Consider the following 72,089-nt stretch of genomic DNA (forward strand, 5'->3'; position numbering starts at 1 on the left):
TTTCAGACAATTCTGACAAATTGGCAGAGACCAGCAAGGAAGAGAGATAGCCCATCCCTGATATTGGCCCCAAAGATATTCCACTGCGAACAGTTCAGTGAGCTCAGGTTTCAATATCACAGTATCATCACTGAAACTGAACAAAGCTGGATAACTGTTCACCAGTAGAAAGAGTATACACTGGGTAAACTATCAGTGACAAACAGCCAATGGGATTTGTACACTTAACAAATAACTCCTCCATAAAGTAGACGCAATGAGGCTGTCAAAGCAACAAATAAATTATTACTGAAGATGAACCCAGCATCTGTCAAGTCACATTACACAGTTGTTCCCCTTGACTATGCACTTGTTGTCCCATAGGAGTCCAGCTGATAAGAGTGTTTTCTGATAATATCAGCCTCAGAGCATGACATAAAATATTCAGAGACATAACAAATGCACAAAATATAACTACGCCAAAAAGGTGTGTACAACTGGCAGTACTACCAACATCATGATAAGATCAAAGTTTCATGAAATGGATAGTCACACTCATTAACAAATACACTGTGCTGTATAATGTTTATTTATATTTTAAAAAAATAAAGGAATGTTTCAGATTGCATGGATATTTTCCTAAAAAACAATAAGTGGGCACTGAAATGTGAATGAATAAGCATAGTCAACTTACTCACAATAAGTCCAGGAAATCACCAAGCACCAAAACCTCGTAGATGTTTCGCATCTTGTTCAGGTGAAACTGGTTAGGGTGCACTTATATACTTGTTACCCCCGGTACACTTTTCATAACTTTTCATAATTTGACTGACTAAATGGTGACTTGTCCATATATCATTTCCTTCAGCGGATGAATTACTGATAGAACATTCACCTATGTACAGACATTAAACATTAATAGATCATGTATGTATATACATCCCATACTCTTTTTTTTAATAAATATATTTTTAGAATCGATGCATTCCACCATTAAACACTAGCCTGAATAATACAAGATTTACAACATTTATTTCATCACTGTTACTCAAACAGATCTCCACAGCTTTTTTTCTCCAGAACAATATGAATAACTGGTCTGAATTCCTTTCATCTTGTCTCATACTGATATAACAGTTTCCTGTTTTTTTCTGTTTTATTTCATACAAACTCTTTTGACTTTCAAACATATATAAGAAGAAAAATTGTAGATTTTATTCTCAATCTGCTTTTTGTTCCATAAGGTCACAGTCTGGCTGAAATGACATATTTTTGTATGGCAAAGAAATTTTTTTCTCTGACTATCTTTTTCGTAGGTGTACGATCCCATGGAGTATACGCTTATGTTAAAAGATTAACATCTATGTAGTGATAAAGATTTCTCTTGTAAATGATAGCATTCAGGAGAGGGCAGAGCAGTGCCTGTTAACAGTTCAGTAAACCATTCAGTAAACCACTGACCTTGTCAAACAGAAACAGATAGCTGACAAACTTTCCAACACGTGACCTCATTTGTATGCAGATGATAGCAAGCAATCTTCATGCAAAGAGAATTTCATGTAAAACCACATAAACACCCCTGAGAGCTCTCACCCAGTTTTGCTACCAAGGCCCAGAGAGCAGTGGGGTTAGGGGTATCTATAACATTGCCTGTGTCAGTGACAGGTATCAGATGTATACAGTCAGTATTACCTTTTGTGGCTGGGATTCCAACATGGCTGGGCATTGCTGTTGTGTTTGTAGTGGCAGGAGGTGTCAGCAATGGGTCAGCATCTGAGGTTAGACTTCCTGTGCCTAAGCCAGTGTCTGTTCCTGTCTTCTCAGAATCTTCATGCAAGAAAACAAAACAAAACTTTAAAATGATAACATCACAATGGTTGGTTTGCTTGCGATGAGTTCAAAGTAATTCATAATACAGTGTCACCTTCTATTGAGTATGGTGGGCATGATTTGATGATGAAGTAGCCTTTTCATAGTGCTGCCTCACTGCAAAACCATGCTGAAACAAGGTGACTCAACACATCCCAGTGTAATGACCTTGGGCCAACTTTCAGAACGATCTATGCACCCATGTGAATTTCATTTTGGATACAAAACTACATTGGTTGCATTGACCAATTTAAGGGCTTCACAAAAATTATAATTTTATCAGTCTACACAGAATAATGACCTTGCAAACGTTCGAAAAGTTTGAAGAGTTACAGAAGTCAATTTTAAATGACGGACATCAGGACACTTTGGGCAGAGATTCTTGGGTCTATTGACTGACCCAAGACATCAACACAGTAGAGGTTCTTGAATCAATTTAACATGACACTTTTGGTTCAAACAGTTGCCAAGTGTATGACATCAACAGCCTAACCTATTCTCAAATACAGAGATTATGCTGAGCGAATTCACTGTAACTAACTTACTATCTATAATGATTACAGCATCACAATGAAGTTTTCTCCAGACGGGATGTTTTTATAAAAAAAGTTTAAAAAGACACTGCTTGAATAAGAAAACTGATTACCAACATTATTATGTTTTGGCAATCTGGGTAATTTTCAGACACGCACTCAATACTTTAAGGAACACAGTTTCATGGATTTTTCTTAAATAATGATTAAGAATTATACAGGCAACACCATACAGTTCAGTTAGATTACCTTTTAAGTTGTCTTCTTGTGACTGGTTCAGGTGCGCGACATTTACAAATAAAGGTTTTTCACTGGACAATGAGTGGTCTAGTGCACTGGACTTCTGTGGAAACCGGAAAAACAGAAGAATACTTCTATTATAAAATATGACTCTTATAAAATATTAATAAAGGATGATGACATAATGACTTTTTTTGTTTACTGCAGTACGATGTAAAGTAAGAAAAAACAAAAAAAAAACTCTTTGTTACAGCAATTAGGGTTAAATTCAAATATGGCAGAAATTCTAAATTCAATTTATTTCTTTCTTTGCTGGATTGGATTACGTTATATGGATCTACTCATACATATAACATAGCTGTCCGGTTTATGGGTAGAGGAAACTGGGAACAGTGGGGTTTATGGGTAAAGGAAACTGGAATAGTGGGGTTTATGGGCAGAGGAAATTGAGAACAGTGGGGTTTATGGGCAGGGAACAGTGGGGTTTATGGGCAGGGAACAGTGGGGTTTATGGGCACAGGAACCTGGGAACAGTGGGGTTTATGGGCAGAGGAAACTGGGAACAGTGGGGTTTATGGGTAGAGGAAGCTGGGAACAGTGGGGTTTATTGGTAGAGAAGCTGGAAACAGTTGGGTTTATGGGTAGAGGAAACTGAGAGCAGTGGGGTCTATGGGCAGAGAAACCTGGAAACAGTTGGATTTATCGGTAGAGGAAACTAGGAACAGTGGGGTCTATGGGTAGAGAAACCTGGGAACAGTGGGGTTTATGTGTAGAGGAAACTGAAAACAGTTGGGTTTATGGGTAGAGGAAACTGAGAACAGTGGGGTCCTGGGGCAGAGAAAGCTGGGAACAGTGGGGTATATGGGTAAAAGAAACTGAGAACAGTGGGGTCCAGGGGCAGAGAAACCTGGGAACAGTGGGGTTCGGGGTGAAAGAAACTGGAAACAGTGGGGTCTAGGGGCAGAGAAAACTGGGAACAGTGGGGTTTATGTGTAAAGGAAACTGGGAACAGTGCCATTTATGGGTAGAGGAAACGGGAGCAGTGGGGTTTATGGGCAGAGGAACATGGGAACAGTGGGGTTTATGGATAGAGGAACCTGGGAACAGTGGGGTTTATGGGCAGAGGAAACTGGGAACAGTGGGTTTATTGGTAGAGAAGCTGGAAACAATTGGGTTTATGGGTAGAGGAGGCTGGGTGCAGTGGGGTTTATGGGCAGAGGAAACTGGGAACAGTGGGGTTTATGGGCAGAGGAAGCTGGGTGCAGTGGGGTTTATGCATGGGTAGAGGAAACTAGGAACAGTAGAGTTTATGGATAGAGGAAACTGGGAACAGTGGGGTTTATGGGTAGAGGAAACTAGGAACAATGGGGTTTATGGGTAGAGGAAACTGGCAACAGTGGGGTTTATGGGTAGAGGAAACTGGGTACAGTGGGGTTTATGGGCAGAGGAAGCTGGGAACAGTGGAGCTTATGGGCAGAGGAAACTGAGAATAGTGGGGTTTATTTATGGGTGCAGGATTTGTAAAAAAATAACCTCCATTGTACCAAAGCAGTAGTTCTGTGAAAGGCAATAACTATACAAATAAGAATCTCAAAAATTCGTCTATTTTGCCTGAAGACATAAACATGTCAACTGGTTTCAGATGAACTGAGGAAACAGGAAACATAGTAAAGGGGCATAAATCAGTAAATCAAACACAGTAAATCTACATCAATTAGTGTGCAGACATTGTGGCATAACATATGTACAAGTACACGAGGATGGACGATTAACACGACAAATAAACATGGCCACAGCAATCATGCTTAAAACCACTGACACTTGAGACAGCTACACGATTTGTGTGTGCAAGAATTAGGTTATTGAATTTACAAAGGCCATACCTTCAGGGAACTCATATCTCCAAGTTCTGAGTCGATTTTGTCAAGCACCTTGTCTACAGGGTCATCCTTCTTGACAGTAAGCTGTGGCGATACCACACCTCCAGGTGGGACAGTATCATCATCATAGTCCGAGTCTGACAGAGCTAGAAAACATAAAAAAAATGACAAGTTATAATGCACCTCCAGGTGAGACAGTGTCATAACAGTCTGAGTCTGACAGAGCTAGAAAACATAAGAAATATGACAAGTTATAATGCAACTCCAGGTGAGACAGTGTCATAACAGTCTGAGTCTGACAGAGCTAGAAAACATAAGAAATATGACAAGTTATAATACACCTCCAGGTGAGACAGTGTCATAACAGTCTGAGTCCGACAGAGCTAGAAAACATAAGAAATATGACAAGTTATAATACACCTCCAGGTGAGACAGTGTCATAACAGTCTGAGTCCGACAGAGCTAGAAAACATAAGAAATATGACAAGTTATAATACACCTCCAGGTGAGAAAGTGTCATAACAGTCTGAGTCCGACAGAGCTAGAAAACATAAGAAATATGACAAGTTATAATACACCTCCAGGTGAGACAGTGTCATAACAGTCTGAGTCTGACAGAGCTAGACACCATCCTTTGGCTGGACACCATCCTTCACCAAGTGCCTGAACAAGTGCACGTTAACAATACATGACATCCTGCAAAAAGTCCATATCATAGTGAATATGTAATAATTATATCTTTATTTATTGAAAGTCAGTCAGTCAGTTTGTAAACAATCTTCTTAAAGATCTTCAACAAAACAAATATATGAAAACAGTTATACAGTGACTATGGGCAAATATGACTTCACCCCCTACAACTGTCTCAACCAAAAGGTGAGACAGGGTAGTGGGAGACAGCCCATTACCGACCCCTTCCTGCCCCACCTTCTGACTGGAACCACCCACACACGTGCACAAAGCACAAACCATTTACTGGCAAATCTTTGGTCACATTTATTAAATTGTCGGATGACTAAAATCCATGTAATTATTCAGAAATAACTCACAGCTTCTGAATCACCTTGACAACAAGGACATGCACGTGTATAACACTAACACTGCGGGGGTCAAAATGTTTCAGATTTTGAGCTCTTCAGAGTGGTGATGCAGGGGTCAAAATGTTTCAGATTCTGAGCTCTTCAGAGTGGTGATGCAGGGGTCAAAATGTTTCAGATTTTGAGCTCTTCAGAGTGGTGATGCAGGGGTCAAAATGTTTCAGATTTTGAGCTCTTCAGAGTGGTGATGCAGGGGTCAAAATGTTTCAGATTCTGAGCTCTTCAGAGTGGTCATGCAGGGGTCAAAATGTTTCAGATTTTGAGCTCTTCAGAGTGGTGATGCTGGGGTTAAAATGTTTAAAATTTTGAGCTCTTCAGAGTGGTGATGCAGGGTTCAAAATGTTTCAGATTTTGAGCTCTTTAGAGTGGTGATGCTGGGGTTAAAATGTTTCAAATTTTGAGCTCTTCAGAGTGATGATGCAGGGGTCAAAATGTTTCAAATTTTGAGCTCTTCAGAGTGGTGATGCAGGGGTCAAAATGTTTCAGATTTTGAGCTCTTCAGAGTGGTGATGCAGGGGTCAAAATGTTTTAGATTTTGAGTTCTTCAGAGTGATGATGCAGGGGTTACAATGTTTCAAATTTTGAGCTCTTCAGAGTGATGATGCAGGGGTCAAAATGTTTCAAATTTTGAGCTCTTCAGAGTGGTGATGCAGGCGTCAAAATGTTTCAGATTTTGAGCTCTTCAGAGTGGTGATGAAGGGGTCAAAATGTTTCAGATTTTGACTTCTTCAGAGTGATGATGCAGGGGTTAAAATGTTCCAAATTTTGAGCTCTTCAGAGTGGTGATGCAGGCGTCAAAATGTTTCAAATTTTGAGTTCTTCAGAGTGAAGATGCAGGGGTTAAAATGTTTCAGATTTGGAGTTCTTCAGAGTGATGATGCAGGGGTTAAAATGTTTGATATTTTGAACTCTTCAGAGTGGAGACCTCAACAAAAAATTGTGGGAATTCCCTGTGATTTAGATCAGATTAGAATGCATTACATTTCATCTGTATCACTGTATGACTATTGTACAAAAACATGAAAATGTAAAATACAACAAACAATAGTCAATAATGTCTCAAAATTATGAATATCTGCATAGAACAAAGTGACCTTTTTGATGAGCTGGAGAGAATTTTAGGTCATCATTTTCACGTTAATTTTAAGCTCTTTAAAATGAGTGAATGACCAAACATTTTGACCTTTCAGCAACTGAACAGAATACCAATCATTAATTCGACTAATTAAAGACTAACTAATTAATTTTGACTTCTTAACATGGAGTTTCAGATGTGGCCTAGCATTTATAAGTATAAGAATGAAGACATTAAGAAATATAAAATATGCCACAAAAACCCGAAAAATAATCTCATTGTTTTGGCATATCTTTCTTTATTGTACCTTATTGCACCTTTTAGCTTCTATGAAAGCTTCAATGAAATCAAACATCAAATGAGCACCTGGACTCTTACCTGTGGCTGAGCCACCTGGACTCTTACCTGTGGCTGAGCCAGACTTGATGATCTCGTCCTCACTCCATTCAGCATCAGCATCAAAGCCCTCCATCACACAGTCTCTGGAGCAGATGTTCAATGACAGTGTAATGATAAAGCTTTAGAATTTATCTTGATATTGATTGATTGGTATAGATAAGATCATAGCTGGGATAAAGCTAGAAATCTCCAATATCCAGAAGGCAACCGTTTTCTTTGTGTAAAATACCCCTCGACTGAAGTTCATGGAGCTGACATCAAAACTGGCCACAACGTTTTCTTTGCTTAAAATGAACTCCCGATGAAATAGATGTAACTAACATCAAATATGGCAACAAAGTTTTCTCTGTTTCAAATGAGCCCACAATGAAATAAATTAACTAAATTCAACTGTGACAACAAAGTTTCCTTTACTTAAAGTGAGCCTCCAACAAAGTACATGAAGACGGCAACAGATTTTTATTACTCAGTGTAAGCTTTGGAGATGAACTAACAACCAAATGGCAACAGAACTTTGCTTCCTCAAAATGAGCCTATACAATGCAGCAACAAACAAGATGGCAACATGCTTTCTTTGCTCACAATAAAACCAGAAGCACACTCACATTTCATCTGTAACTTGTGTGTATCAATTTTACATTTTTGAAAAAAAAAAGGTGAAAAACAAAATAAATTTACCATGGCTTGAAAACGAACAAAGTTGCCTGAAATGTAAATATGACCTTGCTAGTGAAGCCATGTACCAAGTTGCAAATTAAATACAATGAATGGGTTTACAAAAAATAGCCTGGCAAGCTGTGACAGACTGATGGGCTGACAGAGGCGGTGCAAACTTATAGTCCTCCCAGGTATCACTTGAATATTAATAAGTACCCAAGAATGGATAAGATTTCCTGGACTCGCAGAAAAAGAAAGCGGGGCATGTTTGTATAGAGGACCCAACAAGTCCTCAGCTCAGAACGAAGAGTCTGAAACCCTTCCATGATGCTGTGATACATCATGTGGTACATCACCATGAAGAAACTATAGTAAGTATGAAATTAAGACAGATTCATGCAAACTGAAACGGTCAACAGTTTTCAACGGGAAAATACAGAATACATTTGATTTCATGCACAATACAATATTTTTTTTTTATATTCACAATTTTCACAACTCGTCCAAGGGTTTTGAATACTTCCATACATGACAACAATGCCTGACAACTCCACCAAGGGATGGAAGTGGATGAACTGTTTTTTGGATTATTTGATTGGTTTTTAATGCTGTTATCAAACTTTTCTCACTTATACTATGGCTGTTAGGTAAATTACCACCCACTGTGAGGTACCGGACAAAACTTACCACCCACTGTGACATACTGGACAAACTTACCACCCACTGTGACATACTGGACAAACTTACCACCCACTGTGACGTACTGCACAAAACTTATCACCCACTGTGACATACTGGACAAAACTTACCACCCACTGTGATGTACTGGACAAAATGTCCCCTTGTGTGACAGTCAGGTAAATTACCACCCACTTTGACATACTGCACAAAACTTACCACCCACTGTGACGTACTGGACAAAACGCTCCATTTATAGCAGTCAGGTAAATTGCCACCCACTGTGACGTACTGGACAAAACTTACCACCCTCAATGAAAGAATCCATCTTAATACAGTCAAGAAATATGGAAAATCTTCTCCAAGTTTATCATATGTCTACAGGTATATTCCACAGTTAATTTATAATATGTTCTCAACACACACCTTTTGGCTTGGGTAAGGTTAAGCCACAGGTAAATTTAGCAATCAGGGGTCAGGTATGGCTCTCCCAGAGAGCTTGTCCTGTTTACATCAAACAAACACATCTTGACAAGGCCAGGTACCTGAACGATTCTCGTTATCTCACCTGACCTTATTAATAACCATTTCAACTGCTTTGGGTAGAAATTCCAATCTGACATGTGCGGTCATGCTTCTTATTACCCATGCTGTACACCCCTCCTAAATCTTCAACAGATTTCGACCAGTTAAGTCTAATTTGAGATGAAAACTGAAGACAAATTTCATAATATTTTGAATATTCTTAATCCCTTGCTCAAGTGTACTTGTGAGTCAGAAAATAAGCCGACCAAATAACAGAACAATTCTCTACCATGTCAAAAGGTGCACTTAGTATATGTTATAGACTTTGTTGATGATTTAGGGCAGCTATTTACAACTTAACCCGACACAGTTCATATAAACTCTGTGTTCTACATAACCTAGATAGGTATATTAAACACGTAAAGGTTTACTGTACAGCCAATGCACATGTTGGCCTACCTGATTAAGTATAGATACATATGTTGTGATTAAGTATTGAGAATGTAACATATAATTTAGTCAAGTCCCTGGATATCAATTCTCATCACTATGATTATGTTCCAAAAATGCATCAAAGTTCAATTTTAATAATTTATTGTCTTCAAAAAAAATCTCAAACTCAGTAAAATTAACATTTTCATATCACATCTTTAAATTTTCTTCTAACTGGATACAGTCCTTGGACACAATGTAAGAATACCTGTAAGCATTTACCAAGCTGCATTTCTTCACTTTCCTATCCCATGGCTGGCTATAGCATGGCCTTATCTCTGGTGTGCAAACTTTTCAAAAGATCTATGTTCAGTCTTCTGTAATTTGTTTATATTTATCCTCTGGTGGGGAATTTATTAATCCAGAGCGTAAAAATTACAGATTATTATGATCAAACAATTTTTATGTTTTATTATTACCTCAATTCTTCCACCTTTCCAACCACGTCTGAGCCTAATATTTTGAAACATTCTGAGAGAACTACATGAGTAATGCATAGAGAAATAATTTGCACAGTTTTATGTAGCTTACATCTATAGAGACTTATAATATACTACAGTATGTAGCTTGCATCTATAGTGACTTATAATTTACCATAGTATGTAGCTTGCTTCTATAGTGATATACACTATACTATAGTAGGTAGCTTGCATCTATAGTGACAGACAAATCATTTTAAGCATCATTTTCATAATTAATGTATGCATTAATTCCACTGATAAAGTGCTTTAGGTGTTGAAAAGGTTGAAGATTTACAGCAATTTTAATTTCTAGGCATCTGAATGCTTGTGTCAGGTGACAATTAGAGAGCTTAATGTAATCAGTGTGAATTCATAATGCTGGCATGGTTCAGGTGAAAGTCTGGCCTATCACCTTGACCTGCTATCCCATTAACAGCTTGTGACAAGCGTACCCACTAATGACAACGGATGTATACTAAGTGTCCAATGATTTAGTCTGCAATGAATAACAAATTGATCCAACATTTGCTTTGGAGGCATTAAAACAAATGGGATGATAATAAAGCCTTAGCTTTCCTGTAGGAAATGAAAGGGTTCAGTGCACCTGAGTGTGGTGGAAATCAATCAATAACGAGACATCAGGTGTGTTGATATTCAGGCTTAGGACAGGTAAAGAACAGCTACTGATCATTGACAGGGAGACAGAGGTTGATTGCAAGCAGTTAAAGTATTTAAGAAAAACAATCAGACAATAAATACTGTATTTCACTTTAAAGTTCTGTATGTAAAAATGCACTTTTAACAGTGTATAAAGTTCACAAACTGATACCTTTGATGCTAGCACTTAACTTTCTCTGATAAGAAATTATTCAAACACGCCAGAAAAAAAACTGTTAAGTGGCCCTAAATGCAGATGAATGAAGCAAAATGTGTCACTTAAAAATGCTAAATTTTAGGTGAAATACAGTAAACATTGGTACAGTTTACCTGGATCAATACCTGCAATAAGCAGACCCGGGACATCCGAGATGGTAGGTATACAGGCAGGAGGATGACCCATGATGTATGAAAGAATCAAGTGTTATAATCAGATACAGTGCTACAACATATCTGACAATGAATCACATTGTAAATAAGCGGACTGCTTCAGGGGCCTAATGGTTAAAGTATCCACCCCAAAGTTGGAAGGTCTGGGATCAAACATGTGCCAAGTCATACCAAAGTCTTTAAAAATGGTACTTGCTGCTGCCTTGCATGGTGCTGAGCAGTGGTAGGTTAGAACAAAGGAAACAGGACTGGTTGAACTGCTGTCAGCTAAATGTGACTTGGTGGGGTGTCATGTCTGATGTCTTTGGCATGATACTACAAAACAGTGGAAGAGGTTTGGCGTCATGGACTGATCTAGTCACCAGAAGACACAGGATACGTACACACACCTTATAACTCCTCCTCATCATATGACTGAAAATTTGTTAAGTATGACGAACAATGTAAAATCTGTTGAAAGGATACATATACAAAAAAAAAATACTACATTATTATTTCTCAATATGTAGTTTTGGCCTAACCCATTCAAGTACAAAAAAGCTTCTCAGCTTTCTTCTGGTTGGGAGGGGGGTGGGGTGGTGGGCTTTCCTAAGGCCAGAGTGGTCAACCTAAAAGTTAAGTAGCCTGCTGTGGTGAGTGAGTGAGTGAGTGAGTGACTTATGGGCGCTAAGCTGGTTCTGCGTTCACACTGTGTTGACTGATCACGTCATTTCTGAATAGTTCGGTTTACTGATGGACAATATACCAGGGCTGTTAAAAAATATACAATATGATGTTTTTTTTCCTCCTTTTTTTTGGGGCATATCTTCATTTTCTTCAAAACCATACTCTTCTCTTCTTTCATGTTTATCGTACCTTAACTTTTCATGTATCCTTTAGCACAATGCTATGGCCTTCATCTCATACAGTACTATGTTATGGCCTTCATCTCATACAGTACAATGTTATAGCTTTCCTCTCATACAGTACTATGTTATGGCCTTCATCTCATACAGTACTATGTTATAGCCTTCATCTCATAAAGTACTATGTTATGGCCTTCATCTCATACAGTACTATGTTATAGCCTTCATCTCATACAGTACTATGTTATAGCCTTCATCTCATACAGTACTATGTTATGGCCTTCATCTCATACAGTACTATGTTATAGCCTTCATCTCATAAAGTACTATGTTATGGCCTTCATCTCATACAGTACTATGTTATAGCCTTCATCTCATACAGTACTATGTTATAGCCTTCATCTCATACAGTACTATGTTATGGCCTTCATCTCATAAAGTACTATGTTATAGCCTTCATCTCATACAGCACTGTGTTATGGCCTTCCTCTCATACAATACTATGTTATAGCCTTCATCTCATACAGCACTATGTTATGGCCTTCCTCTCATACAATACTACATTAAAGCCTTTATCTCATACAGTACTATGTTATAGCCTTCATCTCATACACTATAACCTTGCTATGTTATAGCCTTCATCTCATACAGCACTGTGTTATGGCCTTCCTCTCATACAATACTATGTTATAGCCTTCATCTCATACAGCACTATGTTATGGCCTTCCTCTCATACAGTACTACATTAAAGCCTTTATCTCATACAGTACTATGTTATAACCTTAATCTCATACACTACTATGTTATAACCTTCATCTCATACAGTACAATGTTATAGCTTTCCTCTCATACAGTACTAGCAACCTGCGGATGGCCGTGGGTTTCCCCCAGGCTCTGCCCGGTTTCCTCCCACCATAATGCTGGCCGCCGTCGTATAAGTGAAATATTCTTGAGTACAGCGTAAAACACCAATCAAATAAATCATACAGTACTATGTTATAGCTTTCCTCTCATACAGTACTATGTTACGGCCTTCATCTCATACAGTACTATGTTATAGTCTTCATCTCATACAGTACTATGTTATGGCCTTCATCTCGTACAGTACTATGTTATAGCCTTCATCTCATACAGTACTACATTAAAGCCTTTATCTCATACAGTACTACATTAAAGCCTTTATCTCATACAGTACTATGTTATAGCCTTCATCTCATAAAGTACTACATTAAAGCCTTTATCTCGTACTATGTTATGGCCTTCATCTCACACGGTACTACATTAAAGCCTTTATCTCATACAGTACTGTGTTATAGCCTTCATCTCATAAAGTACTATGTTATAGCCTTCATCTCATACAGTACTATGTCATAACCTACATTTCATACAGTACTATATTATAGCCTTCATCTCATACAGTACTACGTTATGGCCTTCATCTCATACAGTACTATGTTATGGCTTTCATCTCGTACAGTACTATGTTATAGCCTTCATCTCATACAGTACTATGTTATAACCTTCATTTCATACAGTACTATGTTATAGCCTTCATCTCATACAGTACTATGTTATAACCTTCATCTCATATAGTACTATGTTATAGCCTTCCTCTCATACAGTACTATGTTATGGCCTTCATCTCATACAGTACTATGTTATGGCCTTCATCTCATACAGTACTATGTTATGGCCTTCATCTCATACAGTACTATGTTATGGCCTTCATCTCATATAGTACTATGGTATGGCCTTCCTCTCATACAGTACTATGGTATGGCCTTCATCTCATACAGTACTATGTTATGGCCTTCATCTCATACAGTACTATGTTATGGCCTTCATCTCATACAGTACTATGTTATGGCCTTCCTCTCATACAGTACTATGTTATGGCCTTCATCTCATACACTACTATGTTATGGCCTTCCTCTCATACAGTACTGTGTTATGGCCTTCATCTCATACAGTACTATGTTATGGCCTTCATCTCATACAGTACTATATTACAGCCTTCATCTCATATAATAGAAGAGTATGCTGTTCATCTCACACAACGTAAAATTATGTCCATCACATAGAACGCTTCGATGGTGTCACAACAGTAGGCTACTCCATTTAGCGCACACAGTACCACAGTAAAGCTATAACCAGATGCAGTACCACAGTAAGACTTTAACCAGATGCAGTACCACAGTAAAGCTATAACCAGATGCAGTACCACAGTAAAGCTATAACCAGATGTAGTTTCAAAGTAAAGCTATAACCAGATGCAGTGCAACAGAAAGGCTATAACCAGGAGAAGTACCACAGTAAAGCTACAACTCGATGTAGCACCACAGTAAGGCTATAACCAGATGCAGTACTGCAGTTAGGCTATAACCAGATGCAGCACTACAGTAAGGCTATAACCAGATGCAGTACTACAGTAAAGCTATAACCAGATGCAGAACCACAGTAAAGCTATAACCAGATGTAGTACCTACAGTAAGGCTATAACCAGGAGAAGTACCACAGTAAAGCTTTAACCAGATGCAGCACAACAGTAAGGCTATAATGAGCTGAAGTACCACACTAAAGCTATAACCAGATGCAGTACTACAGTAAGGCTATAACCAGGAGAAGAACCACAGTAAAGCTTTAACCAGATTCAGCACAACAGTGAGGCTATAATGAGCTGAAGTACCACACTAAAGCTATAACCAGATGCAGTACTACAGTAAGGCTATAACCAGGAGAAGTACCACAGTAAGAATATCACCAGATGCAGTACCACAGTAAGGTTATAACAAGGAGAAGTGGCCACAGTAAGGCTATAACCAGATGCAGTACCACAGTAAAACTATAACCAGATGTAATACCACAGTGAGGGTAAGACCAGATACAGTATAACAGTAAGACTATCACAGATGCAGTACCACAGTAAGACTATGACCAGATGCAGTACCACAATTAAGCTATAACCAGATGCAGTACTACAGTAAGGCTATAACCAGATGCAGTACCACAGTAAGGCTATAACCAAATGCAGTCCCAAAGTAAAGCTATAACCAGATGAAGTACCACAGAATGCCCATAACCAGATGCAGTACCGCAGTAAGGCTATAACCAAATGCATTACCACAGTAAGACTGTAACCAGGTACAGTACCACAAAACGCCCATAACCAAGTGAAGTACTGCAGTGTGCTCCTAATAAGATTTAGGGCCACAGTATAGGGCCTTTAACAAGATGCAGTACTACAGCTGAGTAAGACCAAACAAGATATAGTACCACAGTAAGATTATAACCACATGCAGTACCTCAGTATGAAAGGCTATCACCAGATGCAGTACACAGAATGGCCTTAACCAAATGTTGTACCACAGAATGGCCTTAACCAAATGTTGTACCACAGAATGGCCTTAACCAAATGTTGTACCACAGAATGGCCTTAACCAAATGTTGTACCACAGAATGGCCTAACCAAATGTTGTGCCATAAACTAGATGGATTACCACAGAATGACCCTAACCAGATGATACACCACAGCTTACCCATAAGCAGATACAGTACCACAACTGGTCATCGTTGTATAAGTGAAATATCATAGAGTACAGCATAAACACCAATCAAATAAATAAATAAATAAATAAATAAATAAATAAATCAACCCTTATTTTCCAGTACATAAGGACAATCCGTTTAGGGGTGGATTAAACCGCTGTAACTGAACAACCTGGGAAACTGAATAACAACGTTGATAGTACATGTATATACCTGTACCGGGGATTATCATTACATACATAATTTTCATAATCCATACAGCCTTTTCATAATTTTCAGGAAGCTAAACATTCAAAAGCTAACGTGACAGGGTCAGATTTCGTTTGATTCTGTATGATATTTGCCCATTTGATATTTTGCAATATTCTGTACGAATAACATACTGAAGACTGTAGCTTTTGATGTTTTTGTGGCATGCATGTACTAATAAAACTAATAACATGGGTTTCTACGTGTATTTTCTGTAAAGTACACATAGATATTTCCACTGGTGCCTTACCTGTATAACTTGAGATCAAAGCACTACAGGCAGATACAAGCTTGTCACAGCATGGTCTGCTACAGGTAAGTCAATCTCTATAGTAAGATCCCGTTGGACTGTCAGGTGTACTGAACGCCTGGTGGTAGTAGTAAGTAGTACATGTGCAGATCAAGGGACTAACAGAAGAGCAAACAATAACCATACTCAGTATCCCAGTGGTCAGGCAAAGACTCGTTGGCTATACACACCTGACACCTCTGTTTACCTGCACGGGTAAATTAATCTAGGTTTACAACAGGTATTAGTTTGCAACCCTCCACAGCCTGTCAAACTAACACGCCCCACGATGCTTGCATGGGCCTTCTCATTGTCACAATGAGGCATCGTGAAAAGCTTCCGGAGAGAAGCCATAATCTTCCTAAAAAACAACCTGGGGATCGTACACATAATTATGGTATCTCCATCACTGAACCTAGCGAACACCCCAAGGGGATGTTGAATTATCTACCTGCAAGAACAATTACATATAAATCTAATTACCAATGGTAATTTCTGTTCATGCACCCAAGGCTAGTTACTTAATTTCTGATTTTAGTTTGTGCACTCTTGAAGCTCAAGCAAACTCCAAAATGGTCAATCCACTTCACAATATCCGTTGTGGTGGGAAGAAATATCACCAAGCTCAATATTTCTACCTACATGTTAAGTACATCTTGTTGATTTACAGTAATGTATCAAAGTAAAATAAACTCTAAACAAATTTCACTAGTTATGTACAGCTTTAGATACAATTTGCATAAATGACAACAATATGAAGACTAAACTAGATTGCTTTGGTAGGTGCACATGTAAACGACACAGAAATCATAAAATAATCTGTCCACATTAGAGAACATGCCTCTATTTCCAAAATGATTTTAAACGTACTTCTCCACAAATATAGCACCCAAAAGCTTTATCAGCAATAGAGTGTGTAAATCTCCGCCACCTCCCCCGGGGGTGCCGTATTACCCTGGGGTCAGCTGGGTTAACACGCATTAGTCCTCACCCCTGCATACCACAAACTCCAATCAGTTTAATGTGTATGTACTTGGCAGATTGCCAGAGGCTCGTCTAGGCTAATAGCTAGAAAGGTTACCTGTGTTGTTGTGTCCTATTGGTCTCTGCAACGCGACACTGTTGCTTCAAACAGTAACACCATTAACAGCTACAATTATCAAACCTGGTTTAATATTATGCCGCGGAGTAGTGGTTAGAATGACCTTTGCAAAATCCCAGGTGATACACGTGCAGAGAATGACTATGGCTGTTTTTTTTTTTTGAATCCCCACTTCCATCTATGTTACACACAGTGTTTCAAGGGGGACAAAAACCCTGTAGGCAGGAATTAAATTACCTATAATTTTCATGGCATTTTCACTCACTAATCACCATGCTAGACTTTGGAATTTCATTTGATGAACAGAATATAAAACACAAACAATTTCACATGATTTTTCAGCAACAAACTATTCCTCTGTGATACGGTGTGTACAGCAGGACTGGTAGTCGGGGAAAAGCTCAGAAATTGGAGGTGACTTAATAACCTTTATTAGGTATATTAGTGAGTATATGAAAACGAGTTACACCTCTCCCTCATTACAATGCCGTTATTGGGCGACAAATCTCACTACTCTGTTACAAGTGATGCACATTATATGAGTGAGTGAGTGAGTGAGTGAGTGCTTGCGGTTTAAGGTTGTACAATTTTTCAGTCATATGACGATGAAGGAGTCCCCAGAGTGCATGTAATGTGCCTCTTTGTTGCAGGACGGATTTCCATCGCTCTTTTATCTGCTGCTTCACTGAGACAACTTATTGAAGGCAAATAAGACTCCCCGCCCGAGCCATTATATTAAGTTTGTTAGCTACTAAGCCTAAGATATATATATAGAAACAGATATAATGATAACCCAAATCAACATAATGCAATGCTTTTCATTGATCATTACATGATATCAACTGAGTGCAAAGAATTAACAAAATGTGAAGGTTTCTTTAAAGTATCCACAAATGTGTGCAATAACAACTTTGTGACACAAAAGACATAAATTATTCAACATTATTGTAGATGTACACCCATATCACCTTACACAAAAAAGCTGCAGTCTGCATGGCCATAAAATAAAATAAAAAAAAAAGAAAATTGGAAACAAACAAATAAACAGGTGGGTGGTAGCAGATCTTTTCCATTTACTTATTTATTTACTTATTTGTTAATTGGTTGTTTAACCTCATACTCATGAATATTTCAGTGATGTGATGGCATTCAGTTTTATGGTGGAAGAAACCCTCAATCTTATGCAGGTTACTTACAAACTTAACATGTAGGACATAAAGACTTGCACATCACAAAAATAAAAAGAGAAAAAAGAAAAGCATTCAGTGCAAATCAACGAAGGAAAACTCACAGAGAAACCTACCCTATAGAAGAAGTTACCTAAGGAATCAAATCACTAAATGATATACAATGAAAGGAAAAGATAAAGGGGAGGGAAACAAAAGGAAATATAACATGAACGAAAGGAAAGACAACTAACTGGAAGGATAACTAAAGGGAAAGACAACTAACTGGAAGGATAACTAAAGGGAAAGACAACTAAATGGAAGGATAACTAAAGGGAAAGACAACTAACTGGAAGGACAACTAAAGGGAAAGACAACTAACTGGAAGAATAACTAAAGGAGTTCAAAGATAACTAAAAGGAAAGATAATTAAAGGTTGACCAAACAAGGAGAAGACAAAGAAAAATTTAACAAAAGAGAAACTAAAGTAAAGAGAAACTGAGCTTAAAAATAAAGATAACAGAAAAAATCACTAAAGGAAGCAGAAAAAACATACAGGTATAACATCTGCTAAACCGAAAAAACTGTCATGCCAGTTTACAAGGTGAACCAAAAAAGTATCTTCATAGCAAGTCAGCAGAATATCTTTGGCTGCAGTATTAAAACTGGTATGCAGTCTGTGCAGATATCAGTTACCACTGCAGTCTGAGTGCAGCTTAACAATTATATCTGTCAATCAGGACAACTATCAAAAGGTGCTGCTACCATTGCACAAAGGTCAATGACTTGACCTTTACATGGCAGGCAAATCTGTACCAACGAGACAGCCCCAGACCCCTCCCTTACCGACAGTTAAATGATCCCCCAGTGCTTTGTATAACAGACAGACTGTGTGCTTTGTCAGTATTATTGATGAGTGGTATTGTATTGACAAAAATAGTTGGTGTCTAGGAATTCACACTACATGTTTATCAGGGTGCATGACAAACGCGTGGGTCACTGAATTCCTGCCCAATCAGTAAATGGTCATTACAACAACAGCAAGCCGAGACAGTATATGCATTCTTGGGGTGTTACCGGCTGAGACACATGTAAAGAAATGGCGCTAAATCACGTCAGCTACTTAAGAGCACCTCATCCATTTCTTAGTGCCCGTTTTTTCACATTTTTTACTTCCATGAACAACGCGTCAATATGCCATCTCATACAAACTGAACGATCTAATGTGGCAGAACGTAAAAAACAAACACCGGAAACAAAACAAGTTTTGATTAACATTTCTGAAAACAAACGCATTAAATTTTTTTAAATATACCACAATGGACATAACACTGACACATCTCATACCCTCTCTCTCACAATATCTCACACAAAACTTTGCAACAGTGAGGGAGACACAAACTGTATTAATGGAACAAAACAATGAAGACAACAATTTGCAGATTCCCATCTCTCACAATATCTCAACTAAAACTGCATCAGAAGGGCAGAAACACAAATTGTATATTAACTGGAAAAAAATAATGAAAAAATTTACTTGTGCCACCTCATTTTGGCAAACAAATCAAAACTTACCTGTAGGTCTACCCTTCAAAGGAGAGTTAACAAGAGGTATGTCTGTGTCAAACTGTTCAAGACAGGTATGCTATAAAAATTCTGGCAGCTCCAGGTATACAAGAACACCTGCATAGCTCCAATATCCTGGCCTACCTGCCTGTCACACAGGTAAACTCTTCTATATCACAGTCCACCTGGGTTCAGTAAGATTTAAGAGCCCTATACTAACTGTATTTCACACAGTTGGCCTGTCTTGTTGGGTTCAAATCTGTAAAAGTGTAGAACAAACAGAAATAAAGTGATTGAGAGCTAATAAAAGCGAGAGGTCTGCATCAAAGTCTCATTAAAGGTCAGAGCTCACCTTTACACTCACGCAGAATTTTATGCCAGTAATGTCAAATATTGATCATTCTAAGGTCAGGGAAGTTTTACAGGTTTACTTAACAGAAAGCTGTGCCCTAAACAGTTCAATATCAGGTAACATTATATCCCTTGACCATTTGCTCAGATGAGCAGGTAATGTTAGGTCAGACTGTTTCAATTTATTTGATTTATTTATTTGAGTGGTGTTTTACGCCGTACTCAAGAATATTTCACTTATACGACGGCGACCAGCATCATGGTGGGTGGAAACCGGGCAGAGCGCGGGGCAAACCCACGACCATCCGCAGGTTGCTGGCAGACCTTCCTAAGTACAGCCGGAGAGGAAGCCCCAGACTGTTTCAAAGGTTTAGGTCTACAGTGAGTGTGTCCAGTTGAGAAAACAATTCTACATATCTGAGAAAATCCATCAAGATGGGTAATCAAATTTACTCAATCATTTGCTTTCAGCCGTATGTTCATCAACAAAGTGCCATGGGCATACAATAAACTAAACATCAAACCAGTGTGTCACATGAAGAACCCTGAAAAATGATGAATTCTGTCAATGATACTAAACTATTCATTCAAAGAGATGTTGTTAGCAAAAAGAGAGAAAGGAACACTTCAAACAAACAGATTTATCCAGTCATGCCAGTAATAAATGAACTCTTCAAACAAAAGGATTTGGCCAGAAACAGTATAGAAATATATTTGCCTCTAAAAATGAACTTTTATCGGCAAATTTAAGGTCATTTAGGGTATTCAAACTGATTTAAACAGATTCACCTTGTGGAGATGAAAGTTTTTAAACACATTTATAACCAGCGATAAATGGACTTTTCAAACAGATACAATAATGGCAAATAAACTTTTCATGCAGCTTGGGAAAGGAAAATTTAAAACAAACAGGTTTGATCAACCAGTGATAAATGAACTAAGAATTAACTTCTAATACAGATTTTCAACCAGATTCTTAATGCCGTTTTAAGCAAACTTACTGAACAGGTGAAATTCACATTTCAAAACATCAACCTACCTGTTGATTAGAATCACATCTGTCATTCGGATTACTGGCTCTTCCTTTCACGATCACCTTGTTATGCAGCTATGCAAAGCTTCTTTCTTGTCATAGATCTGCCTTTTCAGAAAGGTTTATAAACTTCATTTGGAATAGAACTCTTGATTTGCTTTGAAGATGACAAAATTGCATCCAGAAAATGGCCTAAGCAAGATATTAGCAGTCTGAGTGGGAAATTCTGCAATCTTCAAACAATGGAATAGTTCCAAGCCAAGTAAGGAAACCAAAGTCATTTTGTGGGCGACTCTGCATCATGGACTCAATTCAAACCAAACAACAATAAAATAGCACCAGGGGGATACAAAATAGAAAATTAATTTCCTATTAATAACTGACCAATTTATTTATTTATTTATTTGATTGGTGTTTTACACCGTACTCAAGAATATTTCACTTACACTACGGCGGCCAGCATTATGGTGGGAGGAAACCGGGCAGAGCCCGGGGAAACCCACGACCATCCGCAAGATGCTGCACACCTTCCCTTACGGCTCTAATGTAGATTACCTCTGATTCAATTATATGCATTCTTGTTCAGCTGTAGTAATAAAGCCTGCAGCCTTGAGGCTTGGGGCCTGTTTCTCCATGTGGTCAAGGGAGAGAATCCTTAGCCTACACTGATGGTACAAACTAAAACGTGCCATAGATTCCTACAGTTTGCGCAACGTTTTTTTTTATTCATACCTCAATGAACTGTAATAAAGTTATAGTCAGTCCTTACAATTAAATTAAATTAAAAGTGCAAAATATGTGATCTGATAACATGATGTACATGCGACTATATAAGAGCGCGACTATTTGTCCAAGGCAGGCGTAAGAGTACACTTTTGTCAGTGAAACCCACAAACCAATTTTTTGTTCGAGGTATAACTTTGACCAATCAGATTGTTTGTTATCGTTTAACATAAAGGAAATTTGATTATATAAATATAAGCAAGCAACAGTGGAAAGGCCATACAGAACTACACGTGTATCCTTTTATATTTTGGACTGAATAAAATGTAGTTGAGGTGGGTACCAGTGATTTGAAACCCAGCTTTTTCTCCACTTCAATTTTCACCTTTGGATAAAATTCCTGTAACTTTTATTTGTGTAATGTCTACGCGTGCCCAGACCTAGTGAAATATTAAAGAGGCTAGTGTTGAGAAAATCCATATACGCTAATCAAATCAAATTTTCTGTATTTCCCCAAGAATAGCTCATATTTTGTTGCATGTCAGGAAATATCAGATATTACAGATTTGTTCCTGTACTTTTCCTATGTGGTGTTGAAATGATTGTGATGTTTCAAAAAGTTAAAATGAGACCTGCTTTACAAATATAAAAAAAAGTTATTACTGATGTTAAATTGGAAAACAGGCAGAGACAGCTGATATTTTGTAAAAGGTAATAATTTAGTCTATTCTAAATTCTAACAGCAAAAATTTGATTGGATTTACATCTAGCTTTGTTCGAAAAGGCCACTGAGGCTACAGAATTAAAACTTTTGACTGTTTTTTTTCAGTCAATCAAAAATTCTTTTTTTTTTCATTTAAGTTACCATTACAGCTGCTAATGAAAAAAAAAACAAAAACATTTGCATAGAACTCTCACGACGAGGCAACAAGACTATCTTTACAGTCATCAGTAAAATTTTGGGTAAATACAAAATGCTTGGAGGAAAGCAAACAAAGTCAAGGGAACTCTGAAGAGCAAAGGACATCACCAGGTTTCTAACAAACCTCCTCTGAGAAATCACAGGCATGCAAATCAGTGGAATTAAGCAGGCAACAGCACTGGTCAAAGGAGGGTAGACTGGAGCCTGAGCATCATTTCAGCCACATACTGTAAATCTCCAACCTTTTCGACCTACAAAGCACTTCTTTTCAGTGGAATTTGTGATTGTACTTATTATGAAAATGACGCTAAAATGTTCTGTTCGTGTCACTAAAAATGCTTCATAAAAATGTACAAAGTACTGGTGCAAAGATGGTTGAAAAGGTTGAAGAATTAGCGTAAGACAAGGAACAGCCTCATAGTACATAAGTACTTGACAGCAGTTTTAGATTTTCGAATGAAAGAACACAAACTCCTCAAATATCACAATGCAGGGAGTCTGGGTCGAAACCCACTACCATTCACAGGTCGCTGACAGACCTTCCTAGACACATGTACAACCGGAAATGAAGCCAGCATCTGGACTTGAACTCACAGCAAACCGCAGTGGTGAGAGGCTGTTGTGTAGTGCAATTTGATAGTGTTTGACAGTCATTTTTGTTGATGGCGGAAATTGTGCTAGGAGTAAACCACCTCCATTTGGCAAGTAACTGACCAACTTTGTCACTTGTAATACATGTTTTCACCCAATTGTACATGTGTTATCAGTGGACAGCACACAGGATGTGAAAAATCCTGAATTTTTCAGGGCTTTCTCCAAAATTCATGACTTTCATGACAATCACAACAACAATATACATGCAACTACAGACTACAGCAACCCTGAGATCACCTAAACAGGCCTGTGAGTGCTGGTCACAGCTTATTACCACCATGAGTAACACAGAGCACATGCAAGAGCTGTGGCAGCAGAGAAATCTCAAAAAAATTCTGTGTAACATGATGTAAGTCCCTGGAAAATACAGTTTCAAAAATACACCTGATGAGGCAAGCACCTGATCACTAACGACATTCTTGCAATGAAAATGAACATCGAAATTAAAAAGTATTTCCCCACAAAAATATTTTTATTTCGATTTTCCTTTTTCTTCCAGCTCAAAATGTTACCACCTGATGTAGGTGTGATAGCCTGGTGATCCATCTTTAATCTTTAACGGTTGATTCCGGAGAGCAACTCCCCTCTTTCCAAAAACATGAAGGAGTTTTTGTAATTCCATGAAGGAAGCTTTAAGCCTGGTACAAGTTTACTTGCCATGGTATGCTTCTGGTGCCCCGTTTCAAAAAGCCCACGTACACTACCTTCACATAACTACCATGGTGACGCAATACCGACAGTTCTGGTCGCCGTAAGGTTACGTGAACTTTGTGAAACCGGGCCCCTAGGTCCAACACTTATTTTGACAAGTTTGATAAAACCATGTGATTCAGAGCATATAGCAGCAATTGGCTAGATACTAGACGATGACAAAATTGCACAATTAAGCAAGGATTAACCAACAAATCTGGATACAGCTGGATGTTTCAAGTTGTAGAAAAGCAGAGCATGCTCAACTCAACTAAGCTTTTGATAATCATACACTAAAACCAGCTCCCAATTGAATTTCTACCAGTTGCTTCCAAATGTCCCATAAGTCTTTGAGTCACCAAAATTCTAGTTGCTTTGAGTCACATGGTCGATTTACATTTGTTTTCATAAGAAAAGGACTGACAAAATGGTTCAGAGCTAATCACACTGTACAGCACCGTTTAATGAGTGTTATCCTGATACATTAGTACCTGTAAAATTTGCATATGACATGAACATATTCCTGATGCTACACTAAATGAGAAAGTATAAAGCCCAATGAGGCAATTTTGCTCGAATAAGGCACTTTTGGTGAAATATTGCATTTTAGTGTCATTTGGCGGGTGCCCTGTGGCCTTGCATCTAGGAGCGAAAAGTAGAAAATATTTTCCTTCCTTATGATTCTCCAAGACTTACAGATTAGTATGCACTTCAGATTATCACAGGGGTTCTAATCCAGTCTGTAAACCCTATATCTGCTTACGACCTGTAGGAGGCTGGTATATTGCATATATAGGGTTCAAGTACAGAACTCAAGCACTTGTGGTCAATCATCGGACCCTCCTGATAACACACTGTCTTTGGAAAGGATTAGCTTGTTAAACATCATCAACCCCTAAATTATGCGCACCACAAAGTCCAAAAGTAGAAATCCACAAGTTAATGCCCAGTTATTACTACATTAGGTGGGTTTTATCACCACACAATGGTCTCATCATAAAGTCACCACGCCAACAATGATCACCCAATATATACATACTGTAATACATTGTACATATAAGTAATGCGAACACGACAATACATGGAGTAATAAAATGACTGCGATAATAAAAATGTTCAAATGTTGTGCATAGATAGGATTGTGATAAATGCTCAACCTAAAAAACATTTCCTGCAGTAATTAAAAAAAACCTGCGGTTAATTTACTTAGACCAGTGGTCTTCCACTGCGCTACACGTGGCACAATAATGGCTACTGGCTAAAACCCGTTGAATGAGGAATTCAAACTTGATAATATCCACCAATGACAAGAAACCTTGATATTTCAAGCAACTAGTCCATGTAATTCTGTTATAAGCAACTCTTGTGAAATCCATTTTTTTACACCATTTCAAACACTTTGGTTGTTCTGCTTCAATTTAAGTGTCTCCATCTACTGGCAAGAGATGACAACTCACACATTCATTTTTTTTTTACCTGGTACCACTTTCACTTCAGCATATATGCATAAGATAAATAAAAAATGCACAAATCATGGACAAAATGTTACATTCTGAACTAGTAACATATATTTTATGGGCACAGTGGTACATATAATTTCAAAAGACAACCATTAACAGTACTCGATATAAGCTTGAGAAGGACAAGTCCAACACTTCTCTAAATTTGCATGGAACATAAAATGGGACAAGACCACAAATCCACAGAGTGTTGTGGCATTAAAAATTTAGTAATTACTAATTTCAAATCCAAAATGGTCACATGGTTTGTTTGGGGTCTAACATTGTAGTCAGCCAGTCATTATATTTATAGTGCTGCCTTACTAAACAATAATACCAAAACCACCAGACAAGATGTCCATGTCACAGTATTCTGATACCAGACAAGACACCTGTCACTTGACACCAGGGAAGACACCCATCACAATATCTGAACACCAGACAAGACACCTGTCACAAGATCCTGACACCAGACAAGACCTGTCACAGTATCCTGACACCAGGCAAGACGCCTGTCACAGTATCTGAACACCAGACAAGACAACCCACCATGTTACAATACCCTGACACCAGCCCAAAACATCGATAGTGATATTGACTGGAAAACTTTTATATAATTTGCACTGGAAGATCTTATATGACAGGAGTTACAGTAAAAGACCAAATATTAGTTTAGAAGCAAATATAGACATAGGAATAAATTATATTACTTTTGGTGTTAAAACTTCCATTTTTTCCAGTAGGATATGAATTAGAATTAGAATTCTACAAAATGTTCAAGTCATGAGCAAAAGTTTAGGCCATTAATCATGGCGTAAAGGGTGGAAATAAAAGTTTAGGCCATTAATCATGGTGTAAAGGGTGGAAATGGGACTGTATGCGATGCACCAGGAGCAGTTGGCAAGTGAGTAAATATGTGGCATGAAATAACATCCACATGAGAAAATTGTGCAAATTTTGATGGAAGCTGTAAAAACACAGTAAATGGAATGACTGACTGACTGACTGAAGTTAGATGCCAAGTATCATGAAATAAATGTTAAGCCTTTAAAAAACATTAAAATGACAGCTGGTTTCCCAAGTTTCCCTTGTACAGGATGTAAAATCATCTCCTGAAGGTTAATCACAAGTGGAACATTAGGCCACTGTCAATGAATTGCCACCTGACTCTCTGGCACATAGTGCTTATAGTTAAAATACATGCAGCATTGGCATTTAGAAAGATTTCTCTTCAAAATTCAAACCATTTTATTAATTAGTGCACTCAGCATCTCCATTTTCATGAACTGGGTTGCAAGAAACTAAGAATTAATTATTGATGGCCTCGAGACTTTAGGAATAACTGCTTACATTTGAAAATACTGTATTTCACCTAAAGTTCAGGAGAATGCAGCACTTATGTACTTATGTCTTTGACTTATGTACCATACAGGTCTCCTTTAAAAGTGTTATTTCTGAATTTTTTATTGACTTCTTGTTGTAAAAACTTAAAGTGTTCACATAATATAAATGAGTGTTTTTAGACCTTCATAGGCTTCATTTTTACATACCAAACTTTAAGTGAAACAATAGAATAGTAACAGACAGTAAAACAAAGGATTAATCAAGAGTGGAAAGATTGCTGATTTCAGTCTGATTTCTGTAACATACCATTTTTTTTTTCAACAAACATGGTATTTAATGTTGGAGTATCTTGCAATTACACCAGCAGTAACCTTCAAAAGAATTTCTTCCAAAGGTGAACACGAAAATAGAAAAGCTTGGTGTATCAACAAACGAATCACTGGCAACCGACATAATCAGTGTGGTGCACTTCACAAAGCCTACCTGAGAATTCAAACATCTGACCACTTTTAACTCATTGGAAAAATTTTATGTATGAAAGATTAACACTGATGGGTTTTACATAGACATTCCAGTTGTCTATCTACTGATGCTCTTTTCATTCTTGTTTTGCATTCCTTCACTTCTAGAGGTATATATCATCTAAAAAGCTGGAACTTAGGTCAGGAGCTTTGATCAAGTCATAGAGGTGAAGCCAAAAGGTCAAGATAAAATTGTTCTTAGAAGCCGATATCACAATTACTTATTTTATGTGCTATCTAGCTCCCCAAGTTCCTCTTCTAAACTTGCCATCTTCTTGTCAAAAAAGGCACGAGAAACAGCCCGCTTTTTGCGAGCAGCTGCACCACCATTAAATTTTGCGGCTTTTTGTGCTCTGCGCTTCACTTTAGCCGGATGCACGACAAATGTGTCAAACACGATTGACCTTCGCTGTCGTCTCTGGCCAATACCACGCTCTGGATCTTCATATATTGTCTCATACATCTTATCAACCACATTCTTAAAATTCTTATTCAGATAAATGTCCTCAATGCTTTCTGTTTTCTTTGTTTTCCTTTTTTTCTTTTTTGGCTCAGTCTGCTCAGAAGTGCTCTGAGATATGGCACCTTCAAGGATTTCACCTGAGGATGAAGAGTCCTGAATCCTCGGCTGTGCCTGAGGATTACTAAAGAATTCCACAGACTTCCTGCGCATGCGTGTTGACCTTCGTGATTGACCAGGCTCCTGGGGATCCTCCAATATTATTCCATCTTGAGAAATTTGTTCCAGAAGTCTCTTTCGTTTTCGAGGTTCCTTCAACTGCTGTGATTCAGATTCCGTTCCCTGGAGTATTGGCCCAGCAGTCAGCTGGGTTATTGGTAAGCTCTGATTCGGTAAGGGGTTTGAGATTGGAGAAAGTTCAACAGGCGATTCACTAAAACCAGATGTGTACAGCTGAGGAGGGTCAGAGGAACCCCCGGGGTTGTCAAGGCCAAAGGTGTCACCTCCACTCCCCATAACCAGGATAACAGCAGGGGGAGACAACTCTGTCAAAGGGGAATCCCCTGTTTGAAGGTCCATGTTAACTTGGGCAACAGAAAGTGTTTTGGGCAGGTCTACATGTATGCCTGGGTTGACACTGGTGTCCATAATGGTGTCTTTTCCAGTGTCAGAGCTGCTAATGCCTATCCCTTCGCTTGTTTCATGAGAGCCAGTGACATTTGTGAAAACCGGATCATCTAAGGCAGAGGTAACACCCATCTCAACACAGTCAAGAGACAGGTTTGAGTTGAGCTGCGAACTACAAGGGCTGCTCACCTCCATTTGCTCGGCGGACAACATTAACCTGGTCGTCTCTTCTGGCGATTGTACCGTCATTTTCCTCTCCAAAGTTTGGTTATGCAACAGGTGCTCCAGATCCGAGGCGTTGACCCACACCTGATCCATGGCAGCCTCACCTGGCGGCGTTATGTCATTAAAGAGCAGGTTTCCACTGAAACCTGCGCTCTTACAATCCAGCGACTTGTCAGGCGATAGAAATCTGTGCATGTGACGGAGTTGTGACTCCGGCGTGGATGACCTGCACGTCTCCGGCGAAGAATCTGCACACTTCTCTGTCAGCACACAACTGGAGAAGCTTCCCAGATAAGGTTCATACAGCTCATCACATGGAATAGGATTGCTAGAGGCTGAAAAGGGAGACGGAAGACCAGTAATCTTAGTCACTTTAGAGTCAACCTCAGATCCGGACAAACTGAAAGCTTCAGCTGATTTATGACCCTTTGGATTTTCAGAAAGAGGACAAAAACACTTCTCTTTTCCAACAAAGTCACCTCTGACGGAAGATCTACAGGTATTGAAGTCCTTTCCTACCTCGCCACACTTTTCTTCAGATGAATTAAGCTCCGTCTCTAGTTCTTCAATGGAAGGTACAGAAGGAGCGAAACCCTGGCTTTTTTTGTAAGATGACTTTCTCCTTAGAGCTCTTGTCTTCACTGAGCTTTGAACAAAGGCAGATAACGGGGCAGCAAAATCTAACTGATCCTTTTGCTCGGCACTCAAGTAAGGCTCACCCAAGTTGGAAATAAATTCAGGAACATTCTCCTTGTCACAATTGGTTTGATGTGAATCCAATTTGGTTTCAAGTTCCAAAATTGGAGGCACAGAAAGAACAAAACTCCTGCGCTTTTTGTACAATGACTTTCTCCTAAGGGATTTCACTTTGGCGGAAAAAGAAGGTAATGGTGCAAGTAAATCTAACAAATCTTCCTGTTGAGTGCTGGAGTAAGGTTGATCCACACTGGAGAGGACGTCATGAGCGTTTTCCTGATTACAGGCGTCTTCTGTGTCACTAATCGCTTTCGCTTCACACTTGTCACTTGATTCTGAATAAAGCTTGTTTTGTTTTCCAGACGATTTATCTCTTGTCTCACTACAGCTATCGAGTGAAACCGGATCTAAATCCTTTTCTAGATTGTCGCCATTTAATTGAGGTGTATCAAGTTCGGCCTCGAGTTCTTGAATGGGAGGCACAGAAAGAGCAAAACTTCTGCGCTTTTTGTACGATGACTTCCTCCTGGACGTTTTTGGTTTCTCACAACTTTGGGGAAAAGATAAGAGTGCAAGAGATTCTAAAGGATCTCCATCCTGAGCGCCGGAATAAGGCTGATCCACACTGGGAACAATGTCACAAGGGTTTTCCTCATCACAGCAGTCTTCTGTGCCACTAGCTGTTTTCGCCTTGCATCTTTTACTGCATTTCGCTAACAGTTCATTTTGCTTTCTAGACGACAGATCGCTGCTGATTTCAGGTGGAACCAAATCCAAATCCTCTTCTGCTTCAAATTCCTGAATGGGAGGCACAGAAAGAGCAAAACTCCTGCGCTTTTTGTATGAAGACTTTCTCCTGGACGTTTTTGGCTTCTCAGCACTTTGAGAAACACATAATGGGATAAGTGGATCAACAGAAACGTCTCCCAGGGTGTCCAAGTACTGTTCAGTGGAATGGGGAATGACTCCTAATGAATTCTCTTGACAACTGCTGTTCACTTCGCACTTCGTCGACGACAGTCTTCGCTTTCCAGATGGCCGATCTGCAGTCTTGCTACAGCTGTCAAACGCAACCCAAACAGTTCCATAGGCACTCTCTGAAAAACTTGGGCTATTACTTTCCCGTTTTTGTGAAAGATTTTCAATAGAGTTGAGGACATTCAACTTCTCCTGAACATCAACACCTTCACTTTCACTTTCAGGGAAGGTGTCGATGGACTGGCGCTTTAAGAGGCGCAAGGAGCGGCGCCTGCTCTCTCTCCGCACACTACGACGGCTGCGAACAGAAGGCGCCGGAGACCACTCGAGAAAGTCCTTCACCCAGTCTTCCATACTGACATCTGCTCCTTTTAACATCAAAAGAAAAACAACACAAAATCAGTTCAAAGTTCTCCACTGAAATTTTTGTATTTATGTATTTGAATGTTGCTTAATGTCATACTCATTTGTGAAAGCATGTTTCACTGGAAACGTACCATGGGAGTTTTTATGGTAGAAGGAAACCAGATTTACAAATTCCCTGTCCTACGGCAAGTTTGAAAGTGCACCTTATGTGCACCTAATCTTGTAACCACTAGAACATCTATTTCAAGACAGATTAATTAGGCAATCCAAACACAATCTGACAGTTTTGTAACCAGCACTGCGAACACCTCAAGTTGCAATAAATTAGTACTTTTATTTATTTGATTGGTGTTTTACGCCGTACTCAAGAATATTTCACTTATATGATGGCAGCCAGCATTATGGTTGGACGAAGCCAGGTAGAGCATGAGGTAAACCTATGACCATCTGCAGGTTGCTTTCCCACATATGACCGTAGACAAACCCCTAGCTTCCGAAAAAAAAAAAAAAAGGACAGGGTGGCACTTTTCCAGAAGGGGCACTTTTTAGCGCGAATTACAGCTTTAAAGGGCACTATTTTCTGCTTGCGTCTTTAATAATGAATGTGATTAATAAATATTCTAAAGATATTTAGAAAGCCTACTCAACACTCAACTATGCATTAGTATGCTGTAATCCTTTTAATTTTCAGGACATATTAATTGGAAGTGCTTAAAGCAGAAAATTTCTATTCTCAGTTTTCCACAAAATTAAAGACCTATACATGTGTTGTTCATTAGATGTACTAACCATGTGAGGAAAATTATCTATCCCTGTTACAATTACAGTGTATACTGGTTAAAAAGAGCAGATGTTCCAAAAAATGGAAGAATTGTAATATATCAAAGTGTGTATCCACATCAAGTGTTTCCAGCTTTAGGGAAATAGCCTAAATGGACAGACTTAATTTATAGAACTGCTGATCTATACAGGGTCCTTCTTTAGAGCCTTAAAAAAAACTACTAAAAACAGCTTTACTTCTGATTTTAAATTAAAGACATCAGCTACAGATGCTAGTTGTAGTGTTTGACTAAAGAAAATAACTTTGGTTTGAAATTGTCAATAAAATATTACGCCTGTTTGATATATGTGTGAATGCATACTAAATGCAACTATGAAATTTGTTATAAAAATAAAGGCAACTCTTATTATTCATGAAGGCAATGTGACCTTTAGAATTTTTTTTTCGCAGACACTGTACAGAGGGAAAAAATCACTAAAATATATAAAAATTCATATATATTTCTAGATATGTTACTGTTAAATTAAAACACTATTTCAACTTAATAAAACTGATGAAACTGTGAAGTAGGCCTATGCCTGCATGGCTGGCGTGAAAATAGAAATCAGATGGAGGAAAATGAAAACATGAAAATGAAACGGCTCTGGCATGCTAACCACCTTGGCCATGGAGGCCACCCAATTATGGTAATTAAACTAGGTTTTATACATGTACAGGATTTGAAATGTTCAGGTGAACAGGTAAGAAATCCAATTTAAAACAAGGCACAGCATGAGATAAGGATAAGTCAGGTATTGACATCCATCTTCGGTGAAGGAAATTGCAACTTGGACATGTCTATCTGCATGATCTTTTCGACATAAGACACTCATCAGGGGACATAACTAAAAACGTATGCCAGACTTATTGCCCATAGCAGAAATGTTATTGTTTGTGTGCACATCATCATTTTCCCCTGCTGATGGCTTTCTGGTAAATTTTACGTTAACTGCCAGAACAAATGGATTAGTTTTTTGCTATACATGTAACAGCAACTGGAAACTGAGCCTACTGTATACACTGAAACCTGTGAGACCTAGCCTTATTACTGCCATGTTAAAAGTGAAGAAATTGCAGGCATGACCTTACTTGCAGGGCTCAGGTTAAATTCTAGAGAGATAGGTAACTCAGTACCTGTCACATGTGAAAGAAACAAAAACATTTCTCCTTCTGATGTACCTATCTCCAGTCACCCTGTTCATGGTATCATGATGCATGACTACGTAAGCTGAGGATAAGTAGAAAGAAGGCTACGGACTTCTGCCTGAGAAGCATAAAATCGTATTGGAGTACTCTGCCGGTATATGTTCATTTCACATGTGCCTCACCTCCATTAAATGCAGGAGGCTTCTATCTTCCATTATTTACCACAGAATAAAGTCTGCTTGAACAACTTCAATGTTTCATTGGATACAATGGGTGTATTGTACCTGCAAATAGAAACAACTTGTTCATTTACCTGATAGGAGTTTAACTGCATACTTTTCACTTAAGATAACAGCAGTCAGGTTCAACAACTCTTCTCGCAAATCCACAAGTAAAGCAGAGATATACAAAAACTTAAAACAAATTATGTAGCATACATGCATAATCCAAATAGCAATATCAGTGATAAGAGCTGAATACATTTATTGGACTACCTTGAAAAATGTTCCAACATTAATGAAGGTGGCAAGATTTACCAGTGAAAAAAACCTTACCAGTGAATCTGAAAAACCTCTTGACGTAACACAGCTCAAACAACTGAAGTGATGTACACATAGCTTTATATTTAGTTTCACATTCCTCAAGTGCAAGGCTTCAGGAAAATGTAAATCCCCGGAGCTCAGCCATCACGTAACATCACCCAATGTCACAACCACTGTTGAAGATTCACTTCAAAAATCTTGGTATAGCAAGCACTAACAGGCCTTTTTGTGCCTGTAGGTGTGTAACCTTGCCTGGGGGCGAGGCAAGAGGTTATCAATGACTAACATTAGGGGATGCTAGGTGGTAGGCAAATAACTGACACAAATACAAAATCAGAGTGAGTGATATGTATTGCTGCCATCTGGGTGACTAGACAGGCTGATGACTGTCCAAGGTGGTGACTAACTCCTCACTGCCCTGCTAACATTAGGGCTGGACATTTATAGCCCCAGCCAGGACCTTAGAGAAAGCATTTAATTACCCAGCTTTGGGTGTCTACTCAGTACATGACTTAACTAAGATTTGTGTTTCCAAAACATTGGAAACACTTCGATTAAGGACAGTCTAAAAGGTACATGTAAGAACACTTAACTGCTACTTAATCCGCTATTTATACTCTAGAGGTATAAAAAATATGAAAAGCCTACTACCTGTACTTTTATAACTAAACAACATTTAATTGTTATGAAACCACATTAACTCATTTAATTTTACTGTAAATCCTCAATAACTGCAAGCTAGTAACCATAATGACAAAGTTCAAGTTAATATGAACACAGTCATATGCAATATCCTGCATGTACATGTACCTAATATGAATTACTAATGATGAATTTCTTCCCCAAACTGAAAGTCTTTAAAACTAACACATCAGTGTTGCCAAAAAGGCGAGAAGCCAAATCTTAACTACAGCCTTACTACAGGTGTATGTTTCAACCTTGTCGATGTATTTGCATACATTGTTTTCATAGCTTCCAAAGGGGGATCATTGTAAGTGCCTTAATTTCAAAGGAGTCACAATGTGGTTAGTACCAGGTGGCTATTTGAACTCCTCTCTTTAAACTGGTGAAATGGTGTACAGTTTACCATTGGCTGTTACTGTGGCCATGGTACTCTGCCAGTGCAGTATAAAGAGAAGAATTGAAATAGCCACCTGGGCCTACAATATGGTACTTGTATGAGATGCACTGTATCTATAGTTGTACCTAGAATAGTCTATCAGTGTGCTATTTTAAAATTCTGACATCCATTGTAACACTGAATCCATTGCCAACTCTCAAACAAATCGCTGTACATCTGTGCATTTCAACTCCATGGAGCCGATCTCAATGCTCACAGCACCCAAACTTACCTCTACTAAAAATACAATATGGCCTAGATGGACTATATCTAGAACTCAACGATATTCTTACCATTTCTTTAAATAAAAGTGACATCTTCATTTGCAACTGTTTGATTGTTGTACATTGTAGTCACGTACTTACCAGTAAGAAAAATCCCACTAAGAAGCTCACATTTTCACGTGATCTCCCTTTTCTGCTTCTTACATGTTAAAAATAGTACTTAACTGTGTAAACAGCAAGAAAAAAATGTACTGGGAAAATGCTAGTTCAACAAGTCAAATGATACACCGCTATATGTCGGCCATAGGCCAGCAGAAAAAAAAAAGAGGAAAATGCAAGTTTATGGAAGAGATTTTTCTTAGCAGCAAGTACATATTCATAACAACCAGTGTAAGTTGTTGATGAGGGCGTCGTTTTATTTGAAAAAAAAGTCCTTCTGGAAACCATCTCATTTCATCTCGATTTACATATTATCTTTAGTCAGTTTTCGAATCAGTTTCACATGTTGGGAACTATGAGATCCTTTAAATTAGGAAGCTGCTTGAATAGAACTTTTTGTACTACAACGAAAGCACTACGTGGAGTGTAAAACTCTCATGAATATGAATCTCCTGAAAGCCTTGATGATGACAAGTAGCCCAAAGCTAAGCTTTGTTTCAGTCATATAGACTTCCAAGCAGACAATTTCACTAAAAAAAAGCAAACACCTTGATCTCTACCTTATTTTTGCTATCCACTGATTCCCTAAAATGCCCGAAATGTGATCTGTCAAAGCAGGCATTGGTAAACCATCTTTCAACAGTAATCCAGCCATTTAAACTTTTGAATCAGACAACTCAATTCAACGTCTGCCATGTTTGGAATGTTTTTTTCTACTTTGGGTTAGGTGACAAGCCGTGAAAATTTTATCCTACCCAGCATTCTCTTTAAAGAATTGCATGCCCTGTAAACAGAATGTTTGGTGGGTCAAAATTTTCACAGCCCATCACCTTGCCCAAAGATGAAAAAAAATTCCAAACATGGCAAACGTTGATTTGAGTTGTTCGATTCGAAAGTTTAAACGGCTGGATTATTGTTGAAAGATAGCTTACCAATGCTGGCTTTGACATTACATTTCGGGCGTTTAAGGGAATCGGTGAATTGCGAATATAAGGTAGGGTTCGAGTCGCTGTATTTTTTAGTGAAATTGTCCGCGTGGAAGTCTATAGGCCTGAAGCTGGGCGTTACGTCAGGGACGTCCAGCTTATCTTTAGACTACATGTAGGTGACAAGCGGAAGTAAATCGTTGTTGTTGTAACACAAAGTATTGAAACGAAACAAAATGCGCCTGGCTTCGCCGTACTTCGAAATAATTTCATCTCCTTCATAACATGATGTGAACAACACCCATAAATGCATTCCACGCATAAGGACATAGTCTGCCTGACTTAGTTTCGCTAATAGCACTTACGCTGTGACTTACTGCATCTTTTTGCTCCCAAATTTTGAAGTCGTGCAAACTAACGGCTGACCAATCAAAACCAAGGACCAAGTGAGTAAAGCTAAATAGTGTATTATCTCTGATATGGAAACGGACTTATAATTATCCGAACACAATAATCTACGAAATAGTGCAATGCCAATGCGAATACGGTTTTACATCAGACACCTTATTTCATATTGATTATAATATATACATTTATTTTCTTATTTGTTTTAACTATTTCTTATTGACGCTACTTCAATCCGCTTCCTTTTCCAATATAAATCAAGAATACACAGCTTAGCGCGCGACACGCGTAATCAAAGTAAAAAAAAAATGCAGAACAACTTTCGTGACAGTACAATATTTCTTTGAAAAGTGATGAGTCTGTTTTGCTGAGAGCATAGAATTAAGATGGCTGATGTTGTCATTGGAGAAGAGTGCTATGGTAGTCATTCATCGAATCTGAGGAAGCGTTACGTCAGATCGGACGACACAGGCCGGGTGATAGTGTTGGATGAAACTGAGAGATATACATCAATCGCTCAATTTTTCAGGGTATGCCGTATGCCACTTCAGTGATGGGCTAAGGATTTATGATGGGACATGCTAAATCAGAGACCTGGCTGTTGTTACTCACCGCTGCCTTCTGACAAAAATTTAAAAAGAATTACTGAATGAAACATTTGTATCATGTATTTCATAAATATCAGTTCATCTGAACAAAACTTCTGACATTTATGATAACACTAGACTAGTCATGAATCACAGTGAATTTAAAAATAACACCACGAATGCATCTAGATAAAGATAGAGAACCATTATTGCATATGGTATCATGCATGGTCTTTGGTGATTGGTGATCAGTCATAATCCATGCTGGCTGGCTGATCGAGTCTGTGTCACTGTTCCACTAAGTTTAAAGCTAGATGCACACACAGGGTCTAACTGCTGAGCATAAATTAAGTTACTTTTGACTAAATGCTCAACAGATCTCTCCTGTGTGCATGCAACTGTAGCAGTAATTTTAAGTCGCACACACACAGGGGACATCTGCCAAGCATTCAAACACGAGTAACTTAATGCTCAGCAGTTAGCCCACCTCTGTGCCTAACTTAATATACATATTCCAGCACATAAATGAGAAAAGTAATGTGCCCATAAGCGCCAAAACAAATATGATGATTACTGATATTGATTTGTAATATTGACTTCCATAGACTTTCAAAAACTGTGCCAGTCATGCACATTCTGGTGTCAACCTTGAAAATCTTAAATCTCATCATCAAATTAATGCTTTATCATGTGATATCCCTGCAAGATTTATGAGTTTTTAGGTGTGAATAGCAAACTCTGAGCAGTTCTATAGGTCATTCAAATTTTTGACATATAATGTCTTTTATAATATCTTTAAAAAAAGGGAGATTCACTTAAAGAAGAGTAAAATGTAAGCCCATCTCCCCGGACTAAAATGAAGCTAAAATTTATTGTAAATTCAGGGTTTATGCCCTGATGTTTTACCCAGATTAGCGTTCTAAGATCACAAATTTGAAAGCAATCATCTTAAGGCTCATGACTGGCTTATTTGCGACATTAAACACCAATCAAATAACTAAATATTGTAAATGACCTGAAATACCAACCAAAAAAGTGCATTTTTACAACTAAATAAGTGTCATGAAATAATGCTTTTAGTGCTGAAACTGATCTTTTTCCAGTAGAATATCATTCTGCTCTTTGAATAAACCTCAAAATAGCTTTCTAAGATCAATAGAACTCTCAGAAGTCAGGCAAAATGAGAAACTTAGCTGTTGACAAAATTTTAGGTCATTTACAGTACTTGTATGACATATTGAGTAAAATATATTATATCTTGAATTCTTCATGTTTTATATTTTAGTCTGTGTTCTTACCGCAAGGCTATCCAGAAAGTGTCAGTGATGATTACCTGATCTATCAACTTTGGGATACCATACAGGTAGATATTAGGGGGCCTCCATGGCCTAGTAGTCAGCATGCCTGTACACTGTACTGACCCAGTAGCCTCTCACAAATGCGATTGTTGTGAGTTTCAAGTCCAGCTCATGCTAGCTTCCTGTCCAGTTGTATGTGTGAAGGCCTGCAGCAATCAGCGCATGGTCGTGGGTTTCCCCCAGACTCTGTCTGAATTCCTCCAGAGTACAAAGTAAAACATCAACGAAATAAATAAATAAGTAAAGTAGATTTGTCTTCAAAATTTCCATTTTATCCGGATGTCAAAAAGGATATTTTTCCAGTGTATTATTTTCAGAGTTCATATTTGACATTGATGACAATATGGCACACCAGCAGTTAAAAATTACGACCTGGCCAAAAACAATAAGAAAATCAACGGATTAGTTTGTAAATTGTTTACTGTTGGGTTTTCACAGAAGACTTAGTTTTGTGTGATCTTTACCATCAAGGACTTGATTTATCTTATTAAAACAGGTTGGTAAGCTCCTCATTTTAGTGTTTTTATCTGTGCCATGAAAAATTTGATTTCTAATTTTAAAATCTAACATCGTTTTTGGAATGGGTCGAAAATCTACGAGAAGAAAGATGGAAAAACTGAGCTCTGGATAGTAGATGCTCCCTGAACATAAGCAGTGGATCTAACAAAAAACTGGTAATAACAGTATTTAAAAATTCATTAAATGTTTCAATAATGTGATCTTCCGCCTCTGAAAATCAAACACATTCATAAAAGTCATTGTCATATTTCACTAGTAGACAGCATGTTTCAAAGCTTGAGTCCATCAGTTGATACAACTGCTTTTTCATGGCACAAGTATTACTTTATGACCTATCGTGATATGTGTCCTGTAACAACAGTAGAATGTGCATTCGACCTCCCCTCAGGGCAACCTCAGGGCGTATGCGAGGGTTAAACATTAGTCTCTGTGGCAGCACTAAGCTTCATATTAGATGTAAAATGATTGAATACTGTGAAGTTCAGTGCTGCCACTATGACAGTCAAATCTAGTTCTATCAGTCAATAATGTATATGTATAAAAGATAATATGTGTGTTAGTAGATGGAAAATCATTGAGAGCTAACGCACATTTTATCTTTTATACATGTACATCATTGGCTGATAAAACTAGACTGGATTGTCACAATTGTGTGACTTTAGGAAAAATGGGAGATAACTCTAAATGGGAGATAGCTTGCTTGAAAAGTAGTATGTAGGCAACAGAACAGAAACCGTTGGTATTTTGCAGGCTTTTGCGAGCAGTATTACAGGCACCTTGGCCAGCCAAGCCCTACTTAAGGGTATAGGTGTGGGAGATGAGAATGCTACAGTGCTAGCTGCAACCATGACATGGCTGCTTAAAGGTGAGGGAGCATAGCAATGTGACTATTTTCATGACTGATTTATTTTAAAGTGTGGATGTCATTGTATGTTAGTGAAAATCAGGTAAGAAACTCTGCCATGATTCTTGGACAAAGGCACTGTAACAGTGCCATATCTGGAAAACATTAGAGGTTCTGATCCTAAACTTTACTGGTGACACTGACTGTGCATAAGGAAATTTAAGAATGCAACTTAAAATGGTGCATTCTAAGAGCTTTTAAGCCTGTGAATGAAAGAAGTTTATATGAAAACTTAACTTTTTATTTTTAAACCATCATATTTTTGTTTAATGTACTTAGTTTTAGAAATTTCTTGGCTTTTACATTGATGACATCCTCTTTCAAAGTTCTCCTGCTGGCTCTCATCCATCTCTTCCTACCAAAACCTGAACCCATATATAGCTAAAATGATATCTCAAATCGGACTCTTTTTAAAGTATTTGTAAATCCACATATACCTTAAAAAAAAAAAAGATCAACATCAATATTTCTGGCAGCAATCTTATTGGCGATCAGTGAAAGCGTAATCTTACTTGAGTCAGACTTTTTCATGATTCATTGGAGATAGAACTATGTTGAAAAATTAATCTGCTACCCAGAAGAATTTCACTTTGTTCAAATCACCTTTAAGCAATTACTACGCACTCCCCAGGCAATTTGACACAACCATAGAGGAAATAAATTTATCTGGTTTGTGCAAAGAGTGATAGGGGAGTTTAGAGTTCAAACTCTTTTATTGCTTGAAAGGTAAAAATAGGCCTACTACATCATGTGACCTATTAAAATTGTTAGGCAACTATTTTTAATCACATTTACTACAAAATTGGCATCTGAAAAAAACTTTCACAAGTAATGTAGAGTAGATGAATGATAGAGAAAATTGAGGAGCTGGACATTGTGAACTTGAGATGTTATTTGCCCCTGGGACACAGTGAGACAGGTGATCGGTAAATTGATGTCACCAAAGGATGCCTAACATTTTTTTTTACAAGTGACATGACATAGTAGGACTGCTTTTAACTCACCGTCATGAAGTAAGGCTACATGTAGGTATTGTGAGTGTTGGTGTCAATGTTGGTGTCTGAGTAAGCTTTTTTGTTTGGGTCAATTGAGTAAGGTTTTACGTTTGGGTCAGTTGAGTAAGGTTTTATGTTTGGGTCAGTTAAGTAAGGTTTTTTTTGTTTGGGTCACGTGAGTAAGCTTTTTTCTTTGGGTCAGGTGGGTAAGCTTTTTTCTTTGGGTCAGTTGAGTACGCTTTTTTGTTTGGGTCGGTTGAGTTAGGTTTTATGTTTGGGTCAGTTGAGTAAGGTTTTATGTTTGGGTCAGATGAGTAAGGTTTTATGTTGAGTAAGGTTGTATGTTGAGTAAGGTTTTATGTTTGGATCAGTTGAGTGAGGTTCTATGTTTGGGTCAGTTGAGTAAGGTTTTATGTTTGGGTCAGTTGAGTAAGGTTTTATGTTTGCCTTTGATAGTCTCACATTTTTCACATCACCTTAAAGAAACTTATTGGGAATAATGAACATAATTTGGACATTTACTCATTTTGATTACAAATTAGGAATGCTTCCTTTTCCATTTAAATTATCAGGTTTTGGATTTTATCCAAACCAGTACTATAGTAGGCCAGGGTTAGGTTTTTTGTTTGGGTCAACTATTGCCACAGAATTTACACTTTGCGATTTTTGGGCAATTTGTTTGTAAACCTACATCTACTTGTATACTGGGTAGTCCTGACTACAAAGGAAGGAATCTCTGTACATGTCAGCCTATGTATACACGTATGCACATGTCTTTTCTTCACCCCCTATATCTCGATCAACTCCACACTTTCCAGGTGTATTACTGGTACACCTACCACATACTTGGAAACTCAGAAGTAACATACTCCCTCTCTTTCAAAGTCAGGAGTATTGTCCTCCCTCTGACAAAAAATTATCTGTAGCAGTGTCATTTACTTGCCAGAGACCTGTGATGAACTCCAGGCACTCAGATCTCCTCCGCCCATAAAATTGTCTGTCATCGCTTTCATCAGTACAGTGTTACAGACCAGTCAGATACATAGATAAATAAATAAATCTGTGGAATATTGCATGTAAGATTGGCATTATGTATTTCGTGTCTTTCCCCAGATGGAACAAGCATGGTGGGGCGAGTTGTGTTTGCCTGGCTACAGGGGTAAGGAGGATCTTTTTTTTCTCTGCCAGTTGCATGACATAATTTAAGGCAGCTAATTGTCTCACCCTAAGGTAACTACATGTGCATACCCCAGCTTGAGTCACCTGGATATCTTGCCTTGAGTTACCTAGATATCACCTTTAAGTCACTTAGATGTGTCACCTTGAGTCGCCTAGATATATCACATTGAGCCACCCACACGTCACTGTGAGTCACTTAGATGTCATGCCTTGAGCCACCTAGATATCTCACCTTGGAACACCTAGATATCTCACCTTGGAACACTTAGATATCTCACCTCGAAGCACCCAGACATCTCACCGTGAGTCACCTAGATGTCATACCTTGAGCCACCTAGATATCTCACCTTGGAACATCTAGATATCTCACCTTGAACCACCTAGATATCTCACCTTGAGTCACCTCGACATCTTGAGTCACCTGGATATCTCACCTTGTGTACAAACCTAGATATCTCACCTTGAGTCACCTAGATATCTCACCTTTTGTCACCCAGATATCTCACCTGGGAACGCCTGGATATATCACCTTGAGTAATGTAGATATCTCGCCTTGAGCCACCTAGATCAAATCACCCTTGATTGAGTCACTTAGATATCACACCTTGAGTCACCTGGATATATTACCTTGAGTCACATAGATATCTCACCTTGGAACATCTGAATATATCACCTTGAGTAATCAGGTTGACCATTAGTGGTAGATATGTTAGCAGTCCTATGCTAAGTGAAAATATGATGTTTATAAAAAGGATGGCTGATAGTTGATAATTGTAGGGAGGTCCTTGCTGGCTCATTTGAATGTTCATTCACCCCCTGACTAAAGAAGTCAACCCCAAGTCTGGATCAAGTCCAATTCAAAGGGTGATGGTTTTCTGCAGGCATTCACATTACCCCTAGTATAAGTGCAAAGGGGGCCTCTGTGGCTGCCAGGGTTAGCACGCCAGCTCAGCGCAATGACCTTGGAGCCTCCCACCAATGTGGTCGCTGTAAATTCAAGTCCAGCTCATGCTGGCTTCCTCTTGGGCAGTGCGTGGGAGGGCCTGTCAGCAACCTGCCGATGGTTGTGGGTTTCCCCTGAGCTCTGCCCGATTTCCTCCCACCATAATGCTGGCCGCCGTCGTATAAGTAAAATATTCTTGAGTACAGCATAAAACACCAATCAAATAAATAGATAACTTTAATAAAAGAGTGAAAAGCTTTTGAGTGGGCAGATAATCGTAATCATTGAATACTGATGGTGCATATTTATTTTGCAGTACGAAGCTTGACTCTGATGCAAAACGATGGAGGTAAGGCTAACGTACTTAATGGTTTGCTTAACCAATAATCCAGTTCTGCTTAAATTTGCTGTTAAGATAATCAGTAGACATTTGTGGAACAGTTCCAATTCCTTACAACTTTCTGTATGCCTTCACCATGGGCTGTCATAAACTCGCATCATCAAGCCTTACCTTCAAATTGCTTATTGACTTTGAATACGATTTTGAGACATACACAGTATGTGAATAAAACAAATTTTTTCTGGAGTTTATAAAACGTTCTTTTCTGTTTTTCCCATTGATGAAAGATCACCAGTATTTTAAAACATTCCTACAGAACTATGGGCTGTAAAGAAATAATTTGCACTGTTTTATGAAGCTTGCATCTTTAATGACACAAATCATTTTTAGCATCATTTTCATTATTTTTATTTTTATTTTCAATTTATTTCATTATTTATTTATTGCATAACTTCCACTATAAAGCTTGCTTTAGTGATTGAAAAGGTTGAAGATTTACGGTACGCACAGTCTTATTACAACAACTCTTGGAAATTGGTCTTTGACAGATACTTTCTGCTACATAAATATTTTATGTGTTTTTATGACAGATTATTTGCTGACATCACAAATGATGTTGCCATATTTCTGGAGATCTTGGCTCCTTATTTAGGCGTGTATTTTACAGCAGTAGTCTGTGTAGCTGGGGTGGCAAAGGTAAGAAAAATTACCATGATGCTATTTCCTTTTTCTTTATGAATATATTGGTGTCCAAAGTCATAACGTCAGGCACTGTCGAGTTAAAGCAAAGAAAACACTAACGTGAAGTATATGTCAGATGAAAGACCACTGGACACTGTTCATAAATTAGTTTGATTAATTTTTTAAATATTTTTCTCAACCTAGTAAAATGAAACTTTAGATTCTGTGTTAACATTTTCTGACCATATTGGTTTTTCACTTTTCCACATACACATAGAGTGCTAAACTCATCATTCAGAATGCATGTGGGTATAGATCTATGATTGCTTACACTAAATAGACCTTGAAGCTAACTTTCTCAAGCAAAAAAAAAAAAAGTGATGTGATGTGATGTCACTGGTAGCCTCTTGGCCACTACAGACCGCCACAGAATCAAGTGTTTTAAAGCCATTTTACGCTGTTGAATAAAATTTTAAAAATAGGAGTGGAGAAATTTTCCTGGACTGTGTATAATGATTTTTCATTTGATAGATACTTTATTTTAATGTTTTCTTTGTCTTTAATTCATGAGTTTAACTCTCTGTCCTGAAAATTTGCTTCCATTCCAATGTACATTGTAAGAATGTTGTTGAGACATGCTACCTAAAGTTAAACATCACTTATTGTCATCCTTATTGCAATTTTCACCACCTCCATTATACAACTGAATTCTACAGTTAAACATACTATATAATAAAAAAAAAACAACAAAAACAGTGCAGTTTGTTCACAGGATTGTACATACCTGTGACAAGACCAATAAACACTCTCTCGCTTCTCTGAACATGGATCTGTTAGCTTTAGTAGAATCCCTACACAACTGCTGCCAGAATGCACATCTCACGTTGACCCTGTGGTGTGCTGGGTGAGTCGTGCCAAAAAGCTTCAGTGAGGAATGAAATGTTAGCACTAATACCATCTCTGCATATCTTCTGCCAGGATGCATGTTTTATGTATGGTCTGTGAGAGTGTGTTGTGCCAAAGCAGATGGATTGAGGTTAGAAGGGTGGACCTGTCACAAAAAGGCCGATGTTGATAAGAGTGCAGGTCTTTCAAAACATCACCAATAGATGTATATGTGTCTAGTCTAAAGTAAATATGGTACCCATATGGTACCCAAATATAAAATACCCATATGCGTTTTAGAAGCTAATTTGCAAAGATAAATACAACACTTCAGTGCTCAGACTTACTGCGATTAGGTTCAGCTTTACAGGTTTGCCCTCATCGGAGTAAAAAAATCCATTTTCACGCAGTTTGCTTGAATCAGAACACGTGATTACACGTTACCAGTGTAGACCTTAATGATTTAACAATAACATTCAATATATCGAAATTTAGGAGGAAGAGGTGTCAAACTATAACCTATTGGGTATTCAAATATAAATGCCTGAGTTGTATTGATGTCAAGACTAATTCCAGCCTTTCCCACAGCTCTGGGTATAGTCTTTGAAGTTTCAACATAGTTTAGGAGGCCCATTCAACACAGCTGAGACCCGATCCAACCACCTGATGTTTTGTCACTTGGTCTTAATTCTACTCACCGTAGATTGGTTGCTTGTGTTACCACTGAAATATATGACTACATGACTTTACTGAAATGGTTTAGTAGCAAAGTCCATAGCGATCTCACAAAAATTACTATACATGCTTTTCATTGTGTGTGTGGCTGTATGTAAATTAATGGACCTCCGTCTGCTAGTCTAGATTGGGTGGGAGATTCTACAATTGTGACTATTCCCAGGGGCGGGTGGATGAAACTAAATGCATCCGATTGGTTAGTGTTCAAATCAGTAAACTGTCAATTACCCGTCAGACATTTATGCCACCGTGACTCTCAGTCCAGTGCGTGGCAATCAGCTGTTACAACAATGTGAGAACGAGGTTGGTATATCTAGTTTCAGAAACTTTGCAGAAATGTGTTTTCTGTGTTGAACTGAAGGTGACTTGATTTAATAAGGATGGGCAATCTCAACTGCTGTGTTACGAGAGCTTGACGACTGATACTTATCAGTCAGGCATATCATTGAAATAACTTTGTTTGCCGATTTGTTAAATTTATTTCTGGAGCTGTGAAAAGACAACACCGTATACCGGATAATTATCAGGCAACCTTCTCTTAACCTGAACATTTAAGCATTCACCGATGTAATTAAGGCCAGCAAGTACAACCTGCAAATTTAGCCTGTCAACCTGAGAAGTAATATGTCAGGTAGCCTATTTAGCGTGGACATTTTTGGAATATACAGGTTTGTTGCAATTGTCGCTTGATACTTTAATCACTTTAATTCATGAGTAAAAACAAAGGTGTGACTGGTCGGGAAATTGTTAAGCCTCACTGGAAGTATTGTAGTTGATCCCCATATAGTGCTGATTAGCAACTTAAGCCTTCATGAAGTTTGATGGGGTGGGGGGGGGGGAGGGGGTGCTAATATCTCATATGTCGTGCCGCCCCCAACTCAGACTGTACGGAAGTAGCCGACACGGGAAATTTTACATCATTTTCCACAAGTTATTTCACGGGTCCAAAAAAATCTTTTTTCTTCAAAGACCGATGGACCCAACCTTGAGAACAAGTCAGCGCCTTGTTAGGCGCAACCAAAAATGTTTTAATGAGGGTCTAGATGGACTAGAAGGTGTATAAACACTCATCTCTCAGTCCATGTCTGGGGATTTTGCCCCATGTGGCGAGGCCAGCAGCCAAACTTCACTGGGGATTACTGCACAGCTGAGGGCTGATCACTGTCCCCTGTCTTCTCCTCTCGCAACTCAGCTGACCTTTACTGCCAGAAATTTTCGGCTAAACTCTATATGATTTACAGTACATTATTTTCTGTTTTGGTGCAAATCGCAAAAATTCAACCTATTAGTTTTCATGAAAATATGTTAAATTAAAATCAAGCTAAATTTTTTGGGCTATTTGTGGCCCAAACTGTCTGAATATATTTAGTTTATAATATGTTGTTTTGTAGTCCATAGTGGGTGTGTCTGGGGGTGCAACCAGAGCTTCATTGACATTACATCAAGCTCGGCGGAACAACATGGCTGATGTGGCAGCTAAAGACGGCAGTCAGGTACGTGTGTGTGCGTAGTGTTACAGGATTTATTCCCCTTCTGTTGTCACACTGATAGGTCACACTTTGGATAAGGCTTAAAACTTAATTTCCGCTTGTGTCATGTGAAAGCAACCTGCAGTCTCCCCCTTGGGTCTGCCCACTTCATTAAGTGAAATATTCATGAGTACGGTGTAAATCTCCAAGCAGATGAATTAATAAATACTAGTAGTGTCAATGTTTTATGACATTGGTCCATTGTTTTGTTGAGACTTCTCAGCTTTCCCAGTCATTTATGACAGTAATTTACATTTGGGTAAAGACTTATTTGTCCTACCAGTATCTTGTGAGTTTTAAATGTGACATACTGCTCGTCCCAGTCTTTTGGGACACTAGTTTGGTTTTGATTAGGTAGTCTTACCAAATATCTTGTGACATCAGATTTGAACTTTAGTTGAGACTTACGGGTTGTCCCAATCATTTGAGACACTGATTTACACTGTGGTCAAGATGACATACCAGCAATCTCTGTGTCCTCTGACACTTGATTCATACTTACATGTAACTGTTGTCGCAGTCTTTTTTGATGCTCTTGGTGCCTTTGGCGCAATATTAAGTTTGATCATATGCCGTATATTCACCGAAAATTAAGCATTATTCAAGTGAAGTATTTTGGTTGATTCTGATTGATTCGTCCACACTACAGGGAAATATAAAAAATTTTTGTGAAGTTTAATTAATCTCTTATCAGAAAAACCTAAGTGTTGGCATCGGAAATATCATTTTAAGGCCTTTATGTGCTTCTGAAAGTGCATTTTTTCATGGCAAACTTTAGATGAAATACACTATATGGAAAGTGGCTGACTCCGTAGAAAACTTCTTGTGTACAGTGTTAAACTCCAGTGAAATCTATTTGATTTGTGTTTTACTCCGTACTCAAGAATATTTCACAACAGCGGCCAGCTTTTTGGTGAAAGGAAAGCAGGCAGAGCCCAGGGTCAACCCACGACCATTCGCAGGATGCACGTAGTACCTCTAGTAGATTAACAAATTGAATTGAAGTTGTTTGCAGTAATCGCTGATGTGTCTGTAACTGTTCACTTGTACAGGAGACCATTGTGAATCTGGCAGCTCTGCTGGTTAGCCTACTGGTGGTCCCCGTCATCACTGGCAAACCTATGTGAGTACACACAGATGTGTTGTTGTTGTTGTTGTTGGAATTCACTGATGTTTCAAAAGGTAACACCAGTTTTATTGTGTGTTTTACAGGCGAACCAACACTTAAAAAAAAAAATTCAAAAATGGAGTAAAAGTAAAACTGAAAGTCCACCTTTTTATTTTGTGTGATCGTGATGCTGTAATGACCTCCCTGTTTTTCAAGGTTTTCCGATCATGTAAATATGTCCTTAGCAGGAGGAATGGCAAAGATTGTCTACATTTTCCACGTACATGTATTAGTTGATATTTAAGTTTACTCTTTTTCGTAGCCCTTTTCAAGACCTTGAAAAAGTCATTTTTCTGCACATTTTTTTTTCTTTTTGTGACAGGTTGATCTGGGCTTTATTTATTATATTCACCATTGTCCATCTGTATGCCAATTACTCAGCCGTCACATCTGTTGTCATGGAAACCTTCAATCAGGCCCGCTATCATATTATAGTCAAAGAGTACATGGTATCTCGGGAGATTTTATCTCTACGAGAGGCAAACTATAGAGAACCAGTGTTACGAGGTAAGTCCTGAGAGTGTGATACCGTAATTCCTCAGTCTTTTCGTTTATGCAATTTATGCACATTTTGAAGTTGAGTTTGGAGACAAAACTACATTGGTTGGATTGGCCACTTTCAGAGCTTCACAAAAAGTGTAATTTTATTAGTCCTTATAGAATAATGCCTTCAGAATATGCTTGAATAAACACTTTGCAAACATGTGAAAAGGTTGAAGAATTACACTAGCTGTTGTTTGGGTGTACAGTATTTATAGTAATGTCACATCTAGAGCCACTCCCTGTACTGGCTCGCCACATACTAGACAGACTACCGTGACATCTATTCCGAGTCCATTGGCTATATTCATCCAAAAAATGTATTAAAACTACCTGAAACTGATCATTTCTCAAGTGACAAAATTTGCTTCATTCTGATTTATTTATCCTACCTATGGGGCCACAGAAGAAATTGTTCTGTAGTTTGATTTTTGTCTTATCATGAAAATTTAAGCTTCATTTTTTGGCTTCAGAAGTGTCCATAAAGGCCTACATGTGCATTTTTACATACCAGACATGTTAATAGACATTTTTTTTGGTCAGTTTATGTCTAAACGCTAAACGCTAAACTCTTACAACCCTGTTTTTAGCTCATAGTGTTGAAATGTGAATGGAAAGCTTGTGAAACCTTTTACACCTGTACGTGGTGATGCCTTGACTTCTGACTTCATTATTTTTACCATTGAACCTCTCAAACAATTCTTAAGCCGTGTGTAATTTCTATATGCCTCTATGAGCTGGGCCATGGAAAGGATCACTTTATAATGGATGAAGACATTGTCATAACAAAACAATCAAATAAATAAATAAACAAATTGATATAAAATGCAGTTTTGTGTTATATTTTCTGTGTGGCATTGTTTTTCAGGTACAAGGTGGAAGCTGCCAATCAAATTGGGAACTTCCTTTGAAAACATCTTAAACAGGTGCATGTTTGCTATATTAAATGCGATCTGAAAAATCAAATTTAATCGTGATATTCCTGGTCACTTGTGGTATTTCTTGTGATCAGATAACATTTACTTCCCTTATCTATATCTAAACCTGAAGGTGGGGCCTCCGTGGCTCAGTTGGTTAGCGCTCTAGCACAGCTTAATGACCCAGGAGTCCTTCACCAATGCGGTCGCAGTGAGTTCAAGTCCAGCTCATGCTGGCTTCCTCTCTGATCATACGTGGGAAGGTTTGTCAGCAACCTGCGGATGGTCGTGGGTTTCCTTCAGGCTCAGCCCGGTTTCCACATACCATAATGCTGGCCACCGTCGTATAAGTGAAATATTCTTGAGTACGGCGTAAAACACCAATCAAATAAATAAATAAACTAAACCAAACCTGAAGGTAGCTTTGGATTCAAAAGATTCAGCTCATCAGTCAGTTTAGGTTCCATACATGCGACAAATTAAATCATGAATACAAACAGTCCGTACATTGTTTCCTTCGTGAAATGTCACCTTTTTTTGATAAACCTTTTGTCTAATGGGGGACCTGGCAAATACCTGATAGCAGGACTGATAGCAGGACTCGGAAGTCATTTTGTCTCTGTGCTCATCATAACGATGTCACATTAAACACAGTATAATGTTAGAAAGTGATACTTTATATCATTGCAGACATTGCACTACAATTAATTTTGGACATAACAATGACTCAAGCTCCTTTTTCATACTTCCTCCACCTTTCAGGCTTAACAAAATAAGTTTCCACTTCCTCATTAAAAATATTTGATACTAATAATAGCTGTGGCTCATTTAATTTTTAGTATATCCCGTCTTGAAAATATCCCCTGCCTTCAAAATAGTACATTTGTTAAAGATGATGGCACATATGTTTTGTCAAAATTTAATTAAGATACCTGGAAACCTGGTGTGATGTTATAAAATGCCTTGTGCATTCAAGTACTTGTTCATCACTTAACTAATGATCTGTGTAAGTACTGCAGTCAAACATCTGTTTACTACTTCTATCTTTCTAGGAGCACTTGATAGTAATGGCAGATACACTGGTGCAAGCAAACCTCATTTTATTGCTCATATGATCTTGCATTTCAGGTAAAATTCAAAAAATTGGTGTGAGCTCACATGTGTTTACTACTGGTACCTTCTTTCTGTTTCAGTATGGCAGATGTCAGTTTGTTGAGGTACACCTACAGTGAGGAGAAGTATCTGTTGTCTGTGGACTTTAGGAAAGGTGAGAGTCGTTGTAGTTAGGACATTCATGATATACTGTGACTTTAGGAAAGGTGAGAGTCGTTGTAGTTAGGACATTCATGATATACTGTGACTTTAGGAAAGGTGAGAGTCGTTGTAGTTAGGACATTCATGATATACTGTGACTTTAGGAAAGGTGAGAGTTGTTGTAGTTAGGACATTCATGATATACTGTGACTTTAGGAAAGGTGAGAGTTGTTGTAGTTAGGACATTCATGATATACTGTGACTTTAGGAAAGGTGAGAGTCGTTGTAGTTAGGACATTCATGATATACTGTGACTTTAGGAAAGGTGAGAGTCGTTGTAGTTAGGACATTCATGATGTACTGTGACTTTAGGAAAGGTGAGAGTTGTTGTAGTTAGAACATTCATGATATACTGTGACTTTAGGAAAGGTGAGAGTTGTTGTAGTTAGGACATTCATGATATACTTTGACTTTAGGAAAGGTGAGAGTTGTTGTAGTTAGAACATTCATGATATACTGTGACTTTAGGAAAGGTGAGAGTTGTTGTAGTGAGGACATTCATGATGTACTGTGACTTTAGGAAAGGTGAGAGTTGTTGTAGTTAGGACATTCATGATATACTGTGACTTTAGGAAAGGTGAGAGTTATAGTTAGAAAATTTCATGATATACTGTGACTTTAGGAAAGGTGAGAGTTGTTGTAGTTAGGACATTCATGATATACTGTGACTTTAGGAAAGGTGAGAGTTGTTGTAGTTAGGACATTCATGATATACTGTGACTTTAGGAAAGGTGAGAGTTGTTGTAGTTAGGACATTCATGATATACTGTGACTTTAGGAAAGGTGAGAGTTGTTGTAGTTAGGACATTCATGATATACTGTGACTTTAGGAAAGGTGAGAGTTGTTGTAGTTAGGACATTCATGATGTACTGTGACTTTAGGAAAGGTGAGAGTTGTTGTAGTTAGGACATTCATGATATACTGTGACTTTAGGAAAGGTGAGAGTTGTTGTAGTTAGGACATTCATGATATACTGTGACTTTAGGAAAGGTGAGAGTTGTTGTAGTTAGAACATTCATGATATACTGTACTTCACCTAAAGTTTGGTGTGTAACAATGCACTTTTGTGCATCAAGGCATTCAAATGATACTTTGAATGTGAACACTTAAGTTTTTTCGGTTAAGAAATTAATGAAAAACTCCTCAGTGGCCTTATAGGGTGGATGAATAAGTTAGAATCAAGCAAAATGTGTCACTTTAACAAAACTAACAACATTGGTTTGGTCGGCCAATTTCAGAGTTTCACAGAAAAGGTGGAAGAATTACAGTAATCACATTTATGTTGCATTTTGGATACAAGCTGCTCTGTTTTACAATGAGTGCGAAACAATAGCCCCTTCCCTTTGATTTGCTTTATGTTAGACTCTCCAGGGGTTTAAATATATGTATATTAAAGTCATTCAGCCTGTATTTTATTTGAGGGGACATATCTGCATGAATGCTTGATTTATTTATTTGGTTGGTGCTTTATGCCTTACTCAAGAATATTTCACTTTTACATTCGATCACTTCAGTATGTCTATAACAGGAACAATTGCTGGAACAGTTCACATTTTCCACAACATGGATAATTTTCCAGCTTTGTTTTTCCTACATTCAAAAAAAAAATATTTATTCTGCCGGTAAAACAAAGATATGAATTGATGTGACCTAAACTAATGGCTGCTGTACGATTGATATGCCCGCATTAAGTTTCAGTGGATCGATCAATCAGTCAGTCAGCTAAGGTAGGAATTATTTGAGACTATTTCCGGTTTCAGGTTGTATATACGTGGTGCTGGACAAGACCTCCGGAGTGTTGGATCAGCTCAAAGCTTGTTACCAGGCAGAACTCATTAACTATGCCTGTGATCACTATGTGGTGAGATCAACTTTTTCTTTACCTTTTTTACTTGTGATCACAGAGTGATCTCACTCAGCAGACATATCGGTAATGTTAATGATACAGTCTTATGTGTGATGAAATCCCTGATTTCTTGTTTCAATTTGTCCTTCTTATCAGTGTTCATCTTGATATGAGCATGATGTGAACACACCTTAATTGGTAAGAGATAAATTCTCCTAGATGCGGCATAATACAAAGTTAAATCAAAAATATAAGTAAAAATCTGTAAACCTGCAAACCAACCTTACCCTACCCTTGTGTGACCTTCATGACGGTTTAATCAAGAGGAGGAGCTAGTTGCCTGCCTGTCAATCTGTCAGATAGAGAGGAGCTAGTGGCCTGTCTGTCAGATACATGTAAGTAGAATGTAGTCAAGCTAGTGGCTTGTCTGTCAGTCTGTTAAATGGAGAGGAGCTAGTGACTTGTCTGTTAGATAGGTAGGAGGTAGTCAAGCTAGTGGCTTGTTTACCAGATAGGTAGGGGGTAGTCAAGCTAGTGGCTTGTCTGTTACATAGAGAGGGGCTAGAGGCTTGTCAGTCAGAAAAGTAGGAGCTAGTCAAGCTAGTGGCTTGTCTGTCTGTCAGTCAGATAGGGAGGAGGAGCTAGTGGCTTGTCTGTCAGTCAGTCAGATAGGGAGGAGGTGCTAGTGGCTTGTCTGTCAGTCTGTCATGTAAAGAGAAGCTAGTAGCTTGCCTGTCAGATAGGTAGGAGCTAGTCATGCTAGTGGCTTGTCTGTCACATAGAGAGGGGCTAGAGGCTTGTCAGTCAGAAAAGTAGGAACTAGTCAAGCTAATGGCTTGTCAGTCAGTCAGATAGGGAGGAGGAGCAAGTGGCTTGTCTGTCAGTCTGTCATGTAAAGAGGAGCTAGTGGCTTGTCTGTCAGTCTGTTTGCCGGATAGGTAGGGGCTAGTCAAGCTAGTGGCTTGTCTGTTAGATAGGTAGGAGGTAGTCAAGCTAGTGGTTTGTTTGCCAGATAAGTAGGGGCTAGTCAAGCTAGTGGCTTGTCTGTTACATAGAGAGGGGCTAGAGGCCTGTCAATCAGAAAAGTAGGAGCTAGTAAAGCTAGTGGCTTGTCTATCAGTCAGTCAGAGAGGGAGGAGGAGCTAGTGGCTTGTCTGTCAGTCTGTCATGTAAAGAGGAGCTAGTGGCTTGTCTGTCAGATAGGTAGTGCTAATCAAGGTAGTGGCTTGTCTGTCACATAGAGAGGGGCTAGAGGCTTGTCAGTCAGAAAAGCAGGAACTGATCAAGCTAGTGGCTTGTCATTTAGTCAGATAGGGAGGAGGAGCAAGTGGCTTGTCTGTCAGTCTGTCGTGTAAAGAGGAGCTAGTGGCTTGTCTGTCAGTCTGTCATATAAAGGGGAGCTAGTAGCTTGCCTGTCAGATAGGTAGGAGCTAGTCAAGCTAGTGGCTTATCTGTCAGTCTGTTAAAAAGAGGAGAGCTAGTGACTTGTGTGTTAGATAGGTAGGAGGTAGTCAAGCTAGTGGCTTGTTTGTCAGATAGGTAGGGGCTAGTCAAGCTAGTGGCTTGTCTGTTACATAGAGAGGGGCTAGAGGCTTGTCAATCAGAAAAGTAGGAGCTAGCCAAGCTAGTGGCTTGTCTGTCTGTCAGTCATATAGGGAGGAGGAGCAAGTGGCTTGTCTGTCAGTCTGTCATGTAAAGAGGAGCTAGTGGCTTGTCTGTCAGATAGGTAGGAGCTAGTCAAGCTAGTGGCCTGTATGTCAGATAGAGAGGAACAAGGTCTGGTTAAGGCAATTGCTGTTTTAATTACTGCGGTTTCAAACCTGGCTTTGAACAGGAATTTACAAAATCCAAGCTCTTACTGTTCAGTGAGGCCTTGGTGACGAAAAGCAGTCAGCCATGCTTATGTGCTGGTTTGAGCAGACCAAAATTCGCTTCCACCAATATGATTTGCATATCTAGATGTCTCATGTGGCAGAAAGTTTGTCAGTAACTTGACGAAAGTCAGTGGTTTACCCAGAGGTGATGGCTATTTTGAATACAGGTGGATAAGTCACGTCACATTTGATGATAGGTGTAAATGTTGTGTAGTTGTTTTCTGTTTTTGTACGCAGGAATCCGATGACAGATTGAGGAATCTGATCACAGCTGTTAGAGACAGTAAGTTAACTTTTGATTTATGATCCCCAAAAACATACACTTTTAGGATACAGAATTTGACCATTAAGGTTTTGTCCCTAAGCTACACATTTTCTGAGTTGAGATCCTAAGAGTTTTATTAGCTTTATTCTTAGTTAGGTGTTTTGGGGTTTGTTTGGAAAGTAGGATGATATTCTACTGGGATGATGTAAGTTTCAGCACCATTAGTAATATCTTATGATTTTTATTTGCCTCTAAAAATGCACTTTTTGAAACAAATTTTATAGGACAAATACAGCAGATGCAGGTTGCTTTGAACTGTCTGATTTCAGTGCGGCAGATTTTAACTTTTAAAATATTGCCTGAAGTTTCCGTTTAAATGTAATTCTGATATTTAAAAAAAAAAAAAAAAAACATAATCAGGTTTTTCTGTGGTCACTTAGAATTTTGTAATAAATTTATTGAAATTCTGTCTGTTTACAAAGTTCATCAGTATATTTTCAGTACTGGTTGTATGAACAGTAGATGATGAGTTGCCTTTGTTATGTTTGCAGAGAACACAGAGGAAGTTATCTCCCTTTCTTACCAGTGTATGGCCATGCTGTTCCCCCAGTGCCTGGAGGGCATGTTACAGGAGGGATGGGTGGTGGAGCCGTCTCTGTTAGGCCCAGATGAGTGGAGGGCCATGTGGGATTTTGGGGGACTCACACAGAAAAAAGGCTACTGAGATTTGTAGTTGTCATGATAAGAGGACTTGATCAGAAAAGAACAGCTGATAGTGGTGTATGACAGATAAAGGCAAATACAGATTTGGTGAGGAATCTCGGCAGAGCGTACTTCAAGAGAGATACCCAACAACTTTAGGGTATAAAGGACTCTACCATGACTAATTCTGGGACCTGATTTAGAAACAGATACCATATATGACCTAAAATTTTGCCCCAAAAAATGAATATTTAGAGGCAAATAAATGTCACAAAATATTATTTTTGGTGCTGAAACGTACAGTAATTACAGAATTAGGAAAAATGGGCAAGTGAGTCATGGTGGAAGTTTATGATCATGTAGAGTAGTTGTTGTTATCTTGGTTAAAGGGCATCCATTCGGAAAAAATTTAATAAAATATTTATTCAGGTTCAGGGGCCTTTTAATCAAAAGAACAGGTGCTACTTTGGAAAGTGCTTTGACATTTGTGGCATTTTGACTACATGTACTTGAAGCACTTGAATTGGTACTGTAGGCAATACGTTGTCCTTGCACATGTACTTATGTGGTAGGATCTGATAGGGAGAGTCCTTTGTGTCATAGGATGTGAAAAAGGAACCTGTAGCTGGTGTATTGTTTTTTTGAAAAGCAGTTCTTTATTGTTATTTCAGCTACAATAATTAAAAGTGCAGATTACTTCAGCTTGAAAGATCGCCATGTTGAACAGGGACCTATCCGATTAAAACAGTGGTAATAATTTACAATACTAGACATAGACATTTCTGTGATATTGTATTCACAATTTTGATTTTGAAAGCCTTTTTCATTCCAAGTACCTCTTCTTGCCAGTTACCAAACAGCTGTGAAACTCTTTGGTTTTCACACAAGTGATCCAGTAGCATGATGTAGACGTTGGACAGCTGTCCCCAAAGATCATCTGGGAAACTGTTGGGTTTTGATGCTAGTGATCTAGTAGCTTGATGTTGATGTTGGACAGCTATCCCCGAAAATTATCTGTGAAAACAGTGATTAATCTTATTCCGCTGATTAGTGTCAGGTTTTATTTTGTAAGAGCTATTAAATGAAGAAGTGATTTTTCCACCAAAGTACTGATGGAAACAGCCTTTATGGTTTTGAAAGGTTACAGATCTCAAGGCATACTGAGTTGACATTGCATGTGTATGTTTTAAGTCCATGTAAAGCTATTCAAGAGGAGGCATTTTGATTATTTTTTTTTAAAGATATATTACTGTCAGATTCTTGTAGGGGGCAATATTTTAAATTATGAGATTTCAAAACATTAATCGTTGGACATCAGACTTGGGTGGCGATGGATTACAATCTCAGTTATTGATGTAAATCCATTTAGTGGGGAATTTAAAACATGCTTTCTCAGATGCGATACTTGACACCCAACTTGACCAAGAGTTGGCTAATGTCTGTAAATAATAGCTCAGTATGTTGACTTACTTTCAGACAGAAATCTCCACACAAATGTTTTAGGTATGGTTCCTGAAACAAAAGAACGTACTTGTGTGACATCCAATTCAATAAAGAAGAATCAAGTGTAAAACTTGTTTGAAAGACGAAAAGACAATTTTTATGAATTTGATCTGTATTTCTTGACATAGATGTATATCAGAAAAGATTTGTTGATTTAGTAACTTTTACTAAAGTATCTCTTGTTTCAGGTTTGCTTTTTTTAAGAAGTGTTCCATTTAAACTTCACTGGTTTTGGTGCGTTTGTACCATCTGTTGTTGATAAAATAAATATTCTGTTTTTATTTATTATTCAAGTGATTTGTTCATGTCTCTTTTTTTCCCTTCACCATAGCGACATGAATAGATTTGTCCGAATTTGAATCTGATATTTAAATTGGAAACCACTTAACTGCATGCTGGGATTGGGATGTGGCACCAATGTGATATGCGCTACTTCTACCATTGGTTGGAAGAGGTCAGGGTTCAATCCCAGATCTGCACTGTGAATTTTTTGATTTTTCTTCACATGTTATTCAAGGGGCCTTGGTGGCAGTTAACAGCCAATGAGTATTATTAGTTACTTGGTTACTCAGTGACAGGACACTGTGACAAATTTAACACACCTGTAAATACACAGAAAGTAGTAACATCATAAGACAGTAAGATTTAAATTATACGCATTATTTCGGGAACATTTTCAGTAACTGAACTTTCACTAACGTATATAATATCTCGGGACTGATACCATCACTGAATTTGACGTTTGGTGAATATTGTAGGTGTAGCTCCATTTTTGATTGATTGATGTCAACATAGCATTTGACATTTAATAGTTGGTACAGTTACGAGAGATCTGTTTTTTTTTGCAAGTACTACTTTTGACCATGAATGTAGATTATATATCGTCACTTGCTATTTAAAAGATAATAATTGGTGACGTTTAAAACAGTAACACTGGCTGAGTTTTTATTAGGTCAGTCCTTGAGAACTAGATTTTGTTGTTAGTTCCCATCCGTAGTTGAAGGCATTACTTGACATATAGGACAAGAAGTAACTATAGTTTCATCAGCGGGATCATTCTTAGGCTGGTATAGAGTAGTGAGTTTTGATTCCTGCGTTATAATAGTCTTGGAAGTCGGTTTAGAGTAGGGGTTGTGTGGCTATAGTAGCGACATCGGCCGAAGAATTTAGCATTACGTTGTTGTTGTATATATTGTCCGGTTTTCAACTTTGTTTTGGCAAAGCGTGCTTAGAAATTACATTTTATTTTTTTTAAATTTGATGAAATATAATAATAAAATTTCTTGAGTTACATTTGATAAAATATGGTTGCGTATGTGGTAGATATACTCTAAGAAGCGTTTGATAGCAGTACTTGCTCTTGGTGGCATCGTTTTAAGGTACATTTTTCGTTAAGATTACTCTGTTGTCATAACGTTTTCTTTAGCCAGCCATTTTTCGCGTAAGCTGGTTTCATGCTTATGGTGCGTACATCGACTCTTGTAGATGGGAGATAAGCTTTTTAATTTAACGTCATGGATGAAAGGAATTATTACGTCTTCTGGTGATTGTAATTATTGATTTTAAGTCTGACATTACTGTCATTACTGTTTAGAGGGAAAAACTTATTTTCCACGTCAGTGATAGTGATGGAATTTTAGCAGGTTTGTGACTGACGTGCAGCTGTTTTGTTTGTTAGCCAACACATTACTGGATTCCGAACTTAGGCTCCGCCTACTTTGTTTAAAATCTATAAAAGGAGCTCAGGATGAATATTGATGAGATGGTCTCGAAGGTCGAACAGTACATATCATATGTATTTGTGCCTAAGTCAAAATAATCTAACAACTACCTACTTAAGCTGTTGAACAAGTGGTGCCGAACCGTTTCGGTGAATTCATAAAATTGGATGCCTTTAGGTGTAGTCCTTGAAGCTGATCAGGACGGTTCTGTGTTCAGTAACAGCCGCAGTTACCGAGTGCAGATGCACCAGAGATCCATGAACAGAACGGTTCTTTTGATCAGTGACATGCATTTCCCGAGTGCAGATGCACAAGCATCCACGGACCATACGTTGACGCAATCAGCCGGTGTAGAATCTCCAGTGGAATTTCGGCAGTGTTTAACATTGGAGTGGATAGAGCCTCAAGGTGAAGTATCAGAGTGCAGAAGCACTAGGGATCCACAACAAATACGTTGATGGGATCAGCCGGTGTAGAAACCTTCTAGAGGAGTTTTAACGTTTGTGGGGAAAAGGCCTCTGTAGGTATTACGAGGAAGTTGGTGTTTTTAATGAATTAGAAACACCAACCCATCTTTATCATCAACGTTCTTGTACAAAGGGGAAATAAAACTGCTGTTTATTGTTGAAGTTAACATTCTCTCCGGACCTTCATCAATTCATATTTATTTCACCACTGGAATTCATGGGTTCTCTTCAATCTTAAATTTGGAAGCTGGATTATTTAAATAAAGAAGAATGGAATCTACCTTGAACTCAAAATTATATAGCAGTGCCTCCACAAGTCTAGTGTAAATGTTAACATCATTCCATGATTTGTACAAAAATTCACAAGGCGCTGCCAAAGGGTGAATCAGGTCGTGAGAACTGGTACTCACCATAGACTTTCAGAATAAAGAGGAAATATAATCGCCCTACACTTGAACAGTGACTACGATTAAAAGAAATTCCCCCAACACCCAACAATACAAAAATATATAGGGGTTAGTAACCCTCATTAAGGGGCAAGCTGTAGGTTATAATGACACCACATACTTCATATCTCACCACTGAGCAAATGTGTGACAAATTTACATCAATCTGTATTCCACTATTATAGTGTGCGCGCCTTTAGCCACACTTGGGATATTTTGCAGCTTCCGAAAGGTGAGTGGTTTGTCACGGTTTCCCTATTCCATTCTATAAGTGAATAATTCTTGAGTACAGCGTTAAACTATAGTCAAATAAAATGATCAAGTATCCTGGAAATGTTTTCACCATATCTGTCCAGTACTGGTTTGAGACATCAGATTGATGGCTACAACCTGGGCCGATTTCACAAAGTCAGTTTATGACTCGTCAAAATTTGAAACATGATTTTACCAATGTTATTATAAGAGACGTGTCAAAATTTCCGCTTCTAAAACCAAGAACTAAGCATAGTGACTACGTTTTAAATTTTGAGTCAGAAATGTCTTTGTGCAATTGGCCCAAAGTCCCTATTAACCAGGAAAAAAAAAAAAAACGACATAAAACCGTTGGAAATGTTCAAAACTTGGGCGTGGTTCAGACGTGGTTCAACTTAGTATTAATGCAGAAAAAATGTTTTGAAAAACATCCAGAAAACTGTCAAGATTTAACAGCAGAACAAAAGTAGCCAAACATTATTGAAAATTTCAAGCTTGATCTCCAACTCAATGTTTTCCGTTCAATAACAAACTTGTTGTGAAAGCATAAGGTCCAGGTTCTGATTTTTGCCTGATGGACTAGCAGACAAGAAGTAAAGGTACGTTATCCTCTGGTACTGGTAGGGGACTTACAACTGCATGGTAATGAGGATTTACTATAGGCATGCATCAAGCCAAGAAAACATATCGTGTGATATATATTTGGCTAGACTCTTGCGATCATCCGATGGCTTTTCAACCACTAAAGCCCTTTTTTTCAGTGGAATTTATGCATATAATTAATTTGAAATGATGTTAAAATGGATTTGTTTGAGTCATTAAAGATGCAAGGTTCAAAAACAGCACATTATTTCTCGACACCCCATAGTTCTCTCCGAATGTTTCAAAACACTGGTTGCAGAGGTGGTTGAAAAGGTTGAAGAATCAGGGTAGTTGTGCAATGCATGAAATATCCACATAAACCTGTCACAAGACAGACAGAAATATCACTCAATAGTCAACCAAAAGTTTTTCGTATTACGATATGAAGTTTATTTTTCCATAAATATGTACAGAAAAGTGACATATTGCACAAAATGGTTTTTAATATAGATTTTTTTTCCTTTTTCATAAGAAAACCATAGAGTTGGTAAAAGCAATTTGTGTCAGTTGTATCCATCACAATGCAAGAATAGAAAGAAAGACCATGTATACATGTAGTTTTCAATTTTGTACATATCAGCACTTGTAGTGGTAGTGACCTCCTCCTGCTCCCCCTCTCTCACGCATTATTGAATTGGATTCAAATGTCACTAAAAGTATACAAAAAAGTACTTTTTTTCATATGTGGAATAGTGTTAGTGATTTCACGGGGGAAAAATGACCCGTGTTCATGACCGTGCTGGTTTTTATATTTATTTACAGCATGTATAATAATAATAGTAATTATAATAATAATTCTTTTTACTGTACAATATATTTTAAAATAAGTCAGCCTAATGTTCACAGGTGTGCATCCTTAAAATGCTGACCTTCTCAAAGAGGTCAAAGGTAAAATGTCAACTGCCGCGAACAAGGTCAAAGGTCAAAGCCAGCAACCATCCATTTGACCTTGACCCGTATTCTGACAATACAATGGTAAGTTCTATAAAATACCGATTAAAAGCAGCCCATGGCTTGGGTGACTTGATGATGAACGCGTATCAATGACATCCACATCAAACATAACTGTACACATACAAGGCGTCCAGCCTGAACATCAACTTTTGTGCCTGAAGACACAAATGTAATAAATTATTCCACTATGGTATGCATTGAAATTTGTACGATATAACTTAAAATGTCACTGAAGAACTCCTTTTTGAATCAGAACAGAGTTCTTCACATGTACATCTTTCAAAACCATATCAGATCTTTCAGTAATTCCTGAAATGAAATTATTTGACCCTGAAATATCAGAAGTCAAGGTCATGGCACATATTCTGAACATCACAAATTGACCCTGGACAATTCTGTATCCACATTAAGCAAACATGCACTTTACACACAAACACATAACAATGCTCAATGCATTTGCCATCTCGTCCTCAAACCAGTGAAATGGTACCAAGCAGCCAGGCCAAATATTCCATGATATTGGTTAAATTCAAAATCAAAATTCTTGATTTTCTAGAAGCAGTGCTCACACTAGTTGATGTTGGACTAGTCACCTTCAGAAACGTGCCTCAGGAAGGTAAAGACCATTGGTTATGGAGAATCTGACTTCCGGCTTTGTCATCCAAGGAACTTTTATTTTAACGGAAAATTCTGACCAGCGATCCTCACTGGCCATGAAATCTAGCCAACACAGATATCATTCACACAGTTCTTCCATGAAAACCCTTTTTTCCTGACTTTGATTCTTACAGTGTAATTCATTGACCTTCAAATATCATATGACAGCAAGGCCTGTGACTTGCATTAAGATAATTTGATGACGCTGGCAAATAAAAATTGGTGTCTAAAGTAAATATCAGTTAATACATGTAGCACTTATTTTTTCATTTCTTGCTTTATGTGACACATATTTCTGTTATTGTGATACATTTACATGATCAAAATGGAGACTGCACGTGAAATGAAATTATGACAATGGAAAATTTCCAAAACACTGATGAAAATAAGCACTAACTGTAATCCAACAAAATGTACAAAACTGCCAAGGCAAAAACATGATTAACAACTCAAGCGGTAAATAATATTCCTATGGTTCAGTCCAGACAGGCGTGAGAACAAATCATGAATAAATTCAGGATCCATGCGAAGTGGTAGGCTAATCTGAAGCTTACAGCCCTAGTGACACACCTTAATTCTTGTAATTTTTGGGACATCTAGTCTGATCTTTTTTGGCAGTACACATGCTACTGTAGCAGGCATACACTTTCTCTTTTCTCATTTTGTTTGTCCATCTAATGAACAATACACTGTATATTCATATGTTTACCTCCAAGAAAAAATTTTAGCTTTCAGCACTACTACTATCTGTCCTAAAAAATAAAAATTATAGTATATCAAAATGAAATAGCACTGAACGGGCAAGCAAACCCTACAAGGGGAATGTAATAAGCATGAATGATTTAATGAACTGTTTGCCTATGACCTTCACAAGGACATAAAAGACCATTGGTGGGTAGGTCACAAGGTCAAACTTGTCTAGTAGTGGCAGTGATGTGAAGCAAGTGTTTTCCCTGGTGACAAGCCTCAAACGAGAACCCATATGAAACTTTTTGGCTGAAAATACCTAAAAAAAACGCAACATATATGAAGCCATATCAAATGACTTAGTGACTAACAAAAGACAAAGAGTTTACACGGTTGTCATCTTATCGACTGACCTCTTATCAACATGGGTTTTCCTATTATTCACATCTGACTTGCCACAGACTCAGTCATATCTGTCTAGTAAAAAATTAGACAAAGCTGTAAAAATTTGAAGTAAATCTGTTGTATCTCCTTTGAAAACAAAGAATTTGTATCAATCCTTGTGTCACTAATTCATCACTAAAATGGCACGTGCTTTTTCCTTAACCAATTAGTTACTTAAGTAATACACATGGTTTCAGACAAGTCCATAAAAAATGTAGGCCCTGCTCTTCAATGGCAGCCCAATATGACAAAACCAAATCTGTACTTTATTCATTGTCAGACTGTGGGAGAAAACCTCTATACATCATGGCCCTCAACATCAAGCCAAATTCCTACGAGTGCCAAAATAAACCAAGCACATGTACAAGCATCCAGAACAATTCATATCAATTGGAATTTGTTGGAGAGTTGTACCGCACCTGTCCAACCTGTCTACTGCATTCCTACTACAACCCCCAGCCCTCTCCCCTCCTCTGTCTCTCTCTGAACAGTCGGAGTAAGGCCACTGTGTTATCACATCCTTGAGCAGTTGCCTGTTTGTTTATCACAAGTTTCCTTTCTTGTCCATGTCAACAGCAAGCCAATTTATGTTATCATCAGTTTTTGTACAGTGCCTCCCTCTTGACCCTCGGCTTAACAACTGACTAACAAATAGTGCACCACCCCTTCTGGAGCCCCAAAGTCAATATGTCAAATTGACCAATAACATAACAATCAGCAATATCAGGAATATTCTGTCATGTTTACACAGGGTTACTATCAACCTGTAAATAATGGTGGGGTTTAGTATGGACTCAATTTGACATACACCTGTACTGAACAGTATCTACCTATGCAGTAGAAAGTACGTCCAGGTAAGAACGTAACCAGGTGATAATGGGAAGATACATCATATGAATATGCAGATTAAAATAAAACAGGTAAAATGTTATGGTAACACAGTAAGATCAATTTGTGGTTTACTTTTCAAGTTTCACGTGGGCTGGCATAAACAACGGGCATGAAAGAAGAAAAAAAAAATCCATGAACAATAATCATGTTACTTTCTAAATCATCGATTGATTATGTTAATCGCTTTGGATGAAATCAGGTGGAACAATAGATTAACACTGACAATAATTAACCAAAAAACTGATAATCTTGTCACAGGGGATAGCCCAGTTTTGAAACGTAAAAACGTAACAACCCGAGTGCTGAGTTTAGGCGTGTGATACAGTGTAGAACTGGTGGTAAAGTGTGCAATGGCATTCTGGTGTGCACATTTTGAGTTCTGATCAGTCGATCCAGGAAGATGGAGCCAGGAGAGCTGACTGTATAATAAAATGGATAAGCATGGATTTGTCCCGAGATAACTGATGTTTACCATGGCTAACATCAGGTATAACTGAACGATGGCGATAATGTGGGGATATTAAACACAGGTTGTTCACACCTCACAGATAACTCTCACCTTACATAGTCTACACACACCACATCCAGGTGGAGCGATGATATCACCGCACTCTTCTATACTTCCACATACACTACACCATTGATCTCAAAACCGAGATCTTAATCTGTCTCCGGTGTTTGAGACAGATGTACATCAGTTGGGTTGAGAACGGAATCATGGCAGGTTGTGTCAGTCACATATTAATACCCCATGATTTCAGGAGGCACACTTCATGATTCAGGCTTATATAGGCAGTATACATGAATAAGGTGGAGAAAGGGTGTGTTGAGTATTCCTCACTATCTCAAGCTCATGGACATTATCGATACAGGTGGAAAAACTGCCATAGTTTACACACACATGCAATTGTGACCAGAAAACTACACTTGAAGATGATATCTGCACTGGGGAATCAATCTCTGCAGAACACTTGTTGTGGCCTTGTTGGTATGTGGACAATGCTTGGGACTTCAGAATCAGACAGGCCTCTTGCCTGATGAATCAAAGATTAGGTGTGACATTGTATCAGATAACTCTCTGCATGTGTCATGAAACTGGTGATGTGTGGAGAAGCCTGAGTCTTCAGAAAGATTAGGTGTGACATGGTATTAGGTAACTGTCCACACTTGTCATGACACTGTTAATACGTAGAGGAAGCTTGAGTCTTCAGGACTGTTGCCGGGCAATTCACACATCAGGTGTGACATCGGATCAGGTAACTGTCCACATTTGTCACGATACTGTTAATATGTAGAGAAAGCTTGAGTCTTCAGGACTGTTGCCGGACAATTCACACATCAGGTGTGACATCGGATCAGGTAACTGTCCACATTTGTCACGATACTGTTAATATGTAGAGAAAGCCTGAGTCTTCAGGACTGTTGCCGGACAATTCACACATCAGGTGTAACATCAGATCAGGTAACTGTCCACATTTGTCACGATACTGTTAATATGTAGAGAAAGCCTGAGTCTTCAGGACTGTTGCCGGACAATTCATACATCAGGTGTGACATTGGATCAGGTAACTGTCCACATTTGTCACGATACTGTTAATATGTAGAGAAAGCTTGAGTCTTCAGGACTGTTGCCGGACAATTCACACATCAGGTGCGACATCGGATCAGGTGACTGTCCACATTTGTCACGATACTGTTAATACGTAGAGAAAGCTTGAGTCTTCAGGACTGTTGCCGGACAATTCACACATCAGGTGCGACATCGGATCAGGTAACTGTCCGCATTTGTCACGATACTGTTAATACGTAGAGAAAGCTTGAGTCTTCAGGACTGTTGCCGGACAAATCACACATCAGGTGTGACATCGGATCAGGTGACTGTCCGCATTTGTCATGATACTGTTAATATGTAGAGAAAGCTTGAGTCTTCAGGACTGTTGCCGGACAAATCACACATCAGGTGTAACATCAGATCAGGTAACTGTCCACATTTGTCACGATACTGTTAATATGTAGAGAAAGCTTGAGACTTCAGGACTGTTGCCGGACAATTCACACATCAGGTGCGACATCGGATCAGGTAACTGTCCACATTTGTCACGATACTGTTAATATGTAGAGAAAGCTTGAGTCTTCAGGACTGTTGCCGGACAATTCACACATCAGGTGCGACATCGGATCAGGTAACTGTCCACATTTGTCACGATACTGTTAATATGTAGAGAAAGCTTGAGTCTTCAGGACAGTTGCCGGACAATTCACACATCAGGTGCGACATCGGATCAGGTAACTGTCCACATTTGTCACGATACTGTTAATATGTAGAGAAAGCTTGAGTCTTCAGGACAGTTGCCGGACAATTCACACATCAGGTGCGACATCGGATCAGGTAACTGTCCACACTTGTCATGATACTGTTAATATGTAGAGAAAGCTTGAGTCTTCAGGACAGTTGCCAGACAAATCACACATCAGGTGTGACATCGGATCAGGTAACTGTCCACATTTGTCACGATACTGTTAATATGTAGAGAAAGCCTGAGTCTTCAGAGCCAGGCAGGCCCCTTGCCTGACATATAATAAATCAGAAGTGACATTGTATTAAGCGGAAAACTGCATCAGCTCCCTCCACACACATGATGTACAGTCAACCTCTGCATTTATTCTCAACAGCTAGATTAGTTTTAAGAGTGAATCCCCATAGTTATTTGAAGGCAGATTTAGCCACCTTCTGAGTCAGCAAACGTATATACACTTGTATTTAGCCTGCCACCAGGAAAGCTTTGTATCACCTTTTAGGCAGAACTACCTATTGTCACACCTTACGTCTGGTGACAGAATCATAAACTCTAAAATTCATCTCTTCTTGAACGGCTGATATATATGTCCTCATCAGATGGCAAATTGCAAATCTTCATGCGTTCCTGTTAGGTCAACTTTTACAAATATACTGCTTGATATCAAAAGTTGCCTTTGTCTCTTAGTTGTGACATGATATACAATAAGGTACAGAACATGATACAGGAACCGCATATCAACATCAGTGTTACTTCATATGAAAGCTGCAACTCAAAATACACACATATCTCCAGTGCTGACATACATCCACTGGATTTGACTGATGTTTTAACCTTTCTGTCACCATTCATATCACTGGTTTGGAGAACTGTCATCCTTGTGACACTCAGTGTACTGAAGTACTGTCAATTCTGCTGAAATCACCACAGTTGCTTACACATATCAGTGTGCTGGATGGCTGTACTTCTCCACACAGTGTCATCTTTGTGACAATCAGTATACAGAAGAGCTGTCAATTCTGCTGAAATCACCACAGTTGCTTACACATATCAGTATGCTGGAGGGCTGTACTTCACACACAGTGCCATCTTTGTGACAATCAGTATACAGGAGAACTGTCAATTCTGCTGAAATCACCACAGTTGCTTACACATATCAGTGTGCTGGAGGGCTGTACTTCTCCACACAGTGTCATCTTTGTGACAATCAGTATACAGGAGAACTGTCCATTCTGCTGAAATTACCACAGTTGATTACACATATCAGTATGCTGGAGGGCTGTACTTCTCCACACAGTGTCATCTTTGTGACAATCAGTATACAGAAGAACTGTCCATTCTGCTGAAATTACCACAGTTGCTTACACATATCAGTGTGCTGGATGGCTGTACCTCTCCACACAGTGTCATCTTTGTGACAATCAGTATACAGAGGAACTGTCCATTCTGCTGGAATTACCAGTTGCTTATACCAATCAGTATGCTGGAAGGCTGTACCTCTCCACACAGCATCATCCTAGTGACACTCAGTGTACTGAAGTACTGTCAATTCTGCTGAAATTACCACAGTTGCTTACACATATCAGTGTGCTGGATGGCTGTACTTCTCCACACAGTGTCATCTTTGTGACAATCAGTATACAGAGGAACTGTCCATTCTGCTGGAATTACCAGTTGCTTATACCAATCAGTATGCTGGAAGGCTGTACCTCTCCACACAGCATCATCCTAGTGACACTCAGTGTATTGAAGTACTGTCAATTCTGCTGAAATTACCACAGTTGCTTACACATATCAGTGTGCTGGATGGCTGTACTTCTCCACACAATGTCATCTTTCTGACAATCAGTATACAGGAGAACTGTCCATTCTGCTGAAATTACCACAGTTGCTTACACATATCAGTGTGCTGGATGGCCGTACTTCTCCACACAGTGTCATCTTTGTGACAATCAGTATACAGGAGAAATGTCAATTCTGCTGAAATCACCCCGGTTGCTTACACATATCAGTATGCTGGAGGGCCATATTATAAGCATGATACTTGGGGAGCTTGGCACTGTGACTGGTGCACTACAACCCGACTGACCTATGACCTTTGCTCGTGATGTCAGCATGTGAGCAGTAGTCAGATGACCGACTCCGCGCTCCGTGACAAGTGCACCGGGTGAGATGGGCTACGCAGTAACCTTTTCTTTGGTAGTCTTTCTAAGGCCTTTAACAAACGACTAAAGTCTGGTCGATCACTAGGTTTGTAAGTCCAGCAAATCATCAGCACATCCTGCAAACACAACACAATCAGAGCACAATAACCTGAGAGCACTTTTATACAAATCCCCTTGGTCCGAAAAACAAATCAATTTCATAACTACTAACTTTAGAAACTGCTTAATTTTTAATGCAACTGTAAATTAAACCGACAAATGTCGCTCTGGGGATATTTAATTTTAATTCAAAGGTAGTCCAAAAAATTGCACTGCTTTGATTTCCTACACTGGGTGTACAATATCAATGATACCATTTAATACTGAAGCAGTTGAAATCATTCAGATTAAATTTTCATACAGATTAAATTTGAACCTGCCCTGAACTGAGATAAGTGTGAATCAAAATTAATCTGACAAAACTGTTACTCAAGAGCTTATAGAAATAAGAGCGACTTGGAGTTAATTCAAGATAGGGGCTCATGATAAATCAGCCAACAAAAGGGGCGCATTAGAGTAAGTGTGAATGAGATTTAAGCCGGAATAAGTGTGAATAAGAGTAAAGTAGAGATAAGTGTGAATACATGTAAGTGTTGAGCTGAGATAAGCAAGAATAAAAGTTGAGCTGAGATAAACTTGAATAAGGGTTGAGATAAGTGTGAATAAGAGTGGAGCTGAGAAGTGTGAATAACAATTGAGTTGAGAAGTGTGAATGAGAATTAAGCTGAGAAGTGTGAATAAGAGTTAAGCTGAGATAATTGTGAATCAGAGTTATGTCTTGAGTTAAGCATGGATAAAAATGATCCCTGCTTGGAGCTCACCTTTACATCTCTGGAGGCTTGAACATTACTCAGTGACTGTTTGAGGCCGCGCCCCACCTGCCAGATAATCGTCTCTGCTGGCATCTTTTTGAAAGGCCACTCCCCTGTCAGCAGCTCATACCACACCGTGCTGAGGAAAAAAAAAAATGAATGAATGACTGTATGAATGTTTGGGGTTTAATGTCGTACTTAACAATTTTTAATTCATGATGACGAGGAGTCATTAGGTGTGTGTATATATACTGTATCTAGATGCTGACAAAGTGCTGCCGCCACAGAAGTATCATGCTGAACACAAAACAAGTACCATTTTGAAAGTCACTGGTGTGGCCCGACTCGGGTTTGATCCCAGGTCTCCTGACTTCAGATGCTCTAAATATTAGGCCACCCAAGCAGTCGAGGAAGAAAAGCAAAAAACAAAAAACAATCAGATTTCTATTTGATGCATGCTTTATCACTTCTTTGGAGGATATACCCTTTATCTACTTGAAGTAGAAATTAGGACACAACTAAATACAGGCTTCAACAAATTCATGTATACCATAAATGACCATAAATTTCGTCCATCACTAACTAGCATATTTTCTGAAAGCTGTATTGATTTTGGAAAGGTGGTTTCACTTTTTTTTTTGAACATGGGGTGTATCCTACTTCAAAATTAACTTTAAAAAAAGTTTCAGCACCAAAGATAATATTTTGTGAAATTTATTTGCCTCTAAAAATGCACTTTTGCCGGTGAAATTTTGTGTCATTCAGGGTATTTGATTTTACATCAGGAGAAAGGGGAGACAACTCACCCAAATGCATATACGTCTGACTGTTCTGAGAAGGGCAGGTCACTGTTACAGTGGAAGTGGCTGCCAGCCTGAAGGGAGCAGATGATCTCTGGTGAGAGGTAACACAACCAGCCCGGGGGTATGCTCAGCCAGTTTCCCTTCCTGTTTATCAGAACAACAACAATACACACAGTGAGAGTGGTTAAGGTTTCATGCCACATTTGGAATATTTCAGCCATCTCACGAAAGACAGTGCAATCAGCCTGAGAGTACGCTCGGTCAGTTGTCCTTCCTGATTACAACAACAACAGCAGCAGCAAAACACACTGGTTTGTCATATACTAGTAGCTTTGGATGAATTAGATGAAGCTTGGTGACAGTAAATGGTCAATGGTAGTTTTCTTGACTAACAAAACCAATCATCATCAAATAAGCAGTCATACAACATACAACAACAATACCAATCGCCATCAAATAAGCAGTCATACAACATACAACAACAACAACAATACCAAAAGATACAACATACCTGCTGGCCCCACAAAGTTTTGTGACGTTAAAGAGGCCGAAATCTGTAATAATCACTCGGTCCCGCTCTAAAAAAATATTTTTTGTTTTTAAATCTTTGTGGACAATGCCCCTAGCATGGAGGTACCCCATTCCCTACAAAAAACAACAAAAAAACAATCAAGTATTAAACCTAGACAGATTAGTACATAACCTTGAGCAGGATAATATGGATCTTACCACAACAGAGATGTTAGACACAAATTTTCAGGCCTGTTTTTGCTGTGAATGCCAACCCAGGCAAGGTATTTATTGTTGAAACAGTGTATGTGTGCTTGTGGATTTTTGTAGTCTTTCAGTCATATGACTACGAGGAGTCATTAGGGGCGTGTACATTTGATGTGTCTATTTCCAGCAGGAGTTCATTCTGCTGCCACTTGAGTGTCATGCCGGAGACCCCAGACCCAATCCAGTCACATTATAGGGCACCGATTTAACCAGTACTTGCTCTATTTTGTCAGTGCTGAGTGCCAAGTGAGGCAGAAACAAGCACCATTTCTAAAATCTTTGGTATGACGCGACTTCAGGGAACAGTTTGTTTATATGAATGTCACTACATTACAAGGTAAATCTCACAAGAACTTTCCTAGGTGAAAATGAAAGTAAATAAAACTCCTTTCGCAGGAATCCAACATTATTACTAAGAATCCATATTAATATATTCTAATATTACAATTCAAGCACTTTATTGCAAAGATAAGCCATTGTAAATTTAGATTTAGATATAGTTTTCTGCGTACTTTCTGCTTTTCTTTTTTTTTTCACATAAAAATGAAGTCAGCTGTTTAATGATATAAGGAACAATCAGCATTCTCAAAAAGACTCATTTTGTTGTCTTTCTGACAGGTCTTTCTAGCAACATGTTGTCATGACAACTGGCAATGTTGGGAAAGTCTAACTTACCTGTGCTATCTGTGAGGCGATGATAACGGTCTTGTTCATGGGGAACTTCTCCTTCAAGGAGTGTATGTGAGTGTATAATGTTTTCCCTTTGCATAAACTGAAAATGAAAGTAACAAATACACTCACTTATTGACAGTTTTGATATTGATGGGCCATCAATCCTCTATTACAAAATCATGCTCCTGCTTCAAGTACGACATCAGTACCACCAGATATATACATGAACTAGAACTGTACCACTCTCAATAAACCAGTGGCACCTGAATATCAGCCTTACTCTGGCTTGGTTATGTTTGGAAAGCATACTATGACATTATAAAGTACAGGGCCGGCAACACCTAATGCAATGCACTAGCATACATACAGAATTAATCACTTTGCAGAAGGCAAACCAAATAGTGTGCTCAGTTTTATAAAGAGCTAGATGCAATAAATTTAAAGAATCTCAC

The 72,089-nt window shown here is 38.5% G+C and overlaps 4 protein-coding genes across 4 annotated transcripts in view; 1 reads left to right on the top strand and 3 right to left on the bottom strand.

Annotated features, from left to right (window-relative positions):
• The window catches only part of LOC135476454 (cingulin-like protein 1), an 86,923-nt gene extending 79,778 nt beyond the window's left edge, over window positions 1-7,145 (bottom strand). Inside the window, exons 1-4 of the mRNA XM_064756484.1 lie at window positions 7,052-7,145; window positions 4,505-4,647; window positions 2,631-2,724; window positions 1,672-1,806 (exon numbers count right to left, since the gene is read on the bottom strand). Of these exons, the coding sequence (XP_064612554.1) occupies window positions 1,672-1,806; window positions 2,631-2,724; window positions 4,505-4,647; window positions 7,052-7,145 (466 nt within the window). The remainder of the gene's footprint in view (window positions 1-1,671; window positions 1,807-2,630; window positions 2,725-4,504; window positions 4,648-7,051) is intronic.
• Window positions 7,146-26,984: 19,839 nt separating this feature from the next.
• Window positions 26,985-36,121, bottom strand: LOC135476665 (uncharacterized). The gene is made up of 3 exons (XM_064756768.1): window positions 36,087-36,121; window positions 32,933-33,034; window positions 26,985-30,786 (listed from the first exon to the last, which is right to left on the bottom strand). Exon 3 carries the CDS (start codon window positions 30,770-30,772, stop codon window positions 27,659-27,661), a length of 3,114 nt encoding a protein of 1,037 aa, XP_064612838.1. The 5' UTR covers window positions 30,773-30,786; window positions 32,933-33,034; window positions 36,087-36,121; the 3' UTR covers window positions 26,985-27,658.
• A 311-nt stretch (window positions 36,122-36,432) lies between these two features.
• Window positions 36,433-56,964, top strand: LOC135476432 (RUS family member 1-like). Its single transcript, XM_064756458.1, has 14 exons — window positions 36,433-36,656; window positions 37,999-38,076; window positions 39,341-39,455; window positions 41,603-41,648; window positions 42,928-42,960; window positions 43,542-43,647; window positions 46,644-46,745; window positions 47,834-47,904; window positions 48,272-48,456; window positions 49,358-49,415; window positions 50,600-50,673; window positions 52,482-52,582; window positions 54,679-54,724; window positions 55,258-56,964. Exons 1-14 carry the CDS (start codon window positions 36,513-36,515, stop codon window positions 55,428-55,430), a joined length of 1,332 nt encoding a protein of 443 aa, XP_064612528.1. The 5' UTR covers window positions 36,433-36,512; the 3' UTR covers window positions 55,431-56,964.
• Window positions 56,965-66,591: 9,627 nt separating this feature from the next.
• Window positions 66,592-72,089, bottom strand: part of LOC135476245 (kinase suppressor of Ras 2-like) — a 15,413-nt gene continuing 9,915 nt past the window's right edge. The window contains exons 11-15 of the mRNA XM_064756196.1: window positions 71,641-71,737; window positions 70,700-70,833; window positions 70,192-70,332; window positions 69,395-69,524; window positions 66,592-68,650 (exon numbers count right to left, since the gene is read on the bottom strand). Of these exons, the coding sequence (XP_064612266.1) occupies window positions 68,498-68,650; window positions 69,395-69,524; window positions 70,192-70,332; window positions 70,700-70,833; window positions 71,641-71,737 (655 nt within the window). The 3' untranslated portion in view covers window positions 66,592-68,497. The remainder of the gene's footprint in view (window positions 68,651-69,394; window positions 69,525-70,191; window positions 70,333-70,699; window positions 70,834-71,640; window positions 71,738-72,089) is intronic.

Source organism: Liolophura sinensis, chromosome 10 (assembly GCF_032854445.1).
Source record: "Liolophura sinensis isolate JHLJ2023 chromosome 10, CUHK_Ljap_v2, whole genome shotgun sequence".
Lineage (NCBI taxonomy): Eukaryota > Metazoa > Mollusca > Polyplacophora > Chitonida > Chitonidae > Liolophura > Liolophura sinensis.

What these genes read in the sequence shown, in the direction of transcription:
- LOC135476665 (XM_064756768.1), bottom strand. Translation starts at nt 30,772, where the DNA reads ATGGAAGACTGGGTGAAGGACTTTCTCGAGTGGTCTCCGGCGCCTTCT.
- LOC135476432 (XM_064756458.1), top strand. Translation starts at nt 36,513, where the DNA reads ATGGCTGATGTTGTCATTGGAGAAGAGTGCTATGGTAGTCATTCATCG. An exon ending in GTCTGTGGACTTTAGGAAAG is followed by an intron (nt 50,674 to 52,481) that starts GTGAGAGTCGTT and finishes TTCCGGTTTCAG; the next exon opens with GTTGTATATACGTGGTGCTG. An exon ending in ATGCCTGTGATCACTATGTG is followed by an intron (nt 52,583 to 54,678) that starts GTGAGATCAACT and finishes TTTTGTACGCAG; the next exon opens with GAATCCGATGACAGATTGAG.